Here is a 60,014-nt window from a genome sequence, read left to right as displayed (position 1 = left end):
TCTCACACACTTACACTCGCTCAGACACTCACTTTTTCTCACACACATACTCGATCACTCTCTCACACACTGTATCTCATGCTTACACTCTGCCTCTGGCGCTCCCTCCATCACGCACGCATTCTCACACTCATTCTCTCTCACACATTCTCACTCACACTCTTGCATGCCTGGACTCCCTCACATACTTTCATACACTCACTTTCACACATTCTCTCACTCTCTGACACACTCGATCACTCTCTCTAATGCTGTCTCTCACACTCTCTCACACCCCCACTCATACACTCACTCTCACTCAAAGAATCTCTGTCTCACACACACCCTCTCTCACGCATGGACTTGCCCACGGACTCTCTTGCTCACACACCCTCTCACACTTCCTCTAATGTAGTTTCTCTCACGCATTCTCACACACCTTCACACTGCCTCTGGCGCTCCCTCCGTCACACACGCATTCTCTCCCACCCACTCTCACACACCCAGACTCCCTCACTTTCACACATTCTCTATCACTCTCTCTAATGCAATGTCTCTCACATGCACACGCTCTCTCGCACTCTCTCAAAGAATCTCTAACGCACTCCCTTTCTCACACACTCTCTCGCTCAAACACACTCACACTCTCCCTCTCTCAGACTCTCCAGCATGCTGCCGCTCATGTGCGCATTCTCTCACACACGCCTTCCCTCTCTCACACACTAATGCACTCGCACAGAATTTCTCACAGGGACTCTCTCACACGCCCTCTCTCATGCATATTCTCACACACTTACGCACATTCTCTCAGACACTCACACTCTCTAATGCAGTCTCTCTCATGCTCCGTCCCACACACATTCTCACTCACACTCTCTCATACACATTCACTTTCACACATTCTCTCACTCTCTGACACACTCGATCACTCTCTCTAACGCTGTCTCTCACAAACTCTCTCACACGCACGGTCTCTCACACTCTCTCTCACATGCACTCTCTCTCACACCCCCACTCATACACTCACTCTCTCTCAAAGAATCTCTGTCACACACACCCTCTCTCATGCACTCTCGCACACGGACACTCTTGTGCCTGGACTCACTCACGGACTCTCTTGCTCACACACACTCTCTCACACACCTTCATACTGCCTCTGGCGCTCCCTCCGTCACACACACATTCTCTCTCCCACCCACTCTCACACACCCAGACTCCCTCACTTTCACACATTCTCTCACACTCTGACACACTCGATCACTCTCTCTAACGCAGTGTCTCTCACATTCACACGCTCTCTCTCGCACTCTCTCTCACACCCCCACTCATACACTCACTCTCTCTCAAAGAATCTCTAACGCACTCCCTCTCTCACACACTCTCGTGCATGGACTCTCTCGCTTACTCACACTCACATTCCCTCTCTCACACACTCACGCTCTCCCTCTCTCAGACTCTCTAGCATGCTGCCGCTTGCGCGCACTCTCTCACACACACTAATGCACTCTCGCACAGAATTTCTCACTCACGGATTCTCTCACATGCCCTCTCTCATGCATTCTCACACACTTATGCAAATTCTCTCAGACACTCACACTCTCTCTAATGCAGTCTCACTCATGCTGTCTCTCACACTCATTCTCTCTCTCTCTCTCTCGTGCTCCGCCCCACACACACAGTGTCTCTCACATCCGGACCCCCTTGTACACTCTCCCTCATGCACCCTCTCTCACTCACACATGCTCTCTATCATGCACTCTTTCTCACTCACCCACTCGCACTCTCTTGCATGCAGTCTCTCACACACATCCCCACACATGCACTCTCTCTCTCAAAGAATCTGTCACGCACTCTTTGTCACGCACTCTCTCTATCGCAGTCTCTCTTGTGCCCCCTCTCTCTTACACACTACACTCACACCCCCTCACGCATTCTCACGTGCCTGCTCTCTCTCACACTCTTGCGCACAGAATTTCTCAAACACTCACATACCCTCTCACTCACACACATTTACTTCACATTCACTTGGACACCCTCTCTCTCACACACACACTCAATCACTCTCTATCATGCACTTCCTTTCTCATGGACTCTCGCGCAAGGACTCTTGCACTCACACGCCCTCTCATGCACCCTCTCTCACTCTCAGTGACACTCTCTCACACTCTCGTGTATAGAATTTCTTGCTCATGGACTCTCTCGCGCACACTCTCACACACTATCATACTCTCCCACACACACCCTCTTGCATATTCTCCGACACTCACCCTCTTGCATATTCTCCGACACTCACCCTCTTGCATATTCTCCGACACTCACCCTCTTGCATATTCTCCGACACTCACCCTCTTGCATATTCTCCGACACTCACCCTCTTGCATATTCTCCGACACTCACCCACTCACTCACCCACCCACCCACCCACTCACTCACTCACCCTCCCTCCCTCCCCCTCTCCCTCTCTCTCTCTAAAGAAATCAATTTCACAATATTATCTGCCGAATAACAAATTTTAATAAAACCCGCCTGGTCTAAATTAAATAAATCTGGTAAAGCCTATAAGCTAGAACCTTCAACACTATTTCATAATCAACATTTAATAAAGAAATAGGTCTATAAGACCCTGCTTTCAATGGATCCCTATCTTTCTCAAGAATAACTGTAATAATTGCTTGAGAAAAAATCCGGAAAAGAATGAACCTGTCATTTGTTTCTATAAATGGATTGAAAAATCCTGAAATTCTTTATAAAATTCAGAAGTAAAACCATCATCCCCTGGAGACTTCTCACTAGGCATAGATCGAAGTGCATCTATTACTTCTTTAGCAGTAAAAGAAGCATCCAAATCTCTAATATCCTTATCACTTGAAAAAGGTAAATCCAAATCTGAAAAAAAATTATCCTCAGCCTCCAATACTTCAGAAATATACAATTTTACTAAAATTTTCAAAACACATTATTAACATTATGAGGTTTATATATAATCATAGATTCATGTCTAATAGTATTTATTGTTCTAGAAGTTTGTTCCGGTTTTAACTGCCAAGCTAACACTCTGTGAGCTCTTTCCCCTAATTCATAATACCTTTGACTCGTTCTTTGTAATAATTTCTGAAATTTATAAGTTTGTAACAAATTATTTCATAACTTCATATTAATTAAACATATGCTTAATTTCTGTAGAATTTTGCTGTAAATACTTTTCTAAAATCTCTATCTCCTCCTTACTTCAGCTACATCTTAATTTTAGCAGTATAACTAATAATTTGTCCCCTCAAATAATTTTTAAAGCATCCCATAAAACAAATTTACTATCAACTGAATCCATATTTATTTTCAAAAAGAGGTGCATTTGATCCCTTATAAAATTACAAAATTCAACAACAAAGAATGAAATCTCCAGAGATAAATATTATCAATTCACTCCAAACAGTACATGTTATTAATAACAAAGAATGATCAGACAAAATCCTACTCTTATATTCAGCCTTCAACAACCGGCCTTGTATTTGTGCTAATACCATAAATAAATCTATTCTAGAATAAGAATCATGTTGAAATAAATAAAACAAAAAATCTTTCTCTTTAACCTTCTCCATATATCTACTAAATTCATATCTTTCATTAACACCATTAATTGTTTAGCCATTGTAGTCCTAACTACTGCTTTTGTGGATTTATCTAGTAATAGATGCAAACAACAATTAAAATCGCCTCCTACCATAATTTTTTTGTATGCTTGATTTAAAATAAGAAAGGAATCCAACATAAATTTCTTATTATCTATATTAGAAGCATAAACATTCGTTAAAGTCCAACACTCAGAAAAAAAATTACAATTAACAATCAAAATTCTACCAACTGACTCAATAACCAATTCCAATTTAAAAGATAATTTTTTATTAATCAAAATAACTGCTCCTCTTGCTTTCGAATTAAACAAAGATGCTATAACTTGACCAACCCAATCTCTTTTCAATTTCTGATGTTCCTACTCAGACAAATATATCTCTTGCAAAAAAGCAACACCAACCTTCAATATTTTAACATACACCAACTCTTTTTCTCTTAATCGGATTATTAAGCCCATTAACATTAAATGTAACAAAATTTAAATTGGGCATCATTACAATTTAATTCAAAAACCACCTTACCGTACATGTTGAAACACCTCCTCATGGCACCACACAAAAGGAACCAAATGATCTCCTCAAAAGAGACCCCATATATAAACCCCCCCCAAAGAAAAATGCTGTATTACAGTATTACCCCCCTCCCCCTTAATTATATGGGAGTGCCCAATACCACAAATTGGCCAATGACTTTGGAAGGATCAGTAGCCAAACCACCACCCTCCCCACCAGAAAAGACAAAAAAAATAAGAGTAAACAAATCATTTCAGGTATAATATGCTTTCTCCAGATCTCTATTAACTTGATCATCATCAATGTCAATATCAATCAACTGCTGAGATTCCTTCTCTCACCCTCCATTCTTCTTCTCCTTCAGGACTGGTGCAGACTGCTGGAAAATTTTTTTGACTTTTCATCTGTTTATTATCCTGTAGATCAGGGGTGTCAAACTCAAATTCACGGAGGGCCAAAATTAAAAACTTGGACTAAGTCAAGGGCCGAACTAAATATTTATTGAAAATTTTCAACAACATCTGCATGTTTTCTCTTCTTTCAACATATGTAATGTTAAACTTTAGGATATAACTTTAGGAGGATAATGTTACAGGTCAGGAGCAGGTAGCTCAAGTTCACCCTTTGCTTGACCTGAGGGAAACCTATTTGGTCCCTGTGGAGATGTAGTCAGCATTCACAGGCTGTGTCCATTTTGGCCTGCATCAGGACTCAGCATTTCCTGCTCACTCCTCAGGCTCTAGGCCTCTATTCACCCTCGACCCACCATCCCTCTACCTGACCAGTCCTTTACCCAACCTCTACTCACCCCTCACTCCACTCACTCTGCCTCTACCCACCCCATCCTATACACGCCCCTCTACTGCCTCTCCCCTCAACCTGTTCCTCCCTCTACCTGTCTCTCACCCTCTAATCACCCCTCCACTACTCGCCCTGCCCCTCCCCTTTTACCTCTTCCCTATCCACCCCTCCTTCTACTCATCCCTCCCTCTAACTGCCCCTCACACCACCATAACTTCCCCTGCCCATTACTCCTCACCTACACCCTCTGCCCACCCCTGCTTACCCACCCACTCAGGCCCAGCGCGCTGCCAATCAGCCTTTGCGGACAGCCACCATCTCTCTTCACGTGCAGGGCCGAACCAGCCGTCCCTGGGGTCCGTGCGGGTGCAAGCGCTGAAGGCCGTGGTGACCGGGAGAAGTGCGCTCGCGCTGTGGAAGGGCCGTCCGGTGCCAGTCGCGCGGGGCTCGCGCTGCCCGGGGGCCGTGCGCAGCCTGCCGTGCCCGTCACGCCGACAGGAAATCACAGACGCTCGCCAATCCGCCGCACCACTCAACAGGTGGGAAAAGTGACTGGTTGTGCGGGGAGCCTTCCAACTGGTTTGCCGGCTGATGACATCGACAGACTTCTCGTGTTACAATTTCTCGTGTTACAATGGGGAAGGATGTGCAATGAAGGGGGAGGATGGTGGAGGTGACATTACCAAAAAACAGCATCGGCTCTCGCTGCAGGGTGGGCCACCTCTTATACATTTTTGAAATGATCTTGCAGGCCAAATATAATTATATCGCGGGCCAAATTTGGCCCGCAGGCCAGAGTTTGACACGTGTGCTATAGATGATTAGTAAATGTAAGAGCTTCGTCATCATTACTAAAGAATTGAGATTGAAAGTCTCCATTGTTACGGAGTCCAGAGGATCCCGAAACCCAGCAGCAATAGATATGTACCATGACAAAGGGTTATTTAAACAAAAGTTGCTTTCAATTACTTTTGCACATGAAGACAAAATCAAACTTTAACTTATTACTATCAACTTACTTACCTACTTAACCCCCTCTAATTCTAAGCGCACATATGGGTAATGTGTATAAAAGTATAAAAGTTCTTTAGTTCACAGTCCAATCACACTGGTTGCAGGCAATTCTTGTACTGTGCACAGAAGTTAGCATTAATAATGTTCACCAGGCTTTGGTGCTTAACAGGCAAATGGTTACCACTCAGGAGGGTTCTTGTTGGTTTTCAGAGAGAGATTCCTTTTGTTCCAGGACATCTGCACCTGATTCCATTTTAAATCAGTCTTGCTGACAAAACTTGCCCCATTCAGGGTTCTCCAGATGATCCTCTTTCTTTCAGGTCACCACAGAGTTCCTTTCAGACAGCCAGTCTTCTCCTTTGAACAGGTAGTCTTCCAAAGTTTGCCAGCTTGTCCCTCTGGAACCGAAGTTTCTATCTCTCCTCTCTCACTCTCTCCCTCTCTGAGAGCAAAGCTGGTCTCCCTCTGCCTGCAAAGGTCACGTGCTCTTCCAGACAAGCTGCTCTCAACTTTGTTGCCTTTTGCAAAATAGCACTCTGCAAAACTCCTGCAAAAATTCTGTGTTTTAAAATGTTTTGTGCAACCTGCTCTAACAATCATCTTAAACCACCTCTAAATACTTTGTCACACCATAAATAATCTTTAAGTACAGCAGGATATCAAAAAACAAATTTATATCCTTTTTTCCACAAAACAGCTTTAGCAGAATTAAATTCTTTATGTTGTTTAATAACAGCTTGACTCAAATCAGCATAAAAGAAAACTCTATTAACCACCAAGTGGCTTTGATTACTTCTCACATTTTGAACAGCAACTCTTAAGATCAACTCTCTATCTTGATAGTGTAGAAAAGGACTATCCACCAGGATAGAAAATGGAGATTAACCTGGAAGAGGTTTCCTCCTTATTGCTCTAGCCAATTCCAAGCCATTCGGGAAATATTATTTTCCCAAAACTTCAGGGATCAACTTCTGGAAAAATTGAACCAGGTCAGGACCCTCAAAATCTTCCAGGAGACCAACAATGTTAACATTATTCCCTCGACTTTGATTCTCCAACGTGTCAATTTTCTTCAATAAATCATTACTCTGAATTTCCCAACCAGTAAATTAATCTTCCATCTGACCCATCTTTTCTTTACGTTGTTCCACATCATCCTTAGTCATAAAAATCTTTCTCAATCTTCTTAAATTTAACTTGTACCTTATCCACCATTTTCATACACATTGCCATGTCCAACTTAATAGATGATATCTCCCCCTTCATATCAGTAAGTTGTTCCTTCAGATGAAAAACCTTGACCCATCTGACTTGCCAAATTTTCAATCTGTTTAGATATATCAATTTGTGAAGTTGGATCTGAATAGTGAGGGTCAGATTCAAACTTTAAAGCCTGTTAAACTATGGGCCTACCATTGTATATGACAGTTTCTTCTTCCTCCATACCTTGATAAAATTCTTCTTCCAGACTTCCACTGTCTCCTTCATCTTCCTCCGTTGACGCTGAAGACATTTCAGCCTGACTGAGTATGGACCCCACCACCCCCCCCCCCCCCCACCATCTGCCCAAGATCACTGGACCGAGAGAAATCGGGTCCCCTCACAGGATCAGGTGCCAGCGTCATCTTCCTCAACACTGTGTGAGGTTGGCGCCAGAGTGGAATGAACCTTACCGGAGGGCTGCCATTGCCAATTTGGATGAGTAGTAATCGACTCCAGAGGCTCCACTTCACAGGTAGGCCCAAATTCTTCTGTACTTGAAAGCTGTTTGCACGTAGTTTACTTTTAACTGCTTGTACTTTTGTTTTCTTCATAATTGCTTCCAGAATATTTCAGCAGCATCTTCAATATTTTCTGAAAAATGTAAAAACTTTATAAATGGATTTTAATAGTTTTGCCAGGGGAGGAGTTTCTTCACGTCTTCTCCCTGTGCCATCATGCCTCACACCCTCTCTCATCTCATTCTCTCGCGCATCCTCTCTCATGCACTCTGCACTTTCTCTCTTATGCACTTTCTTGCACCTTCTCTTACTCTCCCTCTCACGCACTTTTTACTTTCGCTCACTAATAATGACTATCGCACTCACTCATTCTCATACTCACGCAAGCTCTTATGCTCTCTCCATCACACCCCCTCCCTCGCACTCTCTTCCCCTCATGCTCACTCACTACCTCAATCTCTCTCTCTAACCCAACACTCTCATTTTCTTACCAACACAACTCTATCATACTGTCGCACTCTCTCACGAAATCTCAATCTTTTCCTCACTCATTCACACTGTAACACCCTTTCTCATGCACTCACCCGCTCAGAAACACTCTACACAAACACTATCACACTCTTATGTACTAACTCTCCTCATGCTCTCACACACTTACCGACACTATCTCCATCACTCTCGCACGCAATCACTCACACATACCCTCCCTCTCGCATGCGCTCCCATGCACACAATCCCTTGCGTGCACTCGCCCTCCCTCGCGTGCACTCACACGCTCATATGCACTCCATCTCACTTGCACCCTCATACACAAGCACTCTCTCGTCCACACATGCACACACTCATACACTCCCTCTTGCATACTTACTCCCTCATGCTCCCACTCTCTGATGCCCAATGCTCACTCGTGCCCTCACCCACTCCCTCCTTCGCGCACCCGCTCACATGTGCTCCCTCGCATCCTGACACGCAAGCACTCTTACACATGCATGTTCTCGCACTCCCACTCATGCTCTCACAAGCGCTCCATCTCACACTCCCTTGCTCTCACTTGTGCTCTTGTGCAAACTCACACATGCACTCTCTTGCTCACTTGCACCCATCCCTTGCTTGCCCTCCACCTCACATGCCCTATGTTCTCTCCCACTTTCTCGAACATGCACTTACTCTCCTGCCCTCCCTCAGATGCCCGCATGCTCATACTCACACTCCCTCACATGTACTCTCGCTCTCACACACTCCCTCCCACCCACCCTCTCTCATGTGTGCACACACATGCTCTCCCTCACATGTGCACTCATTCACTCGCGCTCTCAATTTCACACATATGCTCATAAGCGTACTCCTCATACCCTCATGCGTGCCCGCACTCCCACCTTTTCATGCACTCCCTCTCGTATGCTCCCTCGTGCACCCACTCTCACATGCACTCCTTCTTGCTCACACGCACGTACCCACAAGCACAATCCCTCACACATGCACGCCCCCCCACATACGCTCCCTCATGGGTGTGCTCCATCACTGATGCCCCATATTTGCCCTTCCCCTCCCTCACATGCACTCTCGTACATACTCTTGCCCACCCTCACATGCGTGCACTCTCACACGCACTCCCTCCTGCGCACTCTCCCACAAATTTGCATTCCCTCACCTGAGCTCACTCCCTCATGCACCCACTCACACAATCTCACATGCACTCACACGTGCTCCCTCTGATTACAAGTTTGTGCTCTCTGCGCACTCACTTATGCTCACACTCCCTTGCGCAGACACTCACTCTCACACACGCCCTTGCAATCTCACACACACCCTTGCAATCTCACACACACACATTCCCTCCCTCGCCTGGTTGTCTGCGCCCTCACTTGCATCTGCTCACACTAGCCTACCCCCGCTGCCCTCTCCCGCTCGCCTCCATCCTCATACTTCCCCGCTTGCACTCACACCCACTCTCACACACATGTACCCTCACGCATTTACCTGCCCCTTCACGCTCTCCCTCCCTCTCGCACACATTTCCTCCAACATTCATACATGCTCCTTTGCCGTCCCTCGCTCCCTACCTTTCCACCCACTCGTACTAATGGAGAATTATTCTCTGGAAATTTATGGGAAAGGTAGCATCTGCTGAGATAGAGACAAGGTCAACACTGCAGGTGGCTGAGGAAAAGTTTCCCGGACACGCAGCAAGTTGTTCTGCTAAGTTCAATGGGGAAATGTTTCAGGTGTGGATTGTTTATAAGATGGATTTGCAGGAAGGCTGACAACATAAAGTAATAAGCAATCTCTGAATAGGGAGTTGAGAGCCAAATTAATGCAAGATATTTTCCCCTTCATAATGTTTAATTCAACACCTCAGAAATCTTGGGAGAAACATCTTTCTACTGTTAATACAGAGAATGAGGCACCCGTCTACATTTTTATCCGACCTTGATGAAGGCTCAAACCCTAACTGCATTGCTGTGATATTTCTTTTTGCTGAATTCCTCCACTGTGAAAAGATTTTACATTTTTATACACAAAATTGATTTGAAATGTAAATGCAAAGTCTGACCATTCAAAAAAAAGACAGAACAATTGTAATCCAGCCAAGTTACACACATTGCTACGATTGCATTTAATTTTTTTATTCAGTGAAAAATAAAGTACAACCATTTTACTAAGATATTAAAGTTGAATCACCAACTTTCCTGCAACTTGTTAGAATTAAAGAGGACAGAATTCTTGATTAGTAGATCGCTGAAAAGTGAAAAAGGTGCAGTGTTCATGCTGAAAAAAATGTTACACAATAAATACGGTTCCATAGAATTGACCACAATGCTTAGAACCAAAAAACAATTGATTACAGAAACAGATTAATTTCTATCTCATTACATATGATGCATGACTAGAAGTTTGAAAATGGAAAATAAACTCATTCTGTGGTCAAAGTTTGATACAAGCTACTCTTCTTGGAACACAATCAACAAAGTGATAACTTTAATAACAAAATCAATATCTAATTGCAGTTTTGCACCCACAATTGTTAAGCCTAAACTTTGGTAACAGCAGTCAATACTGCTAATAAGTAATAAACTCAAGAAAAAAAAAATCCAACGAGTTCCTCTAGATTTTTTTTCTGCTTCAGGTTTCAGCAACTGCAGTCTCCTGCTTCTTCAGAAAATAATCTACCTTGGGGAAAATTTGACAGTTAAAGAATTGGGGGGAAAAAAAATCCACGGATGGACCTGAAAGATCGGTAGTCATCTGATACAGGATTCTATTTTGAGTTGACTCACTGTCCTGCCAAAAACTTTGCCAGAGATGACTTTGAGTCACCAATTTTTGCAGACAACAGTGACCCTTCAAAGAAGATTTCATCACCTCATAAGACATTTCTAAAGAAAATATCATTCCCACTCACCTTGCAAATATAACCCAGAACCCTCCCTCTATCCAATGGAGAAAGCTTTTTAATCACTGCAGGTTTGTCTCACAGTTAATCCATATTCGTTACAACCTTAAAACACAAATGCCTTATCAACTCTTTTTCTACCAAAATGTTGACACCCAGAGTTCACAGGACACTTGCCAAGGTTTCTTAGCAATTACTTTTTCATGAGAATGACCAACTGATTATTGTCCAAAAGGGGCCAACACAACATTGGCGACAAGTCTTAATCTTTGTGAGCAACTGCTCAGCCTGGCATAAATCTCCTTTTACGATAATCTCACTTGATAATATGACCAATCTTTAACATTCTTGATTTACAAGTATTTCCTGTAAACAAAAAAAAGGTAAAAATCATTTAAGATAGACAAAATATGGCAAACTGAGTGACTTTTAATGAACTGACTTCAACATCATGTGATCTAAGCAAAACTATTTTGCTGAGACAAAATGACAGAAGAAACTACAGGCAAAGTCACAACAGGGAATAAATCACAGAAAAATCAATATTCAAAGCCCATTTTCATTAATAATACAAGAGGAAGTGCAGATTCTGCAGCCAATCTTTCAGGAATGAGAGGAGAAATCACACAAGGAATAATTTCTGAATTATTTGGATATTCATGAATGTCATCATGAAGAAAGCATGTCAATGCCTCAACTTTCTCAAAAGCTAGCAGAGGTCTGGTATGACCTTGGCAGACTTCTACAAGTGTCTGCTGGAAAGTTGTGACAACTGGCTGCATCACAGCCTGGTACGGGGGGGACACCAATACCTTGGAGCAGAAAGCCCTACAAAATGCGGCAGACACAGTACATTAAAGGTAGAACTCTCCCCACCATCAAGAAAGCCTACACAGAATGCAGCCATCGAAGAACAGCAGCAATCATCAATGATCCACGCCACCCAGGACATGCTCAGTTCTCGCCACTGCCACGAAGTATAGGTGCTACAAGGCTTGTATTACCAGGTTCAGGAATGGTTGCTACCCCTCCACCATCAGATTTCTAAACATCAAACTCAGAGAATCATTTAAAGGTGCTTTTTTTTGCACATTATTTATTATCACATATTTATTTTCTGTATTGCACTGACCAGTTGTTTGCACTTCCTTCTTGTTTGCACTTTTCTTGAGTACAGTTTTTTTGCACTACCGACCGATAAGCCTGGCCTTTAGGAAAAAAATCTCAGGGTTGTATCTGGTGTCGTGTATGTACTCTGACAATTAATAAATCTGATCTCTGAATCTGTAAGTGAACAGCAGTAAAGTGAAGACAGGCAAACACAGGAAGAAGAAATGTCGCCAAATGGTGGGTTTTTGATCCTTGCTTCTCTTGGATCATTTCTGGGACCGAACAAAATTAGACAGGCTGCAGCTCTATAGCACAAGGCCAGATGAGAGGTTAGCAAATATGAAGGTTTAAACTAAAGGACAGCAAACTGAAGTGTCAAGGTTTGGTATTTTTGTATGTATGTATGCTAACGCACAAGATAGTAGATAGCTTTGGTGAGCTGCCCTTACAAGCAATTAGACAGGACTTGCAAGCAGTGGCAACAGAGACACATTTAGGAATTTAATATGCTGGGCTACAATCTATTTGGGTGTTGAAAAAGACTGCTTGCTGGAAATGTACAAACCTGTGATATATTATTCACACAAGCACTTGCCACCCCAAAGCACTTGGCTACTGTGAAGCACTCTGCACCAAATGAAAGAACTTTAGAAACCTAACAGCGTTGTGAAGTAGGAAATGCAGTCGTCAATTTGTATTTAGGAGAGTCCAGACAGAGGACGGACGTACTGGATCAGGTATCGGTTTTGTGGAGGATTGGTGGATATGGGTACATATAGACCTGCAGTGAACTTGCTCGCTCTCTTCTTCACCCAGTGACACATGATATTTTGTAAGCATCTGAAAGAACAGATTAGCTTTATTTTAGCCTCTCCTCCAGCTCTGCAGTATCTGCCACATTTTTATCCCTCTCATCCCTGGAGTGGGATGGAAAAATTCCTTCATTCCACAATTTCCATAGCAAAGGTGAGAGCATGCCATAGGCCAATTCCATAGAATTTGCTCTATGTTCACTTCTGGCCGCCAAATATTGGGAAGGAAGTGGAAAAAGTTTGAAATCAAAATTCAGAAAGGCAAAAAAACTAAAAGGAAGAGATGATCACACCCCTGGAGAATAATAGGGAAAGGGAAAATTCAGGGAAGAATTCATTAAATGAACTAAAAGGAAGAGATGATTACACCCCTGGAGAATAATAGGGAAAGGGAAAATTCAGGGAAGAATTCATTAAATGAACTAAAAAGAAGAGATGATTACACCCCTGGAGAATAATAGTGAAAGGGAAAATTCAGGGAAGAATTCATTAAATGAACTAAAAGGAAGAGATGATTACACCCCTGGAGAATAATAGGGAAAGGGAAAATTCAGGGAAGAATTCATTAAATGAACTAAAAGGAAGAGATGATTACACCCCTGGAGAATAATAGGGAAAGGGAAAATTCAGGGAAGAATTCATTAAATGAACTAAAAAGAAGAGATGATTACACCCCTGGAGAATAATAGTGAAAGGGAAAATTCAGGGAAGAATTCATTAAATGAACTAAAAGGAAGAGATGATTACACCCCTGGAGAATAATAGGGAAAGGGAAAATTCAGGGAAGAATTCATTAAATGAACTAAAAGGAAGAGATGATTACACCCCTGGAGAATAATAGGGAAAGGGAAAATTCAGGGAAGAATTCATTAAAAGATTGGGAGAACTAGCTTCATCAATGAGAAAGCAACACTGAATTTGATTCTGGTTATATTAGGGAAGTGCTCTCTATAATTGATTTTAATGAGAAGATTAAATGTTAATCTTTAAAAATTAGATAAAATTTTGAAGGTAAACGTTTGCAGAACAGCAAGTGGCAGCAAATGGGATTATTTAAAATCGCTCTTTCAAAAGCCCAACCAGGCTCAAGGTGCTCTCACCCTGTATGACTCAGACTGACCACAATTTGTTACTTTTAACACATACCAGTTGTGCTTTAGTCCAAGATGGCAGCAAAATCTTGATGAAGCAATGGCTGGGTTATATTCTGCAATAACAGGAGTGTGGAGCGTGGTAAAATCTTTTGCAATTTGGCCCTGCCTTTCAACAGAAATAGGACAATTAGATTATAAAAATAGAAAGAAAATTCTCATCTTTATTTCTGCACATGTTGTGGTGCTTTAAAAGTATGTTAATAAACACCATCCCACAAAAATATCAGAGAAGTTATACTGGATGTGAGAAATGGGTCCTTTTCTTTTCCCAATCCGCATTGTACACCATCTCTTAACTTCTGTCTGAACTGGGTTCATTGATCTGAAACCTCAATACAATCGCATCACTTTCCTTTTTACCCAAAACTAAGTCTTGCTACACTAACTAATATTATGCTAAGCAGCTCTGCTTTCAGATCACTTGGTCAATCATCTCAACATCTGCAAACTCTCGAATTGTCTCCAACTTTCAGACCTTAGTCCATTCTCCCCATCTAATTTTCCATTAGTGACTATTACACACTTTACTGTCTGAAATGTTATTCCTAATCCTCCCCCTCATACCTTTAAAAATGCTCCTGGGAAGAAGCAAAACATCTTAGAATGTAGTCACTATCATGTCATTATTTAATCACAGAGTACCTGTTCTATACCTGTTTGTCCATCAATATATGGGCAGTTGGGGAACGGAATCTATTCTGCTAATTATAGTTCAAATGCCCCATTATCCTGGAGAATATAATTAATTTTGTGATTAATTCACTTCATTATTTAGAGTGCCTAAAGGTAGACATCAAACTTTACAAATTAACAAAAGGACAATTAGACTTTCCCCTTACAATAATTAAACAATTCAAATCAACTCCTTTGAGCAAGAGCTAAAAAGCAGTATCATTTCCCTGGCAAAAACATATGGAGGAAAATCAGAAATTCTCTATACATTAATATTAGGTACCAAAGTTCAGAGCAAGTGCCCCAAGTTCTAATTGGCTGCAGCTTTGAGAAACGATGCACAAGAAACCTGTCCCCATTTTTAATGTCACCAATCATCAGTTTCTTTCCCTGTTCAATTCTATTTATTTATTTATTTTTAAAATCACTTGTGTTGAATTCAAACATTTCACTTTAACAACATTTGATGGTTATGTCCCAAACATTGTCAACCTTATTAGCTTGAGAAATTTAAAAAAAAACTGCAGATGCTAGAAATCCAAAACAAAAATGCTGGAAATACTCAGATAGTCAAACAGCATCTGTAGGGAGAGAAACAGGATTAATGTTTCAAGTAAAATACTATTTTGTCAGAGAAAATTTCTGATTTTTAAATCAATAGTATATGTGCACAGAACTGAATGCAGCAAAAAAATTCAAAAGTGCAAAGAACTGACAGATGTCTTTAACTTTTAATTTAATAAAGGATAAAAATGACTTTAGAGCTGTGGTATATATAGAATCAGAACGTTCAAAACGTACCAGGGTGTTGGTTAATGGGGTGTAAATCAGGTACCATGGACTCATGGACTGAAGTGGCCTGCATGTCTAAATTTAAAATTCAAACTGCAAAATACAGTGGTACATGGAGAAATAGAGTCCAAGGTAAAGTGATCTTACTGAAACATTTAATATTCTAACAGGAATTGACAGGGAGAATGATGAGAAGATGAATCCTCTGGTGATGTTGTCTAGAACCATAAGATGGAGATGACAACCATGAATCTCAGGCATTCACTATCCTGGAGAGCCATGGTGGCGAAGTCAATGGAGATATTCACTAAGGAAACTGGCAGCTATTTGTACTACAAGGGGATTAAGGAATATGGAGAGCAAGTAAGTGGCATTGAGGCCAAACCTGGATCAGCCACACAGCCATTCTCAACTTTTTTTTTGGCTATGGCCCCCTTCAGAAACTGCTTAAAATTTATGGGCCCCCTTCCCTGTGAAGCAGTTGTTTAGTTGGTTTCTTCCTTACTTCTCTCCTACTGTCTATAAAAAACAAAAATACTTAATGATTTCAGTCTGTGGCCCCCTTTAAATGTGCTGTGGCCCCATTGAGGATGGGTGAGCTGACGTTCAAGTATATTATCATCTGACTGTACACATGATGAAACATCATTTCACCAGACCAGTACACACACAATACAACTTTAATATATAAACAAACATTTTGAAATTATTTACTTGGTTATAGGATACTGTTTCTCAATCTCACAGCTTGTGTGAAGAAGCCATTTCCCAACGTGGCAGCCTTGGATTGACTGATTGATCGGCACAGCAGGCATGAAATTGACTTGCCCACTCCTTCCCATTTAAGTTCTTTTCAACCAAAAAGCTGTCTTCATTTGCATAAGCAATTTTCACCAATTGTTCCACTATTTGGGACTGTTAGCGTAATGTTATTACAGCACCAGAGACCAGGGTTGGAATCGGAGTCTGAAAGGAGTTTGTGCATTCTCCCACTATTGGTTTCCTCTGGGTGCTCCAGTTTCCTCCCACCATTTAAACACTGTACTGGGGTTGTAGCTTAATTTTGGAAAAATTATTTTGGGAGAATTTGGTAATATCTGGGGGGATTTTGGTAAGATTTACAGTAGGTTACATACATACACACATTTTAAAACAGATCTTATTTGAAAGACTGAAGAAATATTGAAGATCTCTGGAGAATGTTATGCACATTCACAAGTAGGTGTTAATTGAACTGAAAAATGAATGACCATGTTATGAACTGGTGCCAGGATAGCTACAAGTACCTTTCTGCAGGGTGCTTACAGGAAGGTCAACGCTGGGTTTTGTTTATCTAACAACATTTTGAGCAGAAGAAAGAACTCCTGTTGTTTGCTGAAGAAGGTGGGGGTTTTGCAAGTGAGTGAATCAGATGTTTTTGCTGGAAGTTTCAGTTGGAGAGAGAGAGAGAGAGAAAAGAGAAGCTCTCCCAGCTAGTGTGTGTGACACTAAAGCAGCTGAACAGTGCAAGCCAGGAAGAGCTGGTTAGAAACAAAATTCCAAACCAGTGGATGGCTGTAAGTGCTCTGTCTGAGGTTTCTCTTGGAATAAGAGGAATAGAACTCTGTGGTAGCTTGAAGAAAGAAGTTACCATCTGGAAAAACCTGATGGGGCAAATTTCATCAGCGAGACATTGAGGTGACTCATGGTGGTACCTCAGTTGTAGAAATCCTGGAACAACAACTCTCTCTCTACAAACCCTACAAGAACCTTCCTGAGCGGTAAACATTTACCTTTCGAGCACCAAAGCCTGGTGAACTTTATACATGTTAAATTCTGTGCACGGTATAAGAATTGCCTGCATCCAGAGAACTTGGAATAAGAAGTGAACTATGATCCAAATAACTTTTCTTAAATTTACACACACATTACATACATGAGCGCTTAGAATTAGAAGGGGGTTAATTTGGGTTAGTTAAGTATAGAGTTAAAGTTTGATTCTATTTTCATGTTTAAAGTTGATTAAAAATAACTTTTGTTTTAAAAACCACTTGTCTTGGTAAATGTCTATTGCTGCTGGGTTTTGGGGTCCTTTGAGCTCGTAACAGGTGGCACAGGCTTGTGGGCTGAAAGGGTTGTTATCGTGCTACATGTATAAATTGAAATTAAAATTCCTGCTCTGTTAGAAATCTTTTTTCCACTCGCAGTTTTTACCCTCATGCCTGAGAACTGTGCTGATATTTAGATCATTCAATTGCCTTCAATTTATCAAGACAAAACTTAACCCTGGCTCAGTTATTCACCAACTAATTTAGCTCGCCTTCTCTCATGACCTTTCCCCTCTTGGCTGTGCTGAGCTGTGTACTTACTATTTTCTCTTCAGCAGAATGGTTACTATGTGTGACAGCTTGACCATATGTAACATGCACCAAATTCCTTCAAAAATTCCTTCACCTTGTCTTTATGAATGATTCTGCTTCCTACTGAAGCTATCTGATCTTTGAATCGACTGGATGGATTAATATTTCAGGTAGCTAGGACTAGTTGAAAATGGTCTCAATCACCCAAACTACAGGTATGTAGTGACTGTTATAGATACAGCAGGTGATGCAGTGAAACAATTCCACTGCAGCAGGCACACTGTCAAAAAGAGAATGCAAAAAAATCATGAACTATTTTCCGGCTTTCTTGCAGGAGGAGATGGTGAACATTTAGCCACAGCAAGGACAAGTGGCAGTGAGTGGGCAGACTTGCAGGGACCAACCCCAAAAGAAATTCCAATGGCATTACTGGATTAGGAGTAGAAACAATCCTCCGTCACATCCTCCTCAGTTCGCACTCTTTCCAATTCACAGGGGGCACTTGGACCAAGTCTGACACAGGACTATTCCAAGAAGGGCTTTGATAGGGGATTGAATAGGGCAACTGGTTGTAGATGCACAAAGGTGTCCTTTGATTTTGTCAAACCGCTCAGAAAGCCAAGTTGGCACAGGGTTTCATTTAGAAGACGGAGCTTGTCGGTTTCAGTGGATTTTATTGCCAACACTTGAGTTATTTAGAGAAACAAAAGCAGCAGGTGCCAGAATCTTGAGCAAACAAAGAAGGACAGACAGCACCCAGGGGAAGAAGTGGTCAATGTTGACCTGAAATACAGTACCCATGGACACTGCCTGACCAGCAACTCTTTGTTTGCACAGTCCTTTGGTTGATCTGATCCAGATAAAACAGCTCTGAGAATGGCTGCAATCTTCCCCCTAGCCATTGCCAGGACTGCCAAAGCACCTCACGGCTCCATAGCCCAAACCTGCTCCTACCACCAGAAGCACACTGCCAAGTCACTGCCACTTCCTTCGACCACCCCCTCGACCACAATGCTAACGTTGTGAGAGCCACAGGGAAAACCCTCCATCAGAGTGAGCCCCAAACTGCAAGTTCAAACGTATCCGGTTCCAGGTTAAAAACGGCCGTAAAAATGTATTTCCTCATCACTCTAAGAGTGATTGACAATGTTGATTCTACCCTGCTCAGTTTTAGTTGCCATCACCAGATAGATTTCGGTTAAGCATCCTTACTGAAGGAAAAAAAATGGTGGTGCAGCCAGAACTGCTGCAATGCCAGTGCTTCCACTGGTGGGGACCTGGGGAGAGAAGACACCAAGCTCCACCACAATGTCCTACTGCCTAGTCCAACTATCGAGAGCTCCATGAAGGCTTCAAACGGCCTGCAAAAGGAGCTGACGGTTTATTTTAAAATCTGGCAACCACAAAATGGTAGCGCCTACGTTCGGCAGCAGAGCCCTGAGGTGTTGCTGACTCTGGGGAAGCAGAGGTGTGGCACAGGGAGCCAGAAAATTGGGAGACCGCCTCCCATTTTGAGAAGCAGCAGAGGCGACAACCCACAGGACGGTAACCACGGTGGTGGTCCAGTTAGGAGCTGCAAGGCTGAAGAGCACACAGGCTGCAGGCAACTCGAGACAAGGAACCTATGCAGGCTGCTGGCAACTAGAGACTGGCTTGAGATTGGCTGAACGGGTACTAGGCATCAAAACCCAGGATGCAAAAGGATGTCAATGGCACTGAGGGTTTCCTGATCGCATTGAAGGTTTGGATCTAGACCTCGGGTTGCTGATAGAGTCTGCATGAGAGGGACTGGAGTCTACCTGGCTGCAGAGGCTGCAGGAGCACTAAAGCTGAATCCAGCGACACTCATTGACTTTGGCGGGGGGGGGGGGGGGGGGGGGGGGGCGGAGGAGAAAGACACTTTTGCTTCTTTTTCCTCAGATCATAAGGGGATTACTGCTGATGGGAAATCTGTCTTTACAGCAGACTAAAGCAAATTTCATGCAACATTACACCTGTTTTATTATGACAATAAAAGAATCTTGGACCTTAATACTTTGTTGTCAAGGTTTAGGCAGGATAACTGCTCTATGAATTTCATAAGTAGACACAACCTCTTGCCAGCACTCTCTACATAACTTGTACCTTTTTAAAAAAAAACCCAGAAAAATGCAGTCAGGTCAATGTGCCTCAGAACTTGCAAAGCTTTACAACTGGAAACAACCATTTAAAAAGTACCAAACACTGAAGCACTCAGGAACAACTACCAGAAGTTAATCACCAACCACCATCACTCTCTGACATGAAATCAAACACAAACATTCCAACTTCACCCCCACTAACATAAATACCATCTGACAATAATTAAAAAATACTGTAATGTATTATTGAATTTCAATGCCTTGCCTCTTTTCCCCTTTATAGGCCCTTGCAAATCTTCTGTTTATTTGTTTTATTCCCTGACCTTTCTCAATTACACTTTATCTGTGCCATCAGTTTGAAACAAGGATGCCTAGAGTATACATAATGGATTTCCGATATCTGGGAGGCAATTCAGATCTAATATTGAACATAGTTACTCAACAGAATGTTTAATTTAATATGTCACTCAATCATCTAGTTCCCATGCATCATATTTTCCAAATGACAGGAGAGAAAGCAACACAAATTTACGTCACTGTTCAAGTGCTGCTGTGAAATTATCACCAATATCTACTCAAAAGAAATGCTGGAGGAACTCAGCAGGTCTCGCAGATTCCAAACGAGATAATATATAGCTGCAGCCACGCGCGACTCGAAGACCCGCCCCCACACACACGAGTATAGTCAGGTATAGCTCTAGTTTATTGGGGCTGATGCCCGACTTTTATACTGTTTGCGTTCCTGCCGTTTGCTGACATCACTTCCTGCATAACAATAGTGGGTTTCCTGTGTGCAGGTATATTCTTACATGACAATGCCTTCTTCCCTGTGCGCTGTTGGCCATGTAGCAGAACCAGCACCACGATGGGGATAATGGTCCCTACGCTGCCTTAGCCATCTGTTCCCTTGCTGGGGCCAGTGCCACTGCGCGCTCTGCTGGCTCTTGGAATGCCTTGCCGCCCGGAGCGTCAGCACAATTGCCGCGGCAGCGGGCCGCTACATAACCAACATTTCGGGCCTCCCTTGAAGAACTCAGGACTGAAATATTGGGTACACATTTTTTTAATCTCCAACAGACGTTGCGAAACCTACGGAGTTCCTCCAGTATTTTTAACACCCTCACAGCATCTGCAAACTTTAGTGTTTCACACCAATATTTACTTACAGGTTTTCAAAGGTCCCAGAAGACCCATGTAAAGAGCCCTGTGATTAGACAGTTTGACAGTGAAAGCAGAACAGCACAGCCATTGGGAAGCTTCAAAAGGAAAAGGCCCAGAAGCGTCTTTGAATCCCAAAGAAATCCCTGGAAAGAGGAAAAAAGTTATATTTCATTTTTTTTTAAACTATTCTTTTAACAATTACTTAATGGAAAGCAAAAAACAAACGAGCTTTGATACCATATAATAGTAACTATGCCTGGTTCTGTTTATATTTTCCCCTTCAATTGTTTTCAATGATTTGAAATTAAAAAAAAAATCATCCTGAAACATATATCACCATATACAGCACAGAACAGGCCAGTTTGGCCCTACTAGTCCATGCCGGAACAAATCCCCACCCTCCAATCCTCTCCCCTCCATGTAATTATCCAGTCTTTCCTTAAATGTAAATAACATCCCTACTTCAACCACCTCTGCCGGAAGCTTATTCCACATCCCAACCACCCTTTGCAACAATGCATAAAGTTCCAGAACTTCTACAAGATAAACATTTGACACTACCTATGATATCTGTACAAGGGGAGGGGAGGAAAGTTCAGAGGGCACGAGAGGGCTAAGTGTCAGGGGCAAGTTTTTTAAAAAATTACACAAAGAATAGTGGGTGCCTGGAATGCATTGCCAGGGGTGGTGGTGGAGGTTGGTTCAATCGGTGCATTTAAAAGACCTTTAGACTGACACATGGATGCAAATTAAATAGAGGGTTATGGGTGTGAGGGTTACAGGCTGAAGGGCCTGTACTGTGCTGTAAAGTTCTATGTTCTATAATGCATGAAATGAAGCACGTCCACACGGACCAGGGTGAACCAGTAACTGAACTTTATTTATAGACTCTCATGCTGCTTTTAGGTGACAACCCACTTCCTATATGTAGCGTGTTTGTCTAAGGGAGTGATGTCAGCACATTACGGAGTCACTACCTGCCCAGCGACCTGCAACTGGGAAGTGGTGACATCTCTCAAGCAACTCGTGTCGCCAAACACTGGCATCTCCAGAGAAAGGAAAGGGGCGGCCTGCGACATCTTGTACCAACCGACTGGGGCGGCGATTCGGCCTGTCTAACTGTGTTGTCGCTCAACCCGTGACACCACTCCCACCCAGAATCACTGCCACCTTTTGAGCCAGTCACAGTACTGTCTTTTGACGGGCAGCCTCTGAGTCTGACATGGGGAGCCGGGACAGGCAGTTCAAATGTGCTGACTGAGGCATTCAAAGGTAAACCTGTCCTGCCTCCCGTCAACATCCAGGGTGCAAACAACACCATCGTGCTGTAACACCTTGAATAGTCCTTTGTAGGGGCATTGCAGGGGTGTCCCTTGCTGTCCTCTGCGAACAAAAACTAAGTCGATGGACTTTAGATCTGCAGGGATGTGGCAGGGTGGAGTGCTGTGTCGGGAAAGTGGCAGAGGTTTCGGTCTACCCACTTGTTCTCTCAAGCGCTGGAGGACATCTAGAGCACTGGGTTGTGGTCTTGGAGGGTTGAAGTGAATGTCCCCTGGGATGGTAAGCGGGGAGCCGTTCACCATCTTGGCTGAAGATGCTGGTAGATCTTCTTTTGGTGCTGTGCAAATTCCTAACAGCACCCATGGGAATTTGTTCATCCAATTAGAGCCTTGTAGTTGAGCTTTCAGGGCTGCTATCAGATGGCAGTGGAAATGTTTGACAAGGTTGTTTGCCTGAGGATGGTAGGCCGTGGTGTGGTTTAACTGGCTGCTGCAGAACTTGGCTAGGTTGCACCAGAGTGAGGACGTGAACAGGGCCCCTTGGTCCGAGGTGATGTGGGTCAAGACTCCAAACCATGTGACCCAGGTGGACAAGAAAATTTTGGCACAAGTCACTGTGTTGCATGTGGGCAGGGATATCGCTTCCAGCCAACAGGTAAAACGGTTGATTACTGTGAATAAATACTGCATTCCTTGGCTCACGGGGCCCAGCAGGTTGATAATCTCCTCGTGCACATAGTCAAAACGGCACTGCACCAGGTGTAAACTCTGGAGCAGGGCCTTGGTGTATCTGTGCACTTTGGTGCATTGGCAGTCTAAATAAATTTTAGCCCACAGTATTATATCGTGGAGGAGACTATGCCACACGAAATTGTTGAACAGCAGGTGGACCGTGGACCTTATGGAAGGATGTGACAGACTGTGTATTTGGTCGGACACCTGCCATCGCCAGGTCACTGGTAGGATGGGTCTGGGGAAATATGTGGACATGTCGCACAGCAAAGACAGGCTCCCAGGTGAAAGACAAAAATCGCTAACCTTCAGGCTGGTGATGGCAGGCCAGTAGGCCTGAATGCCCACATCCTCCTCCTGGTTCTTGGCCACTTGAGCAACATGGAGTCCTCCTAAGATAGTGGAGATGGCTGGTCTGGACAGTGCATCAGCCACCATGTTGGATTTGCCTGCAACACGGCGAATGTCCGTGGTATACTCAGAAATGTAGGAGGTGTCATTGTGGCCTCGCTGACCATGGGTCTGAGACCTTGCTGAGAGCATGTCAGTGGCTTGTGGTCTGTGTGGGCACCAGGTGTTACGGCCCCATCTGCAGTGGTAGAAACAGTAATCGCTCTGTTTGTCTGAGTGCTTGTTGCGTTGCAGTTGGGCCACGGCTACTGGTGGCGAAACCGATGGAGGGGAAGACCCTAGTACGGTGGCTGAGCTGGAGGCACTGATGTTGTAGATCAGTTGTACATGTTTCGAGCTCTGTTGTGGGGTATGGAAAAGTCTGTCTGCTTCCTTGGCTACCAGGTGTGGGGTGCTGAAATCCATGTCTGATATTGCTGAGGAAACGTGCACCAGTAGCTTGGAGAGGACAGGGCCTTGAACAAGAAACAGTTTGTTTGTGTGTCCGCTAAAGTCACCATTTCCCGCATGAGATCGGAGGGGTTTCTATCACCCAGGCCTTGCATTTTGAGGACGTGGACAGCGAGCTCGTGTCGGCTGAGTTCCACAGTATCTCGGAGGAAACGGTGGAATTGTTCGTACTTGTGTTTCACGGAAGGACTTTCCACGAAGGAGCTTACTTTGGCTGCAGTAGCAGCATCCAGGGTGTGGACGATGTACCAGAATTTGGTATCCTCCAAGGCAATACCTCTGACCTGCAACCAGTAACCAGTTCTTGGGTTGATTGGCCCAGCAGAGTGGCAAATGCACCCTCACATCATTGGTCACAGCCATTGCGACCGTAACGGGTAGCAGCATCTTGCATTTTGTTGCGTTCAAGGTGGGCTCCAAAGACGCTGGAACCTTCAGAGTCACCACTGTAGCGGCTGCTAATGGCAGTGCTACTGAAATGAAGCATGTCCACACAGCACGAGGGTGAACCAGTGACTGACTTGATTTGACTCTCTAACGCTGCTTTAAGTGGACGACCCACTTCCTGTCTGGGGCGCGCTGGTCTAATGGAGCGACAACAGCACACTGCGGAACGACAGCCTGCCCAGTGACGTGCAACCAGGAAGTGGCGACACCACCCAGGAAATGCGTGTTGCCAAATGCGGGCTTCACCTGTAAAGGGAAGGGGGCCCATGCCATCTTGTACCAATCAACTGGGGCAGCGATTCTGTACGTCTAACCGCTCGGTCGCTCAGCCCTCTACAATGTTAAAAATCAATGCATTTTTTAAAAAAAATCTGAGAAACGTTTCTAACAAATTCAGATAATTTTCCAGTGCCCTGTAAATGTCATGCTGAAGAATAAAAATTGATGGTGTGCATCAACATAATTCATCTTCGAACTTGTGTCAAAGCTAATTTTAAGAAAATGGTGGCTTCAGCAAAGTGGCATGAACTATGTACATTTCACCCATAATTGTTCGCCATAACTAACATTCTGGGAAGGTGGACACCCATCTCATTTCATGCAACATGTCCAGTCACAGAGAAAAAAAAAACAGCTGGATAAAGGACACAAAACCAAACAGGGTCTTATATCAATCCTGCATTTCTCCACTCGATTAGCACCCCCCCGCCCCCCCATGTTTCTACACGCTACATAATAGAAGTTTAAAGATCTCACCTCGGTTTTTAGCTTTAAGAATGGTGTAGCAACAAGCCACATTCTCAAGGATGACATCAAGGAAGAATGAAGGGTTGTCCTTTATTCGGTGTCCAAAAGGGAGCCGCAAAACACAAGCATGGAATCTGACCACATGGGCAGGGAGAGAAACATCAAATCAGTCAAACAGCCAACACATCTCAGTTCACAGTGAAAGCAGAGAGATCAATTCACTGTCAATGGCATGAGAAACTATACTGTGGCCCTCACCCCCTTCCTCAGTGGATGAAAATATCCTTCCTTCAAATCAAAGAGCAGATTTCTACCATGCAATGTCAAAAATGATCACTCAGCTGTTTATTTCAGCTCATTCGTTGGATGGTAGAACCAAAACAAACTGGGTAACTGTCCTGGGTAAACTTGTACCTCTCACTTTGTTCGTTTTAGATTGGTCACAGTGTTTGAGCTACCAAAAGAAAATAGACACACACACACACACACCGAGAGCAGTTCAGTTTATACAAATGTTTATTACAAATTCAAAAGCTGATTTCAAGCCCTTCCCAATTATACTTAACAACGGCTGGACTGGTCCCAACTGCCGAAGCGAGGAAACGACTGCACACTTGTTGTAGGTTGTCAGGGCGCCGGTAGCAGCTTCTCCACCTCCCCTGACCGGGACGTTGGCTGGACTCTAGAAGTTCTTCTTGCTGAGAGATGTTGCCACCACTCAGAGAGTCTCAAACTTCAGCAGCGGGACCATGGCTTATATTACCCAAAAATTGCTTACCCAAGAACCTATTCCCAGCACAGTAAGAAAGATAAGCGAGCAAGCTAGCATGCTAGGCTTCCATCAAATAACGTAATTTTCAGCTTATCACTTTGAATACAATGGTTTATTTTGCATCAAGGCTCGGCCTCTGACAGTCTGTGACCAAAACAAGCAGGAAGATGAAATGTTCTTGGTACACACATGTCCTTTCATCAGATAACTGCATCTCTGGCCCCTTGGTGGAATTTAGCTTATGTCTGCTGATTCCAAAAAACAAGCAGGTTCTCAGCCTTGCAGAAGCAAAGGCTGCAAAAGTAAAAAACAGTTTAAATCTTCCATTACAGTAACTGCCTCCTCTGATTATGTGCAGAAAATTATCTAAAAATTTCTGGACTTGGACGATAAACCACCACTGGGTGGTGCTGTGGAGTGGAAGAAGGCCCAGAGCATGAGTCATGGTCTGGAAGACAGTTTAGAATGTTGGGATTTCAAAAAGGATGAACATTCCGAAGGCAGCCAGAAGGATTCGGACCAAGCCAGTTGTTCCTCTCTCTGCAAGCAACACAGGACAACTTCGAATTTTGTGCTCTCTCTCTCTCTCTCTCTCTCTCAGACAAAGATCTTTTGGCTTCATTTTACCAAACAAACTGAATTTTGTTTATGATCTTTGCTTCGGTTGAGATCAAAGTTTTGTGAGTCTTGTGTCTTTTGTGTTTGTGTCTAAGTTTTTCTGTGAGCTGGTTGGAAATGTAACTTAGACTTTAATTACATAGGTTATATTTAGGCTGGGGAATTTATCAGTTTTATACTGTTATCGAAATTTGCATAGAAACCAGTGGGCATTGTTATAAAAGGAGGGATTTTGAATTAAAGTTTGAAGGTGAATTTTTTGTAAATAAAGTAATTGTTCGTCTTTCTTCTTCTTTGGCTTGGCTTCGCGGACAAAGATTTATGGAGGGGTAATGTCCACGTCAGCTGCAGGCTCGTTTGTGGCTGACAAGTCCGATGCGGGACAGGCAGACACAGTTGCAGCGGTTGCAAGTGAAAATTGGTTGGTTGGGGTTGGGTGTTGGGTTTTTCCTCCTTTGTCTTTTGACAGTGAGGTGGGCTCTGTGGTCTTCTTCAAAGGAGGTTGCTGCCCGCCGAACTGTGAGGCGCCAAGATGCACGGTTTGAGGCGATATCAGCCCACTGGCGGTGGTCAATGTGGCAGGCACCAAGAGATTTCTTTAGGCAGTCCTTGTACCTCTTCTTTGGTGCACCTCTGTCTCGGTGGCCAGTGGAGAGCTCGCCATATAACATGATCTTGGGAAGGCGATGGTCCTCCATTCTGGAGACGTGACCTACCCAGCACAGTTGGATCTTTAGCAGCGTGGATTCGATGCTTTACCCCTGTGTGATATGCCTTCTTTGTGGTTGTTGGTTTGATCTTGTAACAATAACAATTACTATTACAGATACAAAAGTAAATGTGGCAAGTATAAATTTAAAAATCAAAACTTTTTGCTTCTCGTAAAAGACAGATTTTAGTAATAGGTTGAACGGGATTTATTTTCTCATTTCTTGGAATGACTATGGAAGAGATGTGAGCTCCCGAGAAACATTTCTTTGAATTTATCATTAAAATGTTAATAAATGAATAATATTGATTATTTGTTTAATATGTTAAACAGGAAAGGGTGCATATGCTGGGACTGTAGTACCTACACGAAAGAACCGGAGAAACTCGGCAGGTCACGCAGCAACTACAAGAAGGGCAACCATCGTGTCAGGCCAGATTCATTTGCAGATTCAAGTAGTCATGTGCTGGAATAAAAAGTTGTAGGGGGCAGGGAGGTGGAGAGGAAAGGAGGGAGGAAGGGGCAGCGGGAATAGCACAGGTAAGGGGTCATGAGTGGATCAGAGTGTGAGGATAGAAGAGAAAAACATTGAGATGATAGGAGGCAGCTCTCTGGAGAATTAGGGAAGGGGTTAAGGAGCTGGAGCATCACTTAATGCACCATCCTCCATGGAACTAACCTGGAAAAAAATATAAAGGGAAGTCGAAATGGGAAAAAGAAAAAAAAGTAAAGATAATGGAACAAGAAAGGGTTAAGGGGAATGGGTGGGAAATAAGATGTATCAGAAAGCCTTGCAGAGTTGGGACCAGATGAGGGCTGATAACCTCTGTACATGATTTAAGCACCCAAGAAGCAAGTTCATGCCACAAAGCCTTGTAAAAATAATTAATTAGTATAGAAGGAGTTAAAGAAAAGATAGAGCCAGTAACCCTCGTCAAGTGCACAAATAGTTTGTACCAGACAATGAATAAATGGAGGAAATGAACAAAGAAAGGTCCTAACCCCTGGCCAGAGAACAGGACATTAAGTCCAAAAATATTCAGTCCACTGACATCATCCTCTGCAGCAAGGAAGCCGATGCCAGAATTGGACAGAAAGTCAAATTAAAGGTGCATAGAACACACTTATTCAGTATGTAGATGATCTACTGCTGTGCAGCCAGTCACTTACAGCATGCAGGGAAGATAGCGAGGCTCTTCTTAAACTGCTGGCCAAGAAAGGGCATAAAGTGTCCACAGCAAAGCTCCAGTTCTACCTTGGGCACATACTACAGAAGGGAGGCAAACAGATCTCCCACAACTAAATGGAGGTGATCACGACACTTCAAAACCAAGGACACTGAAGGAAATGGAAAGTTTTGTGGGAATGACTGGTTATCGTACACAAAGGATTTGTGGCAATGCAGAAATAGCAAGGCTACTCGGAGACTTGTGCCTTGACAAGACCAATTTCCAGAGGTTGAGTTTGTCATATTTGGAAAACAGAGCATTTGAAGATCTGAAGAAATTCAAACAGGCGCTCACATTGTGAATCCCAGACTATCTTTTCAGCGTAGATTTGCTACAACTGTTCTTACACAGAAGGAAGGTGCAGATACAAACCTGTGGCATATTACAGCACACGCATGGGCTCAGTCGAGAGAGGACTGCATCTATGTGAGAGAGGATTGGCAGCAGCCACATTTGCAGTTGAGAAGACAACCCAGTAACAGCTGGACATGAAGTTGCCCAATACGTATCACACCGGTGGAAGCACTACTGGTTCCTGCCAAGGAAGTGGTCAGGGTGTTGCAGTCTAGACGTCTTCACAGTAACTAAGGCAAGGTTCACACCAATCTCAGAGATAAAGGAAGATTTGCTATCTGGTCTGTAATGGAAAATGAGGGATATGGCTCAATTCTATGATAATGAATAATTTCACTGGACAATCTCAGTCAGTGAAAAATGGGGAAATTAGGTTACCCCTTGGTATGGGGTTATGCTTTTAGCTGACCACAGCCAACATCACTTACACCATGTCAGCATTTACAAACCAAACTTATAAAGGATTTCAGATTTTAACAGCTACCCAGAAAAATCAGACCAACCCTCCTGAAACACGAGATGGCAATAGATTATATTTTGGCAAAGCAGGGTGGATTCTGTGTCGCACTAAATTTGACAGGTGATTCATGTGTCATGTCAATTCCAGATTCAGAAAATAACGTGACCAATGTTATTGATGCATTGGGAAAAAGTTAGAGATGCATTTAGCACATAAAAGTGCAAGAAAATCATTCTTAGTGTGGTTCACCAATCATTTAAAACCTATACTAGAACAAATTCTGATCCCCCATCATTGCAGTTTTGGGCAGTGCTGTTTGTGGATGTACCATAGTGCTGAAGAGGTACTGGGCTTCTCCTCCAGGAAAAACAAGGACTGGTTTGACGAAAACAACCAGGAAATCCAGGAGCTGCTGGCAAAGAAGCGATCTGCCCACCAGGCTAAACCTTGCAAAGCCTTCCTGGCCAGAGAAAAAACGAGCCTTCCGTCTCGCATGCAGCTACCTTCAGCGCAAACTCCGGGAAATCCAAAATGAGTGGTGGACTAGCTTCGCCAAACGAACCCAACTTAGCACCGACATTGGCGACTTCAGGGGTTTTTATGAGACACTAAAGGCTGTGTACGGCCCCTCACCCCAAGTCCATAGCCCTCTGCGCAGCTCAGACTGCAAAGTCCTCCTCAGCGACAAGATCTCCATCCTCAATCGATGGTCAGAACACTTCCAATCCCTTTTCAGTGCCCGCCGCTCAGTCCAAGAATCCACCCTGCTCCAGCTCCCTCAACAACCCTTGAGGCTAGAGCTGGATGAGGTCCTTACCTGGGAAGAGACATATAAAGCAACTGAACAACTGAAAAGTGGCAAAGCAGCAGGTATGGATGGAATCCCCCCCCAGAGGTCTGGAAGGCTGGTGGCAAAGCTCTGCATACCAAACTGCATGAATTTTTCATGCTCTGCTGGGACCATAGAAAGCTGCCTCAGGACCTTCGTGATGCCATCATCACCCTGTACAAAAACAAAGGCGAGAAATCAGACTGCTCAAACTACAGGGGAATCACATTGCTCTCCATTGTAGGCAAAATCTTCGCTAGGATTCTCCTTAATAGACTAATACCTAGTGTCGCCAAAAATGTCCTCCCAGAATCACAGTGTGGCTTTCGCGCAAACAGAGGAACTAGTGACATGGTCTTTGCCCTCAAACAGCTCCAAGAAAAGTGCAGAGAACAAAACAAAGGACTCTACATCACCTTTGTTGACCTCACCAAAGCCTTGGACACCGTGAGCAGGAAAGGGCTCTGGCAAATACTAGAGCACCTCGGATGCCCCCCCAAGTTTCTCAACATGGTTATCCAACTGCACAAAAACCAACAAGGTCGGGTCAGATACAGCAATGAGCTCTCTGAACCGTTCTCCATTGACAATGGCGTGAAGCATGGCTGCGTCCTTGCACTAACCCTCTTTACTATCTTCTTCAGCATGATGCTGAAACAAGCCATGAAAGACCTCAACAATGAAGACGCTGTTTATATCCGGTACCGCACGGATGGCAGTCTCTTCAATCTGAGGCGCCTGCAAGCTCACACCAAGACACAAGAGCAACTTGTCCGTGAACTACTCTTTGCAGACGATGCCGCTTTAGTTGCCCATTCAGAGCCAGCTCTCCAGCGCATGACGTCCTGTTTTGCGGAAACTGCCAAAATGTTTGGCCTGGAAGTCAGCCTGAAGAAAACTGAGGTTCTCCATCAGCCAGCTCATGACCACCAGCTCCCCCACATCTCCATCGGGCACACAGAACTCAAAACGGTCAACCAGTTTACCTACCTCGGCTGCACCATTTCATCTGATGTAAGGATCGACAAAGAGATAGACAACAGACTCGCCAAGGCAAATAGCACCTTTGGAAGACTACACAAGAGTCTGGAAAAACAACCACCTGAAGAAACACACAAAGATCAGCGTGTACAGAGCCGTTGTCATACCCACGCTCCTGTTCGACTCCGAATTATGGATCCTCTACCGGAATCACCTACGGCTCCTAGAATGCTTCCATCAGCGCTGTCTCCTCTCCATCCTCAACATACATTGGAGCGACTTCATCACCAACATCGAAGTACTCGAGCTGGCAGAGTCCGCAAGCATCAAATCCATGCTGCTGAAGACCCAACTGCGCTGGGTGGGTCACGTCTCCAGAATGGAGGACTATCGCCTTCCCAAGATCATGATCTTTGGCGAGCTCTCCACTGGCCACTGAGACAGAGGTGCACCAATGAAGAGGTACAAGGACTGCTTAAAGAAATCTCTTGGTGCCTGCCACATTGACCACCGCCAGTGGGCTGATATCGCCTCCAACCGTGCATCTTGGCGCCTCACAGTTCGGCAGACAGCAACCTCCTTTGAAGAAGACCGCAGAGCACACCTCACTGACAAAAGACAAAGGAGGAAAAACCCAACACCCAGCCCCAACCAACCAATTTTCCCTTGCAACCGTGCCTGCCTGTCCCGCATCAGACTTGTCAGTCACCAACGAGCCTGCAGCAGACGTGGACATACCCCTCCATAAATCTTCATCCATGAAGCCAAGCCAAAGAAAGAAATAATGCTGATATGTGTGAAAACCATAGCAGACTGCTGGGTAGGAACCATGCTCAGAAGAGGAGTTATTGTTGGGTATAAGCCCGCCCTCTGCTGGACATCATGACGCCCACGTCATTTTGTCACCATTCCATATACAACCATGTGTGTCAGTAGCCATGTTAGTCTAAAAGTAAAGGATGAGAAAGCATCACATCTCCAAGTCTTAATTGTGAGAGTGCATAGACAGTGGCGACGAGGAGCAAAACGAATCCTAAGCATACTCCATGAACCAACCACGAAAAGGAAAACAACAGAAGATAGAAAACGACTATCCTAACAATCTCAACAAATTCCCGCCATAAGATCAGGGCGAAAGTGAACCAAGATGGCAGAGGGAGAGTTCAGGGAATTCAACGAAGTAGAAGAAAGTTTGGATAACTATGTAGAACGGTTTAACCACTGCTGCGTAGCCCACAATATTGTGGAAGGTCCAGTAAACCACAAATATGACCTCTTCCTCAATATAACATGACAATTTTTTACAGCACGGAAACAGGCCATTAGGCCCTTCTAGTCCGCACCGAACCAAACACCCCTCTCTAGTCCCACCTCCCTGCACAATGCCCATAACCCTCCATCTTCTTCTCATCCATATACCTGTCCAACCTTTTCTTAAATAATACAATTGACTCCGCCGCCACTATTTCTCCCGGAAGATCATTCCACACGGCTACCACTCTCTGAGTAAAGAAGTTCCCCCTCATGTTACCTCTAAACTTCTGCCCCTTAATTCTTAACTCATGTCCTCTTGTTTTAATCTTTCCTCCTCTTAACGGAAATAGTCTATCCACATCCATTCTGTCTATCCCTATAATGGGCAGCAAAACATTCAACCTCCTTAAGACCTTGCTGGCCCTGGAGAATCCAGGGACAAAGACATTCAACAAATTATGCAAAGCTCTAAGGAACCATTTAAGCCCCAAACCACTAGTTATGGCAGAAAGACTGATTCTATGAAAGGAGACAAGGACCAGAAGAAACAGTAAGTGAATACCTGGCATCGTTACGCAATCTGGCAGAGCACTGTCATTTCGAGCAGTTTCCATATTTATATTCTTCCATATTTATAACCCTGTGTGTCAGTAGCCAGGTTAGTTTAATAGAAGTAAACCATATAACAGTTTATGACATGCAAACAGGCCATCTCAGCCCTTCAAGTCCATGCCAGAAAGGATAAGGAAACATCACATCTCCGGGTCTTAATTGTGTGAGTGCATACACAACAGTGTATGAAAATACAAGGGAACGTGTCCCCTTGTGTCAGGAGATAACCCAAGAATAATGAGCAAAAAGAGAAACAAGAGGAAATATGGAGAAGGAATCAACTTGCAGACATAAATCAACGCAACATTGAGAAAGTTTACAGAAAATATATAAAAAGGTGTCTTGTGTGATGATCAGTGGAAATAACTCCAGAGAACAGCAATTACGAATGAAGACACATTTGAGACACAGTTAGACTGATTTTTGTCAAATAATTAAGGAAGTATTCATTCCTGAGTATTGAAGAATTAAGGGTCATAGGGACAAGGCAGGTAGGTGAAGCAGAGACCATGCAATATCAGCTATGATCTTACTAACTGGCAGGCCAGGCCAGATGGCCTACTTCTGCTACTAGTTCTTGCGTTACTAATCTATACATCAGAGTGCTTTAAGCAGAAAGATGAAGCAAAATACATCATTCTTTTAAAGAGTACCTGTAGGCCTGGAGAAGAAGTATCTTATAGACATTGATGGCAACTGTTCTCAGTGTGTTGACCTGCAGAAATTCAAAACATGGAGAGAGATTTGCAAAAGGTCCATATATCCACATTTGTTGTCAATAATGCAAGCATATTTTCCTCTCTGCTCAATTACACTAAAGTTACAAACAGAAATGGAACTATATCCAACATAGCAGGGGGAATTGCTGAGACCTGGTTTACTCGTTTGACATTTCAGAGAAGTTTCTGACATTGAAATACAGCAAGGATATCTTTGTGAATTATATACAAATATCAACTTCAGAAAAATGACTAGTTTCCTATCCAAAAGTTTAAAACATCCTATCAGATTAATGCAAGTCTGCAGAGACGAATAAGGAGAAAGAATAAAATGGCCAGATTGACTCAGTTTAGGGAGATAGAGACAGATGCCAATCTGCTACTACTGTAGCTAAGTGAAGGCATGTTTGACTGCAGTGCTGGAATCTGATTAAAAAACAGTGAAAGGATGAACTAGATAAGGGAGAGTTGATGGACACAAACCCAGGTGGAGGAGAGGAATGCAACTGGCTGACAGGGGAAATGGAAGGAGGGAGAAAGGAACACATGGAGTTAAACAAGAAAGTCTGCAGATGCTGCGATTGTAGTTCAATACACACAAGGAGCACATGAAATATAGTTTACCTGAAACTGGACAATTCAATGTTCAAGCCATTGGGTTGGAGACTACCATGGTGGAATACAAGCTACTGTTCTAGTTTGTTTGGCCTCACCCAGGCAAGGATGGACAGGCCAAGGTGAGAATGGGAAGGGAATTTCAAACACTGTGCAACCAGGTCAGGATGCTTGTGGTGGATAGAGGTCCAATCTACGCTTGATCTCACCAAAAGGCGACACTGTGGGCACCGTGCATTGGATGAGGTTGGAGGAGGAGCATGTGAATTCTCTGCCTGACTTGGAATGGTGGAGAGGGAAGAGGTGCAAGGACAGGACATGTACCTCCTGCAGTTGAAAAGAGCCAGAGAACAGGGCTGAACAAACCGAGGGAATCAAGTAGAGTGTGATCCCTATGGAAAGCAGAATGAGGTAAGGAGCGGAACGATAAAGGATGATGTGCTGTACGCAAAGGTTGGTGGGGTAAAAGCTGACATCCAACAAAATTTTGCTGTCTGAGTGCAGGGCGGGTGAGAATGGGAAAATGGAGGAAATGCAAGTCAGGGCTCCATCAACTATAGTGGAGGGGAAACCACATGTGCTGAATAAGGAGAACATTTCAGATGTCCTTGATAAAAGAGCTGCTGTGCTGGTGACTCCCAAAAAGCACGAGCTTGGTATGAGCTATCCAATTGAGCAAATTTACTCAAAACAGTTTGCAAGGCTATCCACTGAATAGCACACCACAGCAAGCAAAATTGGTATTTAAATCTGAAAATACACAAGACCACCTCCCCCCCCCATCCATGTTAAATAAACAAGCCCACTTCAAGTGGATAGCAGATCATCTAAAAAGGTGTCAACAGCATGTCAGGATGAATGGCAGCAAAGCTCTGACAACTTTCAGTGCGTACGTGCTTAGTCTTAGTATAGAGCGAGAATACACCTCTTCAATATTACCACTACAGCATCTACATCTGGGGATACAACAACAGGTGGGAAAGGGATTGAATGAGTTTCATGCAAAATACCCCACATAGTAAGTAGGTTCCACAGCAAGAATGTGCTGACAGCAAAATCAGTTCATGCACAACCATACCATTTGAGAGGAAAGACACACTTCACCTCCAGATCCAGGAAGATGTGGTGACATCTCAGCTTCAGAACAGCCAGTAGCTTTCTCTTCATACTTTGCCCAGGTTTGGAACCATAGTTGAAAGTAAGACTTGACCGGATAGAAATATTTGCGTAACTAAATTGAACAAAATAATTAAGTTACTGTTTTGGGGCGATGGTGAACAGTTAACAAATTCAGTTACTGTTCATCATTCTGGTTTCTTTGAAATGTTAATAACGAGCACAGAACAGTTAAAGTATTTTCCTGACCAGAAGACTTTAATAACTGCAATTTAGGAGACCACCATATTGAACAGAGTAGTCAGCACAGGTGGTTTATTGTAGCCATGGAATTAACATTTTAATCCCTCTACAGTAGTAGCAGTACAATAGTTTTGTCCAACTTAAAAGAATCAATGGATATTGTGAACTTAATGTTTTACACTGCCAAAAAAAATCCTGATAAATTTCAAATGACACACATGAAATGAAACAATATATTTTTGTCATCCAAAAGTCCTTTGATTTATGAAGATGCATTACCAAACAAAAAAAAAAATTCACGGTCATACAAGGACAGATGATGATGGTTGTTTCAGTGAGGGCAGCAGATGCAAATTGGATCAAAATTGCAATAAAGCAGTTGGCGATCTTTCTAGTATCCACCCTTCACCACAAATGTAAGGGGAAGGAATGCCTGTGAGATAGGGACACTGCTGGGTGATGAAAGAAAAATCCTGTCATTGAAATCTGCAGTGATTGCAATAGAAATGTGAAAAGACTTCACTGCTTTCCCTTAGATTTCTTTTTATTGAAAATAAAGTTTACTTTTGAAATTAAAATAATTAAGGACAAAAATAAACAAACAAAAACCACAACAGATTATCATAATCAAAACCTTAGTATATGAAAGCAAAATGTCCACCCAACCCCAAGGAACTGTAAATATTGATGAAAAATATCTTGTTTACACAAATATCTGCCACTTCAGAACCAGAATTTATAGAAATGAACAAGTCATGAAATTTGGAGTTTTGAAACAGTATCACCGTGCAAACATTCATATTATAAACCATCTTATGACAATTACTGTAAAAAAAAATAATAGTGTACAAAAAGTAAGGCACCGTCTTTGATTCCTTGATTATTCGGGAATCTGATGGCAGCTGGGAAGAAGCTGACCTTGTGTCACTGAGTGCTCGTCTTTAGTTTCCTTTACCTTTGTCCCAATGGTAGCAGAGTGAAGAGGGTGGTGGGGGTTTTTGAGGGTAGAGGCTGCTTTTTTTAAGACCTCACCTCATGTAGATGTCTTCTATGGAGTGAAGTTTGGTGCCGGTGATGTCAATATGGGGAGAAGGCCAGAATTTAGAAGGAGAAATGAGAACAGTCTAGTTCAGAATAGAGTTGTGGGGCAGCCACAATGAGCTGAATGGTCTACATCTGCTGCTTTATCTTGTGAAGACAGTCAAATGCCAAAATGTTTTAATTGATGTTTTGGCATGCAAGGGATTGTGTCATTCTGAAGACCACTGAGCACAACCCTTCATAGAAGCATAGTGAATATGTAATCAAATATCAAATAATTTTTTTTTATATAGGAAATTAAAAGCAATTTAAATTTGCTTGCTTTTTTTAAATTAAAAAAATGGAATTTTTAAAATCCTCCTCAACCATTCAAGAGGAGCAGTCAAGACACTTACTAATTCTTCTGATAACCAACACACGTGCTTCGGCAGTCTCCGTCTTCCTCCTGAATACTCCTTTCTGGCTCAGTTTCCCAATTTGCAAACCCTCAACTGCCAACTTGTAGCTTTAGAATCTGAGACTTTATAAACAAGCCGAATATGACGAAGGTCCTACCTGGAATAGTCACTGTAGACTTCTAGTGTCTGTGTGTCGAATAACAGGCCACACCAAGGAAAGATACAGTGTTCTGGCAAAGATCTAGCCGTATCGCAACCTGGAAGATTCTCTTCAAGAGGAAAGTTGACTACAGTTTTATGTGGATTTATGAAGCAGCCGTAGTCTGGAATTCCTGCAGCCAGAATTCTTGATTTGTCAAGGAATGCAAGCAGGTATGAAATAAGTATGAGGTTATCAATCATCTAAAAAAGTCACTACTTCAAACACTGGATCACTATGAATTTGTTTCAACATTAATCTCACAGACGCAGCAAAACAATCTGAATTGAAACAGATGTTGAATAACGTGGTTAAGTTGCAATACACATCACTGCACCAACAGCATTTGGCTGAAGAAGACTCAATTTGGAGAGCATTCATCAATAAAATTTAATTGCATAAAAACTGGCATTCATTTTTATTTACACATTTTTTCTGTCGTAAATTATGCAATGTCAACCACATGGCAGGAGAAGTATTGGGGTCCAAATCGGACTTTCCACAGTCTTGTGGATCTAAGCATCCTCCATGCCTGCTTCAAAAGGCAGGAAAATGCTTGCAAATATCTTTGATAATGAGATATGCTTTTTAAAAAAAAACAGCAAAAATATATACATACAGTAAACCCCTGTTGTCTTGAATTCAAGCAACTGGCAATAAAATAGTGGAAATAGGTTAAAAAAAAACTTAAGTTTAAAATTGGTGTACCTCGCCTTTAATTCGCCAATCATGCAACGCACAATCTCAAGCAACCAGAAAATTCACTTACCCAGCATCTACCATCACCATAGGTGCCAGACATCAGGGGTTTTGCGGTGTTTATTTTTTTCAAAAATTCAAACTTTCTGAGGTCTTACAAACATAAAAAACTTACATTTTCGAATAGACAGTGCCCCATTTAAACCATAGCCAGCCTGTTCCCAAATTCTAAACTGCACTGTGCAGAATGGAGAGTCAGTGATGTTGACTCATAAGAAGTATCCCACTGCCACAGAATCAGCAACAATAGGCAAGTTTCAAGCCCATGTGCTAAGTGATCAGTTTCGACTCCACCCTGTGTACTTTGATCTGACTCCATCCTCCTCCTCACTGCACAAGAAGGGTCACATAAGCATTCCCTTGTTACTGAGGGAGCAAGTCATGATGCAAAATCCTTGTCCAATATCCATCTCGCCTTGCAGCAAACAAAAAATTGCAGGTCAGACAGTATCCACTGGTGGAAATGGTCAGTCAATTATGTTTTTCATATATATAACATTATTTTTCAGTCGTCAATTTTCAGACTTACCTTTAGAGTTGGCTGTTCATACTGAACAACTCGTGTACGAATATCACTGCATGTTTAGACTAAATACCACCTTGCGGTACCTACATAGGCTGGACGTGGGTAGACATCTCCCATTACGTGGTGTTCATTAGCCCATTGTTACGAACCACCTGCAAGTTTAGACTACAGGCAGACCGCTAAATTGACTAGGAGTGCCACAGGGAAAATTTCAGAACGGGGATGGGTCACTCATTTCCATTCCTGATCTTTTTACACAAACTGCTTTCTGGAAATTTAGGAATAATTTGCCGGAATGCAGCAGCAGCTGGGGGAGGGGCCCCAAGGACAGAAGGCACGGAAGGTGGAGTGTCATTTCAACTGGCCTGACAATGAAATACTAATGCTCGGAAATTATTCTGGGAGTTGTGCAAAACATTATTTTCACCATTATGCCGTCAAGGCAATTACCCACCAAGAGTTAATCACATTCTCAAATGTTAAAACAACTGCCACAAATAAAATCAGTATGGTCAGGCTACAAGTTCTATAGGCACCAACCAATACCATAATATACAGTGGTTGGTTCACCTTGAAGAACTGATGCTGCAAAGTCCCCTTCTTCACAAAAAGCCCCAGTAGTTGCACGGCTTTGGTCTTAAGATCAAACAAAGCTGAATCACCCTTTTTTCATCCAATTCCATCAATGCCCTCTGAAATTTATCACATGATCAAACCAGAATAGTTTACTGTTTTAGTTAAGTTGTCAACTGCAACCTGAGTAAGCATCATACACAGTGGCGTTGAAGTTCAGGGAACTTTTTTTTAAAACAACCAGCCACTTGACTCTTTCCGTTCTCACCAGTTTCCATGTGGTCAAGTCTGAATTCATTGTAATACAACATGAAAATAAAATTCTGGTTCATTCTTTTGTTGTACATTGAAATTTAAAAGAATAATCAACTTTACAGCTCTCAGTTACAACTCATTTTGATGTACCTTAGAAACTTTTTGGCCTGTGATAAATGTGGTGTCATAAGCAAAAAGTCATCAATCAACCGCAGCATCAACCTGGAAAATAAATATTTTTTTTATTAACCTTTTGGAAAAAGGAAAAAAACCTGAAAATCAAAACCAACATTCAAAAGCTTAAATGATTTTTCCACAGTAGATTCTTGGCAATGGTATCAGATATTTTAAGCTCAAATTGAAAGAAATTCAGTTTGAAGGAAGAGAAACAGCACCTACCCATCATCCTGAATTCCAGCGAAAAGCTGGTTTTCCATATCCCCATAACACAAGCCACAAAGCAAAGTTGAGATCAGGGAACCCTGTGGTATTCCACAGCACTGGATATAGTACCTGGTATAGGGAACAGAGCCATTTGAGACTGAATTGCATTTTAATTCATTTAAAAAGGCAATAATACATAAAGCCAGTGTATAAAAAAAAACCCCAAAATTATTTATATAATTTATTTATTTTAGTGCAAATGGTTTTGATTTTCAATTTAATTCATTGCACTTCAATTTGCCTATATCAATAGGTCAACAGCAGATCTTGCTGGCCCTCTACTCTAAACAAGAACACCCACATTGTTCATAGAGTACAGTTTGGCATTCAACACCATTATAACAGCAATACTAATAAACAAAGGGACCAGGGACTGTCCATCCATCTGCACTGGTCACCCATTTTCTCAATTGCAGACTCCAATCAATGCAAATCAGCCACATCACCTCTTCCTTACTGACTACTAACATGGAGGCAACCCAAAGCTGTGTGCTTAGTCTCCTACTCTATTCGCGGTATATTTATGACTGCGCAGCCAGGTTTTTGTTTCAGTGCAATATGCAGATTTGTTGATGACATCACAGTTGTTGGCAAAATAATTGGAAATGACATGTCAGAGTACAGGATGGAGATCGGGAATCTGGTTGGGTGGTGGCAGAGCAACAATTTTGCTCTAAATGGCACTAAGAACAAAGAGCTCATTGTAAATTTAACTTCTGTAGATGGACAGTGGGAAATATACTGATTGGTTGGCAATACAAGTGCCCAGAAATGCAGAAGGTGGCGAACATAGCCATGTTTGTCATAGGCCCCGACTTAACTCTTCTCACTAGCCCTTTTCTGAACAAGCTGACCCCAGGAGCCTTTCACACTGCACCATTATTTGCGGGTAATTCTGCAACCCAGGTTTTTACGTGGGGCCCCGCCTCCAGCGATGACATTCCAAGTGACGTGGTACACACTCACCGGACGTGACGCAGAAGTCTAATCATGCAGTTAGTAATGGAGATGGGATTTGATTTTCAAATGCTGGCCCTGCAAGTATTATAAACCAGACAAGTTTCATCAGCACAGTTATCAATGCTGTGTTGGAAACTCTGGCAGAAGATGACCGCTGTTTCACAGAGCACGAAGAGAATCCGGGAGGAGGAGGCAGATTGGCAGGCTGACTTGTGTAGTCGTTGACATAAATGGAGGCTCATTGTGACTTTTTTTTTTGAATGCCAATTTAAAACTAGAGCATACAGTGGCAAATTTCCTGCCGCTTTGACGCACGCAGGCGCTGACATCACTAATCATACCTGGTTGTCGTTCCACACCGCCAGAAGGTGATTGGTGAGTCAACTCGGCCAGGCTCTGCCTCTTGCTCCCTCCATGTATCAGAGCCCGGTTGAAATCTACTTGCCCTGCCCAGTTATGTCATTTCACACTGAGCGATTTGACTGTGATACTGGCAGGTTAAGTCAGATGTAATCGGTGGTGTGTGGAAGGAGCTACTGATACATTTATTAAGAAGGCACAGAAGGCTGAAAATCAGTCCCTCTAGATTCAAGAACAGTTTGTACCCAACAGTTAACCGGCTCCTGAACCTTCCTTTACTACACTAATCCATAAGCTACTGCAACACCATAGTATCGTAACACAACTTTCTTCCCTTGCACTTTGGAGCCATATTTATTATCATTTGTATTTATCATTTATTTTTAATTTAACTTATACCACTGCAGTTTCTTTTAAACAAAGTACCTATTTGACAGAAGCAAGCAAGAATTTTGGAGGCTATGTATATTGTACAATATACCTTACGACAAAACCCATTATAAAAATCAAGAATTGCCTTTTCAGCTTTTGAATATATGTGGAGCCTTTTCACAAAACACAATGAATCAACAGTTAAAGCAAATCTTTAATCATGGCCTTCAGTTTCACATACAGATGATCTCAATTATGCAACATCTTTCATGATAAAAAGAACTCTGCATATATTTACATCAGCAAGGCTCTCAGGAGAATGTAAATTGAGCAGGAAAACTATGCATCAAATTAAATAAGAAACACAGGATCAAAGATGGTTATAAATTATCCAGAATAATCTTCCATTAATTACTGGATTAGAAAAATAACAATTTTATCTGCCTCTGTGGAAAATATCCATTTCGTACTGCCAATATGTTCAATTCGTGCTCTAATTAACCCATCATTAATCAGGCTATTCATGACTCTCCATTTACATGGCTACCTTTTATCTGAACTTCATCTGACCTCTTTCACCGTACATGAAATTACCAGAATTAACATGGTAGCATTCCAAATCAAATGATCCTTACAGTTCTTACCTTGAGCTAACGACAAGTGAAATTTCCTATGTCATCAGCTTCTTCCTACATTTATAGGCATCTCTTGGCAGTTAATTGATGCAAAGGATGACAGGAACATCTTAAAGGTGATGAAGGGTTTCAAGAAATTCATCAAACTGGCTTAGCACATTTATAAGTGCAATTTGCAATTTTGAGTACAAGAACTCAACTTTAGGTTCTTGTAATAGATTTTCTACCAAACAGAATAGCTTGGTTTGGAATGGCTTTATAGTAATCTGTATAGTGCAGCCCTCAATGCTGCAGTCCTGAATGACAGAGCACAGCATTACCAGGACCATGCAGTTAAAACAGGGAAGTCTGCGCATGCTGGCGTTGAGGGCAATACACAAATGTGCTCGAGAAACTCAGCAGCACTCAGACAGCTTCCACAGGAAGTAAAGAGTAACCAATATTCTGTGGCAGCACATTTATGTATGAACCTGACCATCATGCAGTGACCTAGATACCACCTGCTGGTCAATTTAAGTGCAATGAATATAAATGGCTTTTTCTGCAGACATGCACCTCATAAAATGGTGAAACGGACTCTCAATCAAATATTCCAAGAACACTTTACTTACTTGTCTCCTATTCTGATAATGTTGCTTCCGATCATTTGCTTGAAAAAAGTGAACACATCTTCAGAGTTCTCATTCAACGTTAAGCCCTGTGTAAAAGAATAGCATTCCGAGGTGAAGACTGTCCACTATTTGCAATATACACACACTTCAAATTTAAGACATGTGATGTAATACTGGGACCTCCAATGTTGACAAATAATGAAAAATTACATTGCTATTCCACATTGTGACATACAATGCACATTCATGGAAAAAAAGGATTTAATGACCAAGAATCCTTTTGAACAACTAAATAGTTATTATGTCCATTTCCCAAAAATAAAGGTGACAAAGACAACAGCCTATTCCTTCTTGATTAAAAAGAAAAATGTAACACATACATTAAATATACAGCACCTGAAATGTGCCTGGGATTGTCTGATCTCGGAAGCTAAGCAGGCACACGACTGGTCAGCACTTGAAGGGGAGAATGCTGAGGAACACCAGGTGCTGTACGTTTCTGTGAGGGGCACCAGACAAAGTAGCAACTCTGTCTGCCTTACAGTAGACCAAAGTCAAAGAATTTCATGTATGTTACATTCTAAATGTAGTATTATGTGACAATAATGGTATCTTTACCTTAAATTAAGAGGACTCTAGAAAGGGTCGTGTTGAATCGCAGAATACGGAAAACTTAAGAGATTCAAACAAGATTTTCACCCTGGAATGCAGTCATTACATAAAGAAAGGTGCCAGGGAAAGTGAAGGACAATACAATCATGTTGTTTAAAAGGCATTTGTATGGATACTTGGATAGAAAAGGAGTAAACATTCCCCCACCCAATACAGGTCAATAAAATTTACATTGAAAATATAAACATTATCACGATTTACTTACTTACCTGGTTGACCAAAATTGTGTTTTGCAGTGAGCCTTGCTGCAGATGGGACACAAATTCCTTCATAGTTGGCATTAGATCCATCAAAGTAGAAACCTGAATTGATGAGACAAAAAAACAACAGTGGTTTTACTTTTTTTTGAAAAAAAAATACAGAGGCATAGAAGTGCGAAATAATTCCAATGCAAAGGATACCAGGGTGATCAGAAACCATTCAGTGAAAAGACTTGGAGATCAATAAGTAACAATTTCATGAGATTAAAATCAGGTATTAAAAGTCTACCTTCAAAATATTATGGCCCATCATTCACATGGGGGAGGGGGGAGGGGATGTTGGGGCTGTAATGACCAATGGAGAATTATTGCTAAAAGTAAATCACAAAAAACTGTAGTCACTGCGGTTTAAGTAAAAACACAAAATGCTGGAGAATCTCAGCAGGTCAAACAGAGTCCTTTATGTAGCAATGGTAAAGGTACATAACCAACGTTTTGGCTTGAGCCCTTCAAAGTAGGAGAAAATGGTGGCAGCCATCCGACCAAAAGTGGGGGGGGCTGCGGGTGCAGGGAGAGGAGAAGTTGCAAGAATATGAAAACCATAGTAAGGTTCTGTGGAAAGTTGCTGAGATATTAGAGTTCTGCAAGCAAAACTAAATAGTTTGATAAGCTTTTCGACTTTATTAGCCAATCACAGTGATCAAACCTGTACATCAGCACAGTTGGGTTTCTGATTTTTTTTAAATAAACGTACAATTTTTTTTGTGTATATTCAAAATCAGTTCAAAATACAATAGCAATATACTCTGCTTAAGAATTTTAGACTAAAAAGTGCTGGGCATTTCATGTAAACATATCGCCAAAGACTCAAGATTCTTAGAAAAACCACAGGTGCTGGCCAATTGCGAAAAAGAGTCAATGCTGTCAGACATCAAATGTGAAGGGAAAAACAGTCAACTTTTCAGGTCAACAACCTTGCAACACAACCTGTAAAAGTCATTTTTTTTTTTTTAAATGGACATTTCCCAGTTGAGATAAAAGTCATTGAACTCTTATTTTTCCTTGCAGTCACCGTATTTATATCCAGAGTACTCCCAGCATTGTTTTCTTACATCTCGGCAAAGTAACCATTTGCAAACATAATGACAGGAATGCAGTCAAGTTCATCTCTAAAAAACACAAGTGAATTGGAAATAGACTGCAAAAAGATATTAGGCCATTTCCCCCCACCCAGCGCAGAGCTAAAAAAGTGATGTGATGAAATTGTTCAAAAGGTACCCACATTTAGGAATAAATGGAGAAAAGAAGGGACAAGAAAAGAAACCATTCCACTGATTCAGTGCAAAGCTCAATAAATGCTAATTATATAAAGGACAAAATAAAGAAACATAATTTTGATCAATTGAATGAATGGGTTCCCATGACTTTCACTGAATCTCTCCTGCTACATGGGCAACTCTCCTTACTCAACTTCCATCAAAAAAAAATTTCCATTATCACATTTGCACTCTGGGTACATCAGCTGCCGGAAGATAGTGATTTTAAAAGCAACACAATTAATTCCTGGAAAATCTATTAACGTGGAGGAAACAATTAGCAGATTTTATTGATCAGACCCCTCCATGGCAGGTCATCTATGATCTTGTCCCTTTATTTTATCACGGAGCAGAGAAACCAAAAGAGGTTGGCATATCAAGCTGAACGTGCAGAACTTACAAAAGTCCATTACAGCTTGCAGCAAACACATATTATTTCAAAATAGCATGCCGTCCTACAGCTAAACGACGACTGGTGATCTGGACTTAGAAATAACAAAAGAAATGAAACAACTGCTTTGAAAATACAAGGAATACTGTAATATTCAGAACACAATGAATCTTTACCTGTCTTTTAAATGCTTTTCTCACTTGTCCAGCAGCATCAACCCAGATTTTTGCATAGCGCCGGACACAATAGCTCTTTGGTACTTTGAGATCCAGTATGCCTGAAATTACTTCAATTAATTTGGCATGAGGAATGGCATCATAGGCACCGGTAACATCTGCCTGCAAGAAGAATGTCTTTGTTCTTGACCTAGAAGTGCTAGTTACTTATGCCCAAAGGTAGCAGTGAGAAGAGGTGGTGATCAGGGTGATGGGAGTCCTTTATTATGTTGGTTGCATCTCACATAGATTTTTTTTTAATTTAAACATACAGCACGGTAACAGGTCATTTCGACCAAAAAGTCTGTGCCGTCCAATTTATACCCGATTGAGCAACACCCCAGTACATTTTGAATAGTGGAAGGAAACCGGAGCCACCCCCCCCCCCCCCACCCCCGGAGGAAACTCATGCAGACACGAAGAACGTACAAACTCCTTACAGACAGCATGGGATTCAAACCCCAATCCTGATTGTTGCCGTTATAAAGTCATTGTGCTAACCGTGCCACCCATATCTGCAATGGATGGAAGGTCAGACACTATAATGGACCTGACTATGTTTGATACCTTCTGCAGCCTTCTCTGACCCTGGGCATTTGCATTGCCAAACTGGGGTGTAATGTAGCCAGTCAGTATATGCTCCACAGTGCACCTGTAGAAGTTTGATAGAACTTTGTGCAGCTTTCAAACCAGCCATTACAGTTTGATTCAGTGTGAAAGCCTGATCTCAAAATTAGCTCATGGATACAGGTCCACAAATATGTCAGAAATACATTGACAAGTGGCAATCAACACATTTTCAAATATTTTATACCCTTCTATATTTCTCAAGAATTAATGGCCTGAATCTTGTTGGTAGTCCTAAATGGAACACTAACCCAAGAGTGGCTACAGGGTTTAAGAATCTCAATGCAAAACTGGAAGTCTGCCAATTTTCCACCAATATTCCACAGCTACACAATTCTGTATTCCTAAGAGGGAGAAAGGCAAGAATAACATAATTTTAGTTAGTTGTATTCAGTTCATGCTTTTAATTGGAGAAATATATTTTTGGATTCATAGAAACTATGCATGTTATCTCATATTCATTTTTTTAAAAATTGTTCTTAAATGCTTTTGAATGTCAAAATTATTCAGGATTTAAAAAACGTGACTGCCTTATCAGTGTCAAAAAAGCTGTGGATACTGGAAATTTGAAAAATAAATGCTGGAAACCCTTAGGCAGGCAGTGTCTGAGGAGCAGGAAACAGAGTTAACATTTCAGGTCCAAGCCTCTTTATCAGAGCCAAACCTCTCTAGTCATTGTTTCTCTTTCTAGGACCTGCTGAATATTTTGCTGATAGACAGCATGGTTTTTCTTTTTTTTTTCCGGGGGGTGGGGGGGGGGGGCAGGGAAGAGCTTGGCTGTCTGCAAAAGGCTTCCATGATAGTTCTGGGGAGGGTTTGCATGAGCCACTTGTGTTGTTCGAGGGACTGGCAATACCGAGCTGCAGTGCTCAGTCACAGGGTCACCTACGCAAACAAGGTCAGTCTTCTGAATCCAGAGAAGGCAAGTTCTGGGGAATGTGGAGCACAAGTGACAAGCCCACTCAGAATAATCTGAGACAATGCAGAAGACCATTACCAACCAAGTGTTACTATTGCAATTGGTTTAGACTAATTAGCTTGATGTTATTACGTTACGTCGTAGGCCTTTTAACTCACTTTGACAAAATAATAAGGACGATCCCTGTTCAGTCTTCCAGCTTTCAAATTCGATAGCACGAACTCCCTCCATGCTTTATAAATGTCATCAAGTCCATAAACAGAGGAGCTCTTTAGGGTTGGGTTCTGATGTTGCTCATAAGTCAGCACGTCAAAAAGGACCTTCATCTGAATCTTTTGGTAAAAATATTGTATAAAAAGTTTACAAATAATAATAGCTCCATCAACTCCATTTTACGAGCAAAATTTTATCACATCCCATCACATTCACCGCTGACCTTGGATGAATTCCTCGACAATCTTTTCCATGGCATCACAAAATGGTCGAGGAATTAGGAGTGTTTTTGGATATCAGTTAGTTCTAGTCAATCTAATTTGAAAATATAGGAACACAATTCATTTATTTATTTATAATTTAAAAAAAAACAACTACCCAATTCCAAATCAATTATAACATAGGTTATAAATACAGTAAAACCTCCAGTATCTGGAACCTATGGGAATTGGTAGATGCTGGATAAGTGAATCTTTTGGTTGCCTGATTGGTGAACTATCCACTGGTGGTGGGGGGGGGGGGGGGGGGGGGCACAAATTTTAAACTTTCATATTTTTTACCTATTTGTTTTCCAAGATTTTTTTTGCTGATTGTATAAGACTGCCAATTGCTAAAATTCCAGATAATGGGGATTTTACAGTACAGTGTTGTATCTCAGTTAGGTGCCAGCCCTCCAACAATAAGCAAACAGAATCTTTCTTTAATTAGAGGACAGAGAAGAATGGAGGAATAGGACAAAATAGGAAGAATAGTTGCATTTCTCAAATAAATTAACAGCACAGATAATACATTCAGATTTGACCCTGGGATATAAATGTTTCCATTTGTTCTCAACATTGAGAAAAATATGTATAGTTACCTGACAGAAACCATGGGCATCCTGAAATATTTTGCAACTAATATAATCCAAGAAACAATGGCAACTATATTCAGCATAGCACAGTGAGACTACAACAATACTTGCTGGCAGTTTTGGTAGAGAGATACACTCACTCGAATTAACTGCACTTTTTCAGTTAGCATCATCGGACATCAGTCTACAAATGAGAGGACAGAACAGTGCTTAGGTTTAAATATCTCAGCTGAGAAACACATCAGCATTACACTGATGTGCATGTCTGGACTTTGAACATTCTGACTCCTCAACTAACACACAGGGGACTACCGATGATGGAATCTGAAGCTGAGCACAATCTGTAGGAGAAACTTGGGTCAAGCAGCATCACTGAAAGAAAAAACTCCCACGGATGCTGGTTTGCCCTGAGTTCCTCCAGAATATGAACTAGCTTGGCACCAGTTAGAAAATTATTTAGCAGCCATGAGGCTTTCCAGATCCATTTTCATCATCACAGGCAACATGCAAAAAGGTAGTACTAACCCTGTTGAAGTTTTGTCTTTTTCCTGAGATTTTTGGTCTTGATATATTTTGCATTTTTACAATTGGTCGCAAGCCATTTGTCTTTGGAATAAACCGCAAACTGGAAGGGGGCGCTGAGCTCTTCTGCTTAAGTTTCTGCTCCACATCCTTGGATGAAATTGGTTGTAGCTGTACTTTTGCTAGATGATTTCTGCAGTTGCATGTAAAAGAAAATAATCTTCCTAATTCAACATCAACAGGAAACTACCGTTTTTATGTGCCCGAACGCTAGAAGTCGAAAAACCTTAATTTGATTTTCGGAAGGCCTGTATCACATTCAGTACTGCAGCTTGTCACGTTGCTCTAAGAAGCCTTCACCTTGATGTTTAGGCCGATGTCGAGAGATGATCATTTAAGACCAGAAGACCATTCACCCCATCCAGTGCCCCATCATTCATCATGGCTGATTCACTCTCCTTTTCAACCCCATTATCCTGCCTTCTCCCCACATCCCTCAATTCTCTTCCAAATAAAGAACCTATTTACCTCTCAGTCAAACATTCCAAATGATTTGGCCTCCACAGTTGTCCCTTTGCACCTCTGATTTCTGAACTCATTGTCCATTTAGGAAATGTCTATACCTTTATTCCTTCCGCCAAAGTGCATAATCATGCACTCTCTACACTGGGTAAGAAAGTGACAGATGGAATACTATCTCCCAACTCGTCTCAGTTCTTCAGACCCAGACACTACCTGCCCCTCCACCTATCTTTGAAAGCTCTGCAAACTTGATCACAAAGCCATCAATTCCAACAGAGAATACAGAGAGGGTTAAAGACTTATGAACGGCTTCAAGTGAGCCAGCTTTAGCAATGCCCTGGCCATCTCTGCTAATTAGTTTCAGCAGACACTGAAATTAATAAATTCAAGCCCCAGCAAAATAAGACATTGCCAAGAGGGATTCTGACACTATTAGACAAACTTTAAAGCAGCAACACCAAGGCAATCCGAATGACGATAGTAAATTTTATTAAGTTGACAAATATTTAATTTTATCTTCCTTATTGCCACGTTCTCTTCTGGCTCTAACCTCTTCACAATGTAAAATTTCACTTGGTTCCAATTACAGGCCTGTGAGTGATTGGAATTCAATCCATAGGGTAGCAGTTCCTAAGCAACCAGTAACTTTTGTATATTGTTGCATGTTGAATGACTCAAGACCTGGGTTTGCTTGGGGGTGTTATTATTTACAGAACACCCATGGCAATGTGTCATCTTTGCAAGGAACACCAATTTTGCAAGTGTACAGCAATAATTGCAGGGGGCCATCACTGTAAATCCCAACCAACTAAACTGGGTGAGGGAAGCCAGGCGGCTGTAGTGTTAATGAGCTAAAAGAAATGTAAACTGGAAAGTGCAGGATCATGCCAGCTTCTTTGACCCCAATCATAATTATAGGGACCCACATCACTTACCTTAATTATTAAACTATGCATTTCTAAACCAAATAAGATGTGCAAGGTTAGGAATCAAACTGGAACACAATGTCCCTTCAGGCTGTGGAAGAGAAGCAAAAACCACAAATGGATCAAATCTGCTCTTCCAGTGGAGCTTGGAAATCCAACTAGTCAAGGGCTATGGACCTCCCTGTTCAAAATTCCCATCAGTACTCCAGCATGAAAGAATGAGCATGTTTAAAAGGCAGTTAAAAAAGGATAGCAACACATTGCATCTCTAAACTCACGGGGCATTACTGGTGCTGAACAGGAGATAGTTCTAACTGGTAGTCCTCAGTGGAGCAGAATTGCCACACATAGTCCCTCGATTTTATTTTGTGAGGTTCTTTGGGGACTAACAGTTACAGAGCATATTAAAAAATAAGCAAAGGAGATTTTAAAAAAAAGGCAAATTATGTATAATAGAGCATAATGTTGCCTCAATTATCAAGTTTAAAACTGGATACTTTTAAATGTGATTTTGGCTGGAACTTTTACTTACTTGTGGACACGGTACATTAATAGGGGCTCCAGCTCAATGGTGTCACCTGGTGGCAGATGTTGGAAGTACATTATCACAGAATTTTGAAGACTCCAGTATTTGAAGAAGTCTTTACTAGAGTAATCTGACACCAGTCTACTGATCTGCTTCTTTCCAGTGTCACGCAAATCTCTTCCATTAGTCTGCCTCAACTGTGCAATTCATTTTACACACCAAATCTACAGCATCTCTTCAAATTTCTTTTCTCACTTTACGCATCAATGGTCATGTATCACTGCATCTTTAACTTCTGATTTACCAAACAAAAGGCCTCAATAATCTGGAAAACCTGCAAAAATGTACTCTCTACTTGCAGTTTCCTACAAAAATAGTCCCAATGTTGTAAAACACTCCTCAAAACGGTTTCTCAACTAGGAAATCACTTCAATTTCTTTAACATTAATATTACTTTTGTTTATGCAACAACCAAATGTGCCACAAACATTCCAAAGAGGACAGCTAATTTATTTCTTTATCTTTCTACTTCACGATCTTATTTATAAAACCAAGCTTAACACTGGTATTTTTTAAAACCTGCATAGACATCTTTGAGGAAATTATGTACCATATTTGACAGTATATAGACTTCCCCACTCTCTCCCCCCCCCCCCTTTCAGCAGAGAAGATTAAGATTTTTGTTTTGCGTATTTACAGGCAAGTTGACCAACGGTTTCCTCCTGCAAGGCCCCACGTAGATAATGCATTTGTGTGTACCTTCACACATCTCCATGGAAACCCTCCAGCCTTGCACAGCTGTGTCGCCAAAGCCAAATTTGTCGGTATACTGCTCAGTGGAGCTCTTCACCGTGTTGGGCTGGGAAAGATAGACACACATGTTTGCTTGTGGCCTATCGCCGACTTTCTCGCACACGAGCAACAGCGGCAACACTTCCTCCTGCCCACTAGATGCCAAGGTTCAGGCTGCTTCACCACCATCCTCTACCGTGCAAAACGCCGAATCTCTGGCGTGCCAGGATACATGCATGCAAGGGGGAGGGAGGGAAGCCAGGGCAATAGGTAAGGCCCACTGCCGCGGGGGTTCTGCCGATTGATTGACAGGCATGCCGGGACACGTGCACACACACGCGAGGGAGGAGGGGAGGCCAATGGGCCAGGCCTACCATCGTGGGGAGCAGGCTAAGCCTTCAGCTTGACAGGTCACTCGCTCACTTCCACCCACCCCCGCACCTCATTCAATTTGCTTGGGGAGCCGCGCTCATTGAACAAAGGCTCAGCATGGAGCCTGATCACCGAGGCCCTGTGCTCCCCTCAAAGCATGCTATTGATTGTACGATCGGCATGTACTGCAAACATGGCCATTGTGCTGCTGGCAGGGGCTGCCATGGTCAGCCTTCTCAACAGGGGAAGTGAGCGATGGTTCAGGTCACCTGAGGGAAGATGGTTGGCAAAGCTGCGGGCTTGCTTCCTGGACAGCTGCACCACCTCTGAAAAGCTGGGCAAGTAGCTGGCGACGTGATCAATTTTGCATACAAGTCAGGGGTGGGGGGGAAAGAACCAGTTATTATATGCTGTCAAATACGGTTCTCTAGTTCAATTTCTAGATCTTTTCTCAAAGACAGTATCCCAGACCCAATCATCTTCAACTGCTTCAATGACCCTCCTTCCATCACAAGGTCAGAAGAGGGGATGGTTGCAAATTGCAGATGATCAATTCTATTGCAAATCCTTAGCAATTAAAGCACCGACTCATCACAATGGTTAAATGATGTAATGACATATCGAAGTTTTGAGATAATTAGGAATAATATTAAAGATAAAAAGTTTCAGTTTGTAAAGGTATGGCGCCCATTTATAGAATTTTATCATAACTGGCAGTTTTAGATATGGGTGCCCTAGTGCTGATCCATCTAACTTCTGGAGGTCACAACTTGATCCAACTTTATATTTCTCCTGTAACCTTGATTAGAGGGGCTAGATTAGTATTAGGGTTTTTTTTTTCTTTTTGATAAATGGATTTACAGGGTTTAATTACAAATATCCTAGATGATATTTCTTTTTTAGAAAGTATATTAAGGCAATAATGAGATTTCTTATACTTAAAAATTAGTTAAATAATATTATTATCATTTTAACAAACAATCACATTTAACAATTAGGGATGAAATTTAAAATTAGTTGTATAGTGCATTTTCTTTAATTATCTGTCATGTATATGCTATCATATTGCTTTGCTATATTAATAACTTGTATATGGATCACCAGTGGTTCTCAACCTTTTTCGTTCCATTCAAATACCACTTTAAGTAATCCCTATGCCAAAGGTGCTCTGTGATTAGTAAGGGATGGCTTAAGGTGGTATGTGAGTGGGAAGGGAAGGTTGAGAATCACTGCTCTAGACCCAATGGTTACTGAAATATTTTGCTTGAGAAAAATTGTCATTTGCCCATTTCCTTTGGAGTTATGAAACCGTGCACATAACGAGTCAATTAGGTACGATTAAAACAGTGGTTTTCAACTGCTTTCCACTCACATACCACCTTAAGCAATCCCTTACTAATGATTGACCACCTATGGCATAGGGAATACTTAAAAGTGGTATGTGAGTGGAAACCAAAAAGTTGAGAACCACTGTGTAAAACTCAATAAAATATTTTAAAAAGAAAGCAACTGAAGCACACCGTGCAACAAAACCAATGCTCAAGCATGTAACGTTATGTGCCATATCATAGATGCACCAAAAAAAGCGCCTAATCATCCTTCTTTACTACCGTTACATTACTACTGTAAATATCCTGGGCTTACTAGAAACTTAACTGCTCCATGTGCACACACCACCAATCCTTTCCAACATCTACATGGCACAAGTCAGGAGTAGATAGTGCATTTGGATGAGATACTGTTACTGCATGTTTGAGGAGAGGATCAACAGATATTTGAAGATTTTTAAAAAAAACTTAAACATAGAGCAGAGTAACAGGCCCTTCCAGCCCACAACCACCCAATTGACCTACAATCCTGGTACAGTTTTGAACAACTGGAGTAAACTAGAGCACCCAGAGGACATCCAAGCAGACCCAGGGAGAACATACAAACTCCTCACAGACAGCACCTGATTAGAGGCTCGGTCACTGGTGCTGTAATCTTCTTCTTTGGCTTGGCTTCGCGGACGAAGATTTATGGAGGGGGTAAAAGTCCACGTCAGCTGCAGGCTCGTTTGTGGCTGACAAGTCCGATGCGTATTAGTTTCAATAATCAAAAAGTACACATATCGATACCAAATACTTTCAAAATCCTGACTGATTTTCTGTGGAAAGTTCTGTCCAAGGAAGCAGTGGCGGCTGCCTCATTAAATATATTTAAGACACAGTGAGATTGATTTTTGCATCACAGGGGAATTAAGGGTGATGCTGTGCTAATCATGTAGCCCACGAGAATGTACTTGGTAATGTATGAGAATTCTTTCACTTTATTCCAAGATTTGGAAGAGAGTGAAGAGATAGAAGCTTTTTCCTCCATGACCTCATGCCCAGCCTAGCAATTAACCAAACGCTCAAATGAGTGCAATAAATGATCAAAACCAACTTGTATAACTGAGCAATCTCCCACAATATAATGAAGAGACATTCAGCAACTGAGGAATAAATCTGAACTGTGTCTGTTCCCTGCTTTGCTTCCAAATGGTGCCAAATAAACCATTTCCATCCAAGGGAAGTAGTCAGACCTCTCAGCTGCGAGGCAGCACCTCAGGTTAAAGTTCCCTCCATATGATATTTGGGTATCATTGTGCATTTCAGTAGTTACTGGAGTGAGCCTTGGGCTCACAACTTTAAATGAAGAATAGAGTAGCAGGTGATTACTCCACCAGAACAATGAGGGACTGAAATCTTTCATTTGGTATTACGAAGATTTATAGCTCCATTTAGTGCTATCCTGAGAGCATGTTTTTATAATTTTACCGGGGCTCAATTTTGTAAAACATGAAGAAGCACAAATAAATTTCCTTACCGCACCCCAATGCTCTGCACTTCTTTCCAAACACATTTCCTGTAGTAGAAAAGTGTGTTTTTCATGAATGTTGTCTCCGTAATGTAAAAGAATGACTTGAGCAGCTGTATCACATAGGTTTCCATTAACCAAAATAGGAACCTCCTGAGAATATCTTCACGTAACTGGTGTTCTGATGCAGGGACAGAATGCTGGACTGGGAAATATAAAGGATTTTTTTTTTAATTAGTAGGGAATTAAGAACAGGGATTTGAAATAGTTTTAGCAATATCGAAGGACCTTAAGTAGAGTGACATGGGAAATTAGAAGGATTATTTCATTTGCTTGATCTCAGTGTTAAATTAGCAACCAGAGCAATAGAAGAGAGGGGATTTGGAGCAATGTTGTGGTAGATCCATACATTGCAGCATTTAAAGCATGTTCAGCAACCCCTCCCCATTCCCATTCCCCCCCCCCCCCCCCACCAAAATACAAATGCTTGATTTTCCTTACTGGACTTCACAATAAAAGTTTAACACTTACGAGACTATAGCCTCCAATTTGGGCCTTATTCAAGGATACATTTTCCAAACAGAAATACTAATGCAAAATTAACTGATTATTTGAAAGACACAATAATTAGAGTCGGTAGATTATGGATCTCAAAATTTGCCTCTATACTCCCCACTGCTATGAAGTTATTAACAGAACCATGATCTGACTATAGCAAAACTGCCATGATGCTTAAGGAGTACAAGGCTTTCATACATGATCTCTTTTCACTTGAAAATTAATACAACATTGTAAAGTCACCTTTGTTGAGTTGAAGCCAAGTGCAGTCATTCACTCTCATTTTCCACATCAGTTCACTGCAAGAGAATTTATCAAACTTTCCCAAGGAGATAAAATTCTTCACGTTCTTCAGGAACCGTAATTTATTGTGATTTGAACCCCAAAGCTCATCTGATACAACCCTGAGCACGCACTCCCTGACAAATCGGTAGACCTGAAGAGGACTGCTGTGCTGCTTAAGCAAATGCAGTAACTCTTTGTCCGAACCGCCTGATCCTTTGCTGCAGGTGAAGTCAACAGATGCCTCGACCTCTTCACTTGCTTTTTGTTCTAATGCTGTACCTTCAGGAGGAAGACCCTGCTCAGGACATACTCCAGGCCATTCCAAAGAGGTCCAACAACGTGCACGCTCTTCTATTATAGAACTGTGGCTATGAGGATCGGTACCCACTGAAAAATCGTCCTTTATGCTTTTGTTCAAAGTACATTGCTGTTTTTCAATTAGGTGGGTACCTGCAGTAACAGGACGATGAAGTTCCAGCATTCCTGCAGCACTTCTAATAAGAGGCCTGGTGGCTACCTTGGTAACAGAAGAATTTGGCTCACTTTTTGACTTAGCATTTGAATCACTATTGACCTTTCTTCCATCCCAAACATTAACATGGCAATTTCTAGACAATATTTGCAGATACGGACAGCGCTTATGATTTCGCAACAATCGAAAGAAAAGATTTCTCATTTGCCAGTAGCGCTTTGGAAATTTTTTCCTTCTCCTCAGATTCCTGTGCTGCACTTGTGCCATCCTAGTCCCCAAAACATTTCTGTTCAAGAATATGGCTTCCACAAGCCTCTGACCACCTGACCTGAGGCCCTGCAATTGATTTAATATAAATGTCTTTGGCAAACATTCTACATTATTATTACAGTACATTATATTCCTTCTTTCAATAGAAATTTCACTCCATGTTCTTTTCTTTATTCGTGGAGCATCTTTAGGATAAAGTGATGGCCCAGAGAATGTAGGCTTTATGAACCCATCAGACTCGGTGTGGTGGTGTTCCTTTTCAATGGCACCATTCCAGCAAGTGTGTACTCCACCAGAGGATTTAGAGTCATGTATGTTGCTTGGATTTCTGCTTGATTCTCTGCCATCAGGCATTGACTTTTTCCTTTTTGCACGGTCTATTGCCTTACATTCATTCCGTTCACCAATTTCTGCAACAGGGAAATTATCACAGCCTTTTCCACATTTGTAGGGCACTTTAATTTTAGCCTGTGGCTCTGTGACTACCACATTCTGCCCTTCCACTATAGGGGATGGAACATCTTTGTCAGAAAAAGGAATCTCTGTACCACACACAAAATATCCATTAGTTTCACCTTCAGTCTGTGCCTGTGCCTTGGTACCAGTCCTTTTATCCTTTGTCTTTTCTTCCATTATGCTCTTTATTGAAGTAAATTCAGGATATTTTGATTTACCTTCATTAATATTACTGGTTTCTCCATTCCATTCCATTACTATTTCACTTGGCTGGCCAATTACACATCCACTATGCTCAATTGTCTCAGGAGGCCTATGCAACTTATTCTCCACGAAGGCTCTTCCATGTTCTGTGATTTTCTCTTCCACCAGTACTGACAGCTGGCTTCCTTTTACCCTCTTTGCTGGAGCCTCCACTCTATCATCATCTAGAAATCGTTTTAGTGACCTTCCCTCTTTGGGGTGCACAGCCTTTGATGTCCATCTTCCAATATCACCCTCAAGTCTTGCCCTCTTCACACATTTGTATTGAAGCACATTTGGTGCCTTGCGAATTTTCTGCTTGCTGAGCTCTAATCGATTTCCATCTTCTGATAATCTTTCCTTCCATTTCCTCTTCTTGGATAGGAACTGCTTATAAAAGCCAACTTTCCTTTGAGCCTGCTTTAGCAGAAATCTAGATCGATATTGGATCGGCCTCTGCCTAAGCCAGATAGACTGGTGAGGAGTACCACTTGCAAGGAGATTATAGATGGGAACTCCACATAACTGAAAGCAACAGCTTGGTGGGACATGTCTAAAGAGGGAGCAGTGTTCCAGCAAATACATCATGACATCATCCCCAATCCTGCTCACCAGTGTCTTCCACAGTTCGCTTGTCTTGATAACTGCCGTGGTGGTATTTATTTGGTAACTACGTACGTTAGAGGTAGATCTGACAGGGTTGAAATTTGTTTCAGTTGCATTGCTGTAACAAAGTGTAAGCACATTTCTTTTCCTTTTTTCACAAATTCTTTGGATGACTCGCATAACCACGTCACTCTGCGTTGACAGCTGAAAAGAAATGAGAGAAATGCATTTATTTTTCAGTTCCAAAATAAGAACAGCTGCCAAGCATCACGACTAGAGCAGCCTCCAGTGTTTCTGGGTTAACAATTATTCCAAATAAGATGGAAGTTCCTGCTTTTCAAATATACAAACAGAAGCCACTCTCCATAGAGGATGGGATTGAAAGCACCCCTTGAATGGAGCACGTGGCCTGAAGTTCGTTGGATTGGAGCATCTGGCTCCAAATACCACGACCCAAGCTCTGCACTTTGCAATTCTTCTCCACTGATAAAGGTGGACCAAAATTGGGTAGGAAACTAATTTGAATAGGTGACAGACATTGTGTAAAATGCAGCAAGATCAAAGCCCAATACAAACCCAGATGATGGGGGAGGGTTATGCCAGCTTTCACAAATAACAAGAATATTGCAGAGATGGTTTCCTTAACCATGTTCAACTTCAATTCTCGTCACTAAAAAGATCATTCTCACCTCCAAATTGGTACAATGATTTGCACTCTTCGTGATGGTCGCGTTTATAACAGCTGAACATCTCTTTCCTGACAGATTTTTAAATATAATTCCCACTTGCTTAACAAATACAAAATTATCCTCACCAAAAAGAGATAACCCTTTCCACCTTGGACCACCAATTCCAAGCCTTGGACGTCATGCCAAGTCTTTGCAGAGGCTATTTCTTGTCATGCTGGATGAGATCACAAAACACCCAGAGGGCTGGTTATGTTTCTATATCCAAAGAGGTAAGCATAATTTGCCAAACAATTAGCTGTTGCAATCCGGTCTGTTCAAAACGATTATATTAATTATTTGCATGAGAAAGACCTGGATGGCTTTGGGAAAGGGGGTTGGGAGCGGTTTCATGCCTGCAGCAACCTGGGCTCTCTCGTTCTGTTACTTCACTGGTTGCAGAAGTGAAATGTTGGTCGCGATGCAAGGCATCGTTGCACAAGCTGCCACCCACCTCAACTGCGGAGCCTTCGGTGAGCGGGGAGTAGCGGCAGTTTCGGGGAGGAATTGCGACCCAGAGCTTATTAAGTGGTCGCCCCTGTCACGTCCAGGCTTGCTGGAAAGTGCGGCACAAAGCGGCAGGAACGTCCCGGGCTGGAGAGAGGCTGAAACTCACTTTTAAATGCCTAACGTCTTCCGTTCTGCAAACCGAAAGTTAGTCACCCAACATTCTGCTCCTGGACGAGGAACATGGCCATGCATTCAGTTTGGAGCCCGAGCCTTCGTACCTGCTGGAATGTGACTGGCCGCCACAGAGGCTTGGCCTCCGCGGGGACACAAACGAGGAGCTGGGAGATGAAACGCTTGTAGTTGTCACTGTCGAGCGCCTCCACCAAAGCTGGTGGTGCCACAGCATCGATCTGCGAAACGAACCGCTCGATGGAGGTGACGCGAGGGTAGAGAGACGCCAGCAACTTGTGCACGCTGCGGTCGTCCATGGCCCGCTTCACGGCGGTACGCCGTGGGTTTGCTTCCAGCCCACCGCTCACTGTTATGTGTGTCACTGGACACCAGCTGCTGTCAATCAAACTCTGACTTGCCCCCCCCTCCCTTGCAAATGAAGATTGGGAACTCCACTAATCAGCTTGCTCTCCTTCCCCCCTTTAACTAGTTATTCCAGTTCCTGCTTCCTTTCTCTCTCTACCTAGCCTGGAGTTTGTTCAGACATCTCTCCTGTTCCCCCACACCTTCAAGCCTGCTGAGTTTCTCCAGCCGTTGTGTGTGTGTTTCTTTTCAAGATTGGGAATTACTCAATTCTCAGCTTTCCCCTCTTGTGCTCATGCACCTAATGCTTCTTGGCAGTTGGCCTGTGCTCCTCTCGCCATCCCTTCTCCTTCCACCCCCACCTTTTTACAGGACCTGCTGAGTTTCTCCAGCCTTTGTGTGTTTTTTTTTTCAAGATTGGGAATTACTCAATTCTCAGCTTTCCCCTCTTGTGCTCATGCACCTAATGCTTCTTGGCAGTTGGCCTGTGCTCCTCTCGCCATCCCTTCTCCTTCCTCCCCCACCTTTTTACAGGACCTGCTGAGTTTCTCCAGCACTTTTGTGTATTTAGTTTAATAACATTATG

At 42.3% G+C, this 60,014-nt stretch overlaps 1 protein-coding gene across 3 annotated transcripts; it reads right to left on the bottom strand.

The window, feature by feature from the left end:
• Positions 1–10,293: 10,293 nt before the first annotated feature.
• Positions 10,294–59,393, bottom strand: tert (telomerase reverse transcriptase). Of its 3 annotated transcripts, XR_011348370.1 has the most exons (18): positions 59,173–59,393; positions 55,631–57,923; positions 54,839–55,034; positions 48,857–49,046; positions 47,424–47,597; positions 45,681–45,842; positions 43,807–43,899; positions 42,926–43,011; positions 39,943–40,056; positions 39,694–39,765; positions 37,389–37,577; positions 35,538–35,664; positions 33,753–33,814; positions 25,291–25,415; positions 21,220–21,357; positions 14,123–14,236; positions 12,730–13,004; positions 10,294–11,420 (listed from the first exon to the last, which is right to left on the bottom strand). XR_011348370.1 is itself a non-coding variant. In XM_069910034.1 (17 exons), the coding sequence occupies exons 1-16, from the start codon at positions 59,380–59,382 to the stop codon at positions 14,133–14,135; spliced, it is 4,335 nt and encodes a 1,444-aa protein (XP_069766135.1). In that variant the 5' UTR covers positions 59,383–59,393; the 3' UTR covers positions 10,294–11,420; positions 14,123–14,132. The 3 variants fall into 3 exon arrangements, 2 of the variants coding, with proteins under 2 accessions (XP_069766135.1, XP_069766142.1); XM_069910034.1 differs by lacking the exon at positions 12,730–13,004; XM_069910041.1 differs by lacking the exons at positions 12,730–13,004; positions 59,173–59,393 and adding an exon at positions 59,061–59,151.
• Between the last annotated feature and the right edge of the window lie 621 nt (positions 59,394–60,014).

This window comes from Narcine bancroftii, chromosome 1, assembly GCF_036971445.1.
Source record: "Narcine bancroftii isolate sNarBan1 chromosome 1, sNarBan1.hap1, whole genome shotgun sequence".
Classification (NCBI taxonomy): Eukaryota; Metazoa; Chordata; class Chondrichthyes; order Torpediniformes; family Narcinidae; genus Narcine; species Narcine bancroftii.
Note: the sequence above shows the minus strand (reverse complement) of the source record. Positions and strands in the feature narration are given on the sequence as shown.

Bases quoted from the DNA above. Each gene is read 5' to 3' on its own strand.
- tert (XM_069910034.1), bottom strand. From the start codon at position 59,382: ATGGACGACCGCAGCGTGCACAAGTTGCTGGCGTCTCTCTACCCTCGC. The intron at 45,843-47,423 runs GTGAGTTAAAAG...TTCTTCTTGCAG, and splicing joins GTCCTTATTATTTTGTCAAA to GCAGATGTTACCGGTGCCTA. The intron at 35,665-37,388 runs GTAGGACCTTCG...TGTTCAATTTAG, and splicing joins GTCTACAGTGACTATTCCAG to TTACGCAAATATTTCTATCC.